Source organism: Vombatus ursinus, unplaced genomic scaffold, assembly GCF_900497805.2.
Source record: "Vombatus ursinus unplaced genomic scaffold, bare-nosed wombat genome assembly UNPS02014942.1, whole genome shotgun sequence".
Classification (NCBI taxonomy): Eukaryota; Metazoa; Chordata; class Mammalia; order Diprotodontia; family Vombatidae; genus Vombatus; species Vombatus ursinus.
This window is the reverse complement of record NW_020954720.1, coordinates 10109479-10178286: the sequence shown is the minus strand read 5'-3', so window position 1 is coordinate 10178286 and position 68808 is coordinate 10109479. Positions and strand designations below refer to the sequence as shown.

At 36.8% G+C, this 68808-nt stretch overlaps 1 protein-coding gene and 1 pseudogene across 1 annotated transcript in view; both read right to left on the bottom strand.

Annotated features, from left to right (window-relative positions):
- Positions 1-8160: 8160 nt before the first annotated feature.
- Positions 8161-45486, bottom strand: LOC114029894 (annotated as a pseudogene).
- A 10207-nt stretch (positions 45487-55693) lies between these two features.
- The window catches only part of MZT1 (mitotic spindle organizing protein 1), a 22925-nt gene continuing 9810 nt past the window's right edge, over positions 55694-68808 (bottom strand). The window contains exons 3-4 of the mRNA XM_027844553.1: positions 66422-66567; positions 55694-57614 (exon numbers count right to left, since the gene is read on the bottom strand). Of these exons, the coding sequence (XP_027700354.1) occupies positions 57591-57614; positions 66422-66567 (170 nt within the window). The 3' untranslated portion in view covers positions 55694-57590. The remainder of the gene's footprint in view (positions 57615-66421; positions 66568-68808) is intronic.

Here is a 68808-nt window from a genome sequence, read left to right as displayed (position 1 = left end):
TGTGTGTGTGTGTGTGTGTGTGTGTGTGTGTGTGTGTGTGTGTGTGTATAATTAAAAAGATACCACAAGTTAAAAGAATAGAGTCAGCAAAAATGCTGCAGACAACGCAATCTCACTTTGGGAAAGGGTGAACAAATAAATTAAAGTGGTCAGTAAATAACACATTTGGGATGCAAAACAGAAATGCAAATAATAATCCATTTTTATAATTAAAGCCTAGCTAAACTATCATTTGGTCACAATGATAATGTTTTGTTGAACTCTAAATACCACCATGGGATTTGTAAAGAAAAATCGCCTTGCAGCACTTTTGCAAAAATTAATGCATATCCAATATTGATCTTGATTTGTGCATGTTTAAACTGTGCTTCCTTGAGTAAAATATTCTTGAAGAAGTCAATAATATGCCGTAATCTCATATGACACTAATAAAATAACATAAATGACAATTCATTTTTGTTTACTTGTCTATCCCTTAATGGATTGACAAATTTTGTTAAAACAGAATACAAGAACTTGGTGCATAGTAGGCATATTTATAAAATAATTGTGATTGATTTTGTGGGTCACTTTCCTAAAAGAGAAACTGAAACAATCAATTGCTTGGAATTCTTCCCTGAACAGTATTTTAATAGTTGTTGATATACATTACAAATGTCTAAGAGTTAAAACCCACATCTATAAGGTAGTTTGTTTTATTCTTTTAGATACCATTAAGTGTAGTGATATTGCCATTGAAGTTCAAGGACTGCAAATATATGTAAAGCAATTCCATTCTAATGAATTTATCTATGCAGTACTAATTCTCTTTAATTCTAAATTGCCCCCAAATTAGTCATACTAAAGCTGTTTTGATGTATGCAAGTGATTACACAGAAAAAGAAAGGAATAGCCTAACAGGATGAAACACTTCCAACTGAAGCCATGTATTCTAAAAACAAACAAACCAAAACACTGAGCATGGTATAGCTATTTTCTACCCAATTTGATTTTGCAGCTTATCCTTTGTGAGAGTAAGATAAATTAAATATTTTAGTTTGCCAAATAAAGTAGTAAAGTTTCAAGCAAGGAGTTTGAATGGAAGAAAGCTCTGTAATGAATCAAAAAAAGAAAAAAAAATCTGAGGAAGATTTTTCCATGTCTGTCATTTACTGCTCATAGTCCTATGCCTTAAGAAAATGTCTTATCTCTTTAAGGCTACTAAGATAGTGCAAAGCCAACTGAAAGTCATAAAAGCTGAATGGGATAGCTCAAGACCTAGCCTAACCAGAAGAGTAAGCCTTGGGTCCTGAGAAGAGCAGTGTAAGTGTAACTTTGGAAAATTTACTGTCAGTAAAAAAAAAAAAAAAATGTGATCACAGTATGTGATAGTCTAGCATGTGTGGGTCCATAGTTGATTAAACATGGCAAAGAGGCAAAATGTTATAGATTAATAAGGTCATATCCAATTGAATATAAGATACTGAAAGGCAGGAACTGTATCACTTTTGTATTTATAGAGTGCAGACTGCCAGGCACATAGAATATTCTTAATATGGTTGTTATTTGATTGGTTGATTGATTGATAATAAAAGTCTCAATTAAGTGACTTCTGTATTTGATGAAAAAAATAATTGGCCTCTCCTGAAACGTTCTCAGTGGGTAAGTCAACAAGCATTTATTAGGATCTTGTATGTTTCCGGGCAATGTGTTAAGGACTGGGGATACAAAAAAAGGCAAAAAATGCATCTCTGATTTTAGAAGTTCACATTCTAATGAGAGAAACAACATTCAAATAATAATATGTACACAAGATATATACAGTCTAAACAGAAGGAAATATCAGAAGGAAGGCAGTAGCAGCTGGGGGCAGGATGGGGGGGCCGTCCAGGAAAAATGAAATTTGAGCTGAGTCTTATACTCCATTGTATGCTCATAACTATAAATATGTATATTTATGCGTATACTCTAAAACTGGTATGTATACCAATAGTCTTCCATACTGTAGGAGATAAGGATGGAATCTGTAATTTCACTGATATAGGGAATTCTTGGATGAGGAAACTTCTACCAATGTAGAAGCACCTAATCTGAAATTTATAGTTTTAGTTGTCTAGCACACTGAGATTAAATGACTAGTCTCACACACATCTAGCATGTGTGAAAAACAGGACTACACCAAAATAGGCATTATAAACTTAACCATTTTAAAAATGAAGTAAAACATTAAAAAAAATGCTTGGTGTGTTAATTGGTTTTTCAAAAAAACTTTTTTCCTTTTTTAATCTGTTGTTAAGAGAAGTCTCTGTGGGTGCGGGGATTAGAGAGGGAAATATTTGTAAACTATGGTGATATAAAAGTAAAGTATCAATAAAAATAAGATAGAATGTTTTAATGGATTAAAACTTGTTTGTTGTAAGATGAATGTGAAGAAAGCTCCTTTTCCCCATTTTTTTCCTATAAGCCTATCTATCTCATTTCCTATAGGCATATCTATATATTTCCTATAAGCATATCATCCCATTCATCCTCACATTTTCAATTATCACCTCTATCCTAACAACTCACATTTATTCTTCTTCCCTGGCTTCTCCCTACAGCTCCAATCTATATCTTTAATTTCTACATGGAGGTCTCATTGGTATGTCCCATTCAACATGTCCAATTGACATCTCCTCCCCTTAACCTGATGCTCCCTCAGCTTCTCCATTTCTGATAATGGCAACACAGCCCTCTCAGTCTGCTAAGTTTACAACCATGGCATCCTCTTTGACGTTTTCCACTTCCTTACCTACCCCACATATCCAATTTGTAACCAAGTTCTACTTCTGTCTCTGAAATATTTCTCCCATCTGGCTCTTGACTTCCACTGCTAGTTCATTCTAGTTAATTTCTTCTCATAAGACTCTTACTAACCTCATAAATGGTCTTCCTGTTTCCAGTCTATCCCCTCCCTAATCCACCTTTCATGCTGCCTTCCAAAAAATCTGCCTAATGCAATGCTATCATGTGATAGGCAATTATGTGGCCCCTGTGGATAGAGCATTGGACCTGAAGGATGACCTGACTTTAAATGCAACCTCAGACATTTCTTAACTATGTGACATTGGGCAATTACTTAACCTCTCTCAGCCTGTAAAATGAGAATAATAGTAGCACATACCCACTAGGATTATTGTGAGGATCAAATGAAATAATATTTATAAAGTGCTTCAAAAACCTTAAAAAGTGCTAAGTCAAAGCTAGTTATCATTATGATGTCATTCACTATCAATGGCTCTCTATGGCCTTCTAAATAAAACATAAACTACTGAGTCTGGCATTCAAGGTCCTACTCTAGTTTTATAACTCCATACCTTCTTTGTTTCACCCGAATTGGACTAGTCTAAATACGTTTTTCTCATCTTGCCCTCTCCCATCTGCAATGCCTTTGCTCACAGTTCTGCATGTCTAAAATAAACACTTACCAAGACCACATTCTCCTTGTGCTGAATTCCTGCCCTTCCTTCAAAGCCTGACCCCACTAAGCCATCCATAATCCCTTCTATTCCCCAGATGAAAATTATTTTTCCCTTTTCATATTTCTCATAGTACTTTGCCTGAACCTCTCTTTTAGACTTTCAAGGGAGTGAGCTCTCTATCCTAACAGTCGTTTGTGTATGTGTCCTTTCTTTCCTTCAGTTGTAAACTTTTTGAGAGGAAGACCAGTGGTATATTTATCTATCTATGAATCTCTAGTGCCTAATCGAAAGCCATTCACATAACAGGTGTTTATTAAATATTTGTTGAATTGCACATTTAAGTTGAAATGGATAAATCATCTCACCAATAATTAATATATTTCTCTGTTACTAAACATAAATATTTGAAAGAATTAAAAATGGATGTTCTGAAGTCATAGTCCCCAAAATACTTCTCACATGTCCTTTGATAGTTTTCTAAGTTCTAGGATGCTTTCAAATGGCTTCTACTTGAACATTTCAGATAACTTTAGTATATCTTAAACTAGCAAGCTTTTATTGACTTAATTATCTAGATTAACACTTCAACTAATGAGTTCTTTGCTTTGTTGAGACATTAAACAACTTCTGTCTCAAGTTTCAATGAGAATCGGTTTCAATGTGGATCAACAACATTCACTCAAATATCCCCCTGTCTACTTTCTTATTTATAGTTTAGGCATCCTTCCACTCAGACAAAGGGACCAGTTGTCTATGCTGGCACACCTGGAAGGTGCATAAAGTACAAAGCATGATTCAAAAAAGTCCTCAGTGTACTCAACAAGCAATTACTTTTGCATGTGATAGGGGACAATCAGCTTCAAACACAAAACATTCTTTGGGAAGATTAGTCCAAATTACATTTTATTATTCTGGCCTGCTTGGATGGTCTCAACTTCATCTACTTCTTATTCTGATGGAATTCCAACAGAGGTATTAGTATATTGTTTATGACATGTTTGGAGTTCTTGTGCTATCAGTCTGCATTCATGAGAGAAGCTTCAAACAGTATCAGATAACAGTGAGCTACATGGTGGATGTTGTACAGCACTGGGGATTTTATCATCTTGTTGAACCAGTGGCAGTGATTAAATTAAACTGTCTGAACAAAGCTTTTGCATGTCAGATTGTTGAATGGCAAAATGAAAGAATGACACACTTCAAAGATCAGAGAGAAAGGGGAGAGGTAGAGACAGGAAGAAGAAAAGGAGAAGAGAAAAGGGGAGAGGGAAAGGAAGAGAGAAGGAAAAGAAAAAGGAGAAGAAAGACATAAACAAAGAGACAAAAACAGGGACAGAGACATAGAGAAAGAGAGAGAGAAACATGGACAGAGTGAGAGAACCAAATATGGAAAAACATAGTTATATAACTATTTAAAACAATAAGGAATAAAACTCAGATTTTTCTTGAAAACTGACATAAATATTTCAGTACAGGACCTTTCCACACATTTCTCAGAACACACTATTCTAAAAAAAAACTTTTATAATTATTCATCTCATAATTTTAAACAGAGAATTTGGCTAATTGTCCCCTTTTCCTTACTTTTCTCTGCTTCAAGGTGAGACATCTTTTTAAAAAAAAACGCATGGAATTTACAGTTTTCCAATGTTTCTTAAATATTGTGATTTGCAACTCCAGAGTTTAAACTTAGACATTTCAGAATGCCACCCCCCAAAAAATGTCATTTCACCCCAAGCCAAATAGCAAGTAAAGAAATTTTCATATGAAAAAGTAAATGCAACAAAGCATTACAGAAAATATTTTCATAGCCCAAAAAACTAAATATATCTTCTCTCTATAAAGGTTTATCCACTTAAATTTTTCTAATCAAAAAGAATATGGAATAAAAAAATAAATTTTATGTAATAATGTCCACTTTTGGTAGGAATCCATATGTTTTCTATCCACTGAGACTTTTACATAAACAAATGTTTCCAAAAATTTTTTTTCTTATTTTTGTTAGTAAGAACATGATTAAGTCAGTACTGGGGAGGGGGGGGAGAGAAGGTTATTTCCTTTCAAACAAAATAAAACTGGGCAAAAGTCCAAAATAAGTAGTTTGAACTCTAATGCTGTTTCCATTATCAGGCTTTCATAGGACTTCTCTAAATGAAAGCGTTAGTAACTGAATTTCTGGTTTCCTTTCATTCTAGTCTATGATATATCAACTATCAGGAAACATTTAAACAGCCCTATTGTAATATGTATTACTTCAAAAGATAGGCTTTCGCACAATGTTCTTATTAAATTTTTCAACTTGTATTTGTTTCCGATTCAATTTGTAGAGATGCCCCAATACATAAAAGAATGCCCCCTTTAAAAAAATTTGAGTTCTTAATAATGTACCTTTCTCATAAGTGACTATTTTATTTGATAGTTATATCCTTTTGTAAAGAGTAATTGTGCAGTGACATCCATTAACATTCTAAAGTACAGAATGCTTTCAAATTCAAATCCACTTGAGATATACAGAAGCTGGAAAGGGAACCCCAGGGAAAGTATTTGGAAAATAAACAGCCAACCAATCCATTAGAATACTCCTCTGTGAATAACCACTTAAGTATATATATTTTACAAATTCTCATTCTTCTTTTTTGATTCAACACACTAAATATTCAAGACTTGCTGGGAATTGTAGCTGAACTACCATGTAAAGAACCCATAACTATCAGCATTGTGCATTGAAATGACTAATGACAGGATTTCAGGTTAGTTCTTTGGACTAAAAAATTCTAAGTCTTAGGGAAAGGGGGAAAAAAAACATTGTTTAGAATTCCATGCTTGAAAGATCCAAAATCCTCCATTCAATACCTTCAGAGAGAAAGCAATTGCCATGTAGTTCATAAACAAGTACAGAGATCTAACATATCCTGTTTATTAAATGGTACTTTCAGAACAACTTGCTTGTTAAAACACCATTGAGGGTAGTAGTCAGATATCTGGAATCAACAGAGTAAATACATATTTTAGTCAAGCATGTGATTTCTTCATAGTTTTTCTTTCTCCTGTGTTAAGGTATTTCTATGTTATGGGGGAACTGGGGGAGAAGGCCTCTAAGAAAGCAAAATATGTGTTATAAAGTCCATGTACTACCATGTCTGTGTTTTACTCATAAGTAAACCCTTTAGGACCTCACTGAGTATTTATTTACTCTTGATTTAGACACAATTTGAATGAGCTTGGTTTTCAGTTTTCCAGCCCACATCAAATTAGAGGTCTATGTGAGGAGAGGTGCTGCTAAGAGGCAAACATCCCTATGACTAGGAATAATAACTGATATAGACTGTCAAGAAGACACCTCCCCAAAAAAAATCTTTACAAAGCAGACATGAACCCCAAAAAGCAAAGTACTCTAGAGCCATTCAGTGTAGGGGCAAAAAATTATATTCCAGTATAGTACAAAAAACTGATGTTCAAAATGACGATCCTGACTTGTCAGGAAATGGTTAAATTATACTTAGTTCAGGCAGCCAGATTTTTGATGTAATGTATTAGAGGGAAGCTCATCATAAAATAGATAATAATTCTCCAAAGGCACATTATGATTGAGGGTTGTGTTCCAGACCAAGGACTCAGCATCAAATAAATTATAGATATGAATGTTAGAAACACAAAGACGTACCAATTATACTTCAGTAAGAATACTCTCTCCAGTGATGCAACCCATCCCATATATCCCCAGCTACTCATTCTATGTGACTGTCATCTATGGCCTCCCACTTACTCCACTGAGTTCCACCCAGGGTGGAGCATCTCTTACCATTGTGTGGCTATCAATGTAATTCCCTGTCCTCACCTTAAGGTTACAACATGATCAACCCACTTTCTAGCTATACATCTCCCCAGTCCTTTACACCTTTCGGGCACTTTTTGTGCACAATTCCTGGTTGGCAATTATAACCTACCCATTCCCACAAAACTCCCCTCCATTCCCCTTTGAGTAATGTCCAAAATCATTGGGCAAACAATAATTTTGTTTGCCATTATAATTAAAAATTTCTTTGGGGGAATGATTTGGATGAATGAATGAATGAAGAAATGAAAAGAGGAAGGGAATAAGTATTTATATAGCACCTAATATGTGCCAGGCACTGTGCTAAGCATTTTACAAATATTATCTCGTTTGATCCTCACAACAATCCTATAATGCGGGTGCTGTTATTATTCCCATTTTACAGTTGAGGAAACAGGCAAACAGAGGTTAAGTGACTTGCCCAAAGTCACTTAAGGAAGTATATGAAGTCAAATTTGAACTCAGGTCTTCCTGACTCGAGGCCCAGACTGTTATCTACTATACCATCTAGTTAGCTACCTCAAGGGGTTTATTAAGTATTTACTATGTGCAAAGCATTGTGCTAAGCCAGTCAGAGACAAAGAGAAAAGTTAGTATTTGCTCTCAAGGAGTTCACATTCTAATTGGGGAGACAACACATATAGAAGGTTTTAGCATTTTAGCATCCTGTCAGATAAAAAGATCCCATGATCCTTAGGGCAAAGTAGATGACATCATCCTTAATGTCATTTTCATTGATAAAAATCACTAATTATTGACGGCGCCAAGGACTTGGGCTCCAAGAACTTTTCTTTCTAGGTCTTCAGCAGCTGTTGCTGCAGCATCTGCAAAATTAGTGGCCAGATCATATCTCTCTTTTTTTTTTTTTAAGGTTGACCAACCATTTTATTTTCCTCTGATCAGTTCAGGAATGTTGATGGGCAGATAGATAGCTCTTTGCGTAGGCTTTGGAGGGGGTCTGGGGGCAGCACCAGCAGGTCTGAAGTGGGGTGGGGATGTTCGATCCTTTCGTGCCTCATGAGACTGATTCCTCACTACCTTGCTGTGGATCGCGCAGTTCACACAGTAATGGTGTTTCACATACAGTTTGGGCAGCACATAGGAGTCAAAGACGCTGAACTCGGAGATGTCCCTGAAGGCCGCGGCTTCCACGAGGTTGCGGATGCCGAACTTCTTGATGGCCTTGTCCTTGGGCAGGGGGCCCAGTTGGTGCAGCGAATGGACTGCACGTGGCCGCGGCCCTTCTTGGCGCGCCCATTGTTTCTCCTCTTCTTGGTCGTCTTGGCAGCTAGGAACCGAAAACCCAGATCAAGTCTCCCCAAGGTATTTGCTTCCCAGGATGATGATCCCAGAATGAACTGGTGGTCCTCAATGTGCTGCCATTCCCAGGGGTGGCAGGTAGAAAGGAGAGAAAGGCAGGTCCCTTTTCCACAATGCCAGTGTTTAAAGTTGGATCAGTGATGCCAAAGGCCCCATCATTCTGAAAGCTCTTGGGCCCAATCGTTGTTCAGTTATGTCTGACTCTTGGTGATCCCATTTGGGATTTTCTTGGCAAAGATACTGCAGTGGTTTGCCATTTCCTTCTCTAGCTCATTTTACTGAGGCAAATAGGGTTAAGTGACTTGCCTAGAGTCCCACAGCTAGTAAGTGTCTGAGGCTGGATTTGAACTCAGGAAGATGAGTCTTCCTGCTTTGGGGCCAGCACTCTTATCCACTGCACCACGGAGCTGCCCCACATAGGGCCCAGGGTCCTCAGCTATCTCCAAGAGGATATAAAGGAGGGTAGTGGTTGAAGTGGTTGGTAGAAGCAGTTTGACTTGCCTGACTCAGGTTGTGCTCAGCCTGTCCCCCAGTGTCTCCTGCTGCTTCAGCTAGGCTGATGGTCTATACTTTTAAAAAGCCATCCACAGAAGTCTGAACTGTTTCCTTTGTCGCTAAATAAATTTCTTTACAGATAGCAGAGTCATGCCAAATCATTCCACTGCCCTTAACTGTGTTCAAAGCTGGGCTTATTCTTTTCAAATAACAATTATGACTCATCTTTACATAGCACTTTCAGGTTTGTAAAGTGCTTTTTTCACAATAATCCTTTGACATATGCAATACAAGTGTAGCAAGGGACTGTGCCCCACAAGTAGCCTGGAGGTGTCATGTGGCTTGAAAGGAGGGAGAATAGACATCTCTAGCCTTTTCTTCCCCCCACCCCCTCTACAAAGGAGAATAATTTCTGCCAGGAGGGGAAATAGGAAGTTGGACACTCTTCTGCTCTCTTCAGAGAAAGGGTACTGCCCTAGAATTATATCTATCTGCTTCCTTAAATAGTATTAGCTGGGGGCAACTAGGTGGTGCAGTGGCTAGAGCACCAGACCTGAGGTCAGGAGGACCTGAGTTCAAATGCGACCTCAGACCAAACACTTGACACTTACTAGCTATGTGACCCTGGGCAAGTCACTTAACCCCAATTGCCTAAAAAACAAAAAAAAAATTAAAATTAAAAAATGGTATTAGCTTAACGGATGTGATTTTCAGGTTCAATCTAACTTTTAATTGTTGTTTCATTATTGAGGAAGAGGAGGACCCTAAGCTTTATATGTAATTCTTGACTCTTTTCCTACCAAATACCAACGCCACAATGAACACACACACAGTAACTGGCCAAGAAACCCATTTATCCCGATGGGTAGCAAAAAACAAGCAAACAAAAACCAGCCAGAGAAAGTATACATAAGAAAATATACATAGACAATACAGGAGCTCTCCCATTGGGAGCAAAGTAGCTCAACTCAAACCAGGAGGGACCTAGATCTCACCCAAGGGAAAGTTCTCCCAAAGTCTCTAGTGTAATAAGCTGGGAATAGGAACATAATGGAGACTACCAGCTCCTTCCATGATGGCTTCTTCCCAAAGTCTTTTCCTTCAGCAACTTGAAGTGAGGTTGGTAGCTTCCATCTTCTCTCACAAAGATAGAAGCCAAAAGCACCCAAAGTCTGAAGGGACTCAACATCCCAAAGGGAATTAAAGAGCTTTCCTCTCTCCTGCCCTCACTAACTCCACCCTACCCCCCACATAGGCACAGGAAATTGATCGCAGCTCATGAGGAGAGAGTCTCATACCAATGGGCTTTGGGGCTGGGGTTATATTCATTTTACAGATGAAGAAACTGAGACTCCGAGTAGTTAAATGATTCCCAATGCTTACACAGCAAGTACATTCTGAAGTGGAAAGTGAACCCAGGTCTCCTAAATACCAAGTCTCATGTAGTATTCACTGTGTAACTCTTGTCTATTCAAACAGGTTATGTAAAAGCAGCAGCTGTCATATCTGACCACTCAAAGGCCTCACCAAGGACTTTAACAGTGAAGATTCCTATGAATCCTCTTAATATGGTCCTCTTGTTCTTTATTTTGCACTTTCCTCTTACTCTTAAAGGGAAAAGGAATAAAAATCACAGAATGTATGTGGAAGAGGAAAAGTTACTCTTTGCTCTTTGCTGTAGTAGGCAGGGAAGTAATACGTTTTAGAAAGATTCCCACCTAAAATGGTGTAAATAAAATGTGCATACTGTATATTCAGGCACTTAATCTTTGTGAATCTTGAAAATTAATTTCTATACTACTGCTACTTGTCCACAACCTCAGTCAGCTTCTGCTGCTAGTCTCCTACTTTCTTCTCCCTGTCCCCACTTCTTTACTTCTTCTACCTTCCATGGACTTGTCCCAACCCCCATATCTAGCTCCATTGGTATTACTCTGGAGACCTGGAACTACATTTTCCATAATTCTCAGAAGAAAAAAAAATCTATTCTACTTTAGAAAGCTGTTGCATTCATATTAATGGCTTTATGGGTATATCATATTTCATGTTTCTCCCTCATTAAATTATAAGGTGGATTTTGAAATGTCTTATACTTCTTTTTATATGCATACAATACAATAAATATAATATATGCTCAGTATGTTTGGTCTTAACTATACTTACAATACCCTAGACCAAGCCTAGACCAAGACATTACCTCAAGCCTGGGTAACTTCAATAGCCTAGTAGCTAAGCTCTCTTAAAGTAACTTACCCCTACTCTCTTTGGAGAACATTATCAGAGAAATCTTCCTAATGCACTGTTTTTGGTATATCGTTCTCCTTATTTAAGCTTAAATTGTTCTTTCTTGAAGCCATTCCGAATCTGCTCAAACCCAATCTTATTCTAAAAAATGTAGGCATTGTAAAGAGTAAAAAATAATCAATAAATTTATTTTTAAAAAGTAATTTTATGGCTCAAATAACTAAAGTTAGAGATGAGTTTCTGACCTGCATTGGTGGACAAAATTTCCAAATCAGGGGATCTCCACCCCAATGAAATCACAGCTCTGAATTTTTTAAAAATCCCTTATGATTCTTTTTTCCGTGTAGATCATCACGGACGTGTGCAATAGTCTATTTGTGCCCACCCTACATTTCTCCATTGACCTCTGAGTAAATAATGAATTTGATTCTTTGGGAAGTGTTCAATTTCAAGATTTGTAACCAAATAGCATCACTGGTAGAATAGTGTTTTTAAAAGTGGGCTTTTGTATTGGGAGCAGCTTGGAATGATTAAAGATACTGCATGGTTTCCCAAATGCCATCCAATCTGCTTCCTTCCTCCTGTTCATTCTGGGCCCAGTTCATTTTTGATTTGGCGTCTGTCTTAAATCCTAGTCCCGGCAGACTAACTCAGCATATCGGATTCCCAAGTGAATGCAATAATCTGGATAAAAGGTATCTTTCATCCATGTAGTTTTTCATGTATGGATTGCTAGGTTTATTTCTTTTGAATCATCAACATCTCACTGAGGAGTTTCCATAATGTTCTGGGGCTTTATGTAATCAGCACAATGGCATCTACTATCAGGATCATCTGCAGGATCTCATTCACTAAAGGGAATCTTTCTCCTATATTGAACCCTTTTCAGGACCACCTCAATGACAATGGTAAATAATTTTGATGAGCATAAATTGTCATCTCTGTTTTATACCTCACTAGCATTAATAAACACAGGGCTGTTGAACAGAGTTATCTTTTTGATTGCATATATTAAAGAATCTTATACATCTTAATATTTATGTAAGATTCCTTTTGGAAACAAGTTGTTAAGCCTGCACTTTGCTCTGCTGAATCAGATGCTTTTTTTACCTTCTTTTAAAATTTTAAACTTAACATATATCAACAAACATGAACATTCCAATATATGAAGAATAGAAAAGATAATTTTATATGGAACTGTGAGTTTCTACTATTTACAGTTGTTTTAAAGTGTATGGTAAATTTAACATGATAGGAACAAAGTTGCCCTAATTATCTGTGTCCCCTTCTGAATTTTCTGCAACTCTCTTCTTTGAAGTTTTTAATGCTTCATTAATGCTTTTTTCTTTTTTTTTAATTTCTTTTTTTACATCACTAGACCACCCATTCACTCTTCCCAATAATTCTCTCCCCTCCAAAATAATAGCCCGTCCTTCTGACAAGTAAAACAAATTCACCCATTGGCCATGGCTTAAAATGTATGTCTCATTTTCCAATTCTGGTTCATCATCTTTCAGCCATGAGATGGTAAGCATGCTTCATCATCAGTCTTCTAGAGTCATTATTGGTCATTTTCACTGACCAGATCCTTAATTCTCTCAAAGTTATTTTCCTTTACATTATTGTAGTCATTGTATAATGTTTTTCTCTTTGTTCCATTCACTTCACTGGGCATCAATTCATACAAGTCTTTGCAGGTTTCTTGAATTCATCCTTTCTGTCATCTCTCATAGTGAAATAATATTCTATTATATTCATTTACAATAATTTGTTTAGCCATTCCCCCAATTGACAGACACACTCTTTATTTTCAGTTCTTTTCTATTTCTTTTTAATCAGCAAACAAAAACAGCAGGATCTTGAATCTTTACACCTTTCAATCAACTAGAAAATTATAAAGATGTGATCTACTATGGAAAATTGTGAATGTCTGCCTGTTTCTTTTTCATATTTTCATCAAGGATACCCTCAATTCATACACAGATCATCCTCACAAAGAAGTCAGTTATTGATGTCATTCTATATACATGCCATACTAATTTCCTCCTCCCAGACTTTGTTTTGTTGTTGTTGTTGTTGTTGTTGTTTTGTGGAATTGTGGAAAGAGCATGGAATTTAGAATCAGAAGTCCTGGTTTAAATTCTGCCTTTCCCTCTTACTACCTATGTGACATTTAGCTTATGTGACATCTTCATCTGTAAATTGAAGGTACTGGAATAGATGCACCCTGGGTCTCTTCAAGATTTAAGTCTATGATACAATGATCTTCCCCATTTAATCCCTTCTTTCTAACTAGTCAAAGCCTACTTATCCTTTTGAGCTCAAGTACCATCTCCCCAGTGACAGCTATTTTCCCTTCTCTGAACTCCTACTGCACTTACAGTAAGTACCATATGCTGACACTTACAGTAAGTATTGTGCATTTCTACAACTTAATTGTTCATACATTTTTGTCTTGTCTCCTCAATTAAATTATAAGATCTTTGAAAACATGGACCATGTTTATATTTTTTTGTATCTTCCAAAATGTTAGCATATACTATCACTCGTAGTTCCTCTGATAAGACTAATATTTACTAGTGTTTCCCTGACTCAGCTTCTTTCCTTCCCATCCACAACAGAGGTAGATCCAGTCCCTCCCTCTTTCCTCCTTCAACAGCTTTCCCTTGAAGGAGACAAAGCTATTCCTGGAACCTGATTGGCCCAGGTTTCCCCAAGGCAGCTTTCTTGTCACCTAAAGGAATAAAAAGTCCTAGCCATGGGCAGCTGGTGTCCTTCTACCTTGATTGATTTTTGAAGACTACAGAAGTCACCATGCCCTTCACCATATCCTGCCCTGATAACCAGACATGCTTCCATATGGAGACAAGGGGAACCTCACCTAAAGAAGCTAAAAACTACTGTATCCTTGTTGCACATCCTTGTTGTGTTAGGACACAGTTCATGTTGGTCCTTCGTTTTCAAAGAGGACCAGTGACAGCAAGGGTTGATGTCTTGACTTGCACATGAATTGGGTTGAGTGAGACAGACTTGCACAAAGTCATCAGCCTCATTCTCTCTTCCAGAATCATCAAAGTCTAGTGGCAAGACAACTGAAGAGGGTCCTTGATGCAGGGGATGACTTTGGCATCTTCAATGTCTAACCAAGCTCTAAAATCTCCCCAGTGCTGTGCTAAGGCATAGTAAACTTCTTTTTGTTAACTGTTCAATAACTTGTGATTATCTCATTTAGTCCTAATATTGTACCTGAACTATTAGAGTGCTAGCATTAGACCATCCTTTCACATCACCTAACATAGTGTTTTATACATAAAAGGTGCTGAATAAATGGTATGGTGAATGAATAAATAACAGGCCTTCATTAAATACTTGTTGGTGATTTAATATTAACTTAAGAACAAAAACATACAAATAGGAAGATTTATACATTCTAATAACCTGTGTTTAAATTTGTACAAGTATTAAGGAGAAGAAGATACAAGTGGATCCATAATCTCATTTATGTGAATGTTCACTCCAAAGAGGCAACCATTTCATGACATGAATTGCCAGGGCCAAAGAATTCACCTCCAACTGTCCAGCCAGTTATAGCGTCAGACACTTCATGCTTAACTAGTTGATCCTCAGAAAACAGACAGTCTACTGCCAAGACTATGATGAAAGTCTTTCCATCATGGAAGACCTAGTCAGATCCGGTATTCCATTGGTATAGGTTTTGAGAATCCCAGCTCACCTTCAGACTAGGATTAAGCATCAAAGTATTGAAGTTGAACAGAAGGATATCTGTTCCAAATATCAATTCAAGGAGTGAGAAGGGAATATTATTAGTAATGAATTTATCATTAAATAAAAGCACTGAATTCAATTAGGTACACAGAGAAAAGTACATTTATGTCTTACTAAGTAACTGGTTTATAAGTCTCTATCTGATTGAAGAGGTGACTTCCCACTCCAATCCAGGACTTTTGTGTTCTTGCTAGACATCTGTTGCCAGCAAGCAAGAGAAAAAAGAGCCACTATAGATGTAAGTCTTGCCCAACCTGTTCTAGCAAACTTTGAATAGTAGGAAATTGGGTATAACCTCTTCTGGGGATAAGAATGGCTTGGATCTGGGATTTTTAGAGTTTTTTGCTAATCTCCTGAAGCAAAGAAATAGCATGAATCTTGCCATTTGCCCGTTTAGCTTTGACTTCTCATAGTCTCCCTTGGAAGAGTGAGTTTGCAGAACTGGTTGCACTATTGCTCCGTGTGTTGGGGGGAAATTCCATCATACCCCTCCTCTCAATATATTCTCCCTTTCCTTTTCTCTTGCTCTCCTTTTAGTCCCATCCCAATCCCAAACCATATGATATCTCTTTGCCTCAGAAAAAACCCCACTATCTCCCAGGAGACGATACAGAATGAACCCATTCTCATTCTACTCATAAGGAAAATTAGACGTAGTAAAAATAATTTTTCACAACTAATTATAACCAATTTTTTCAAGGGGGGGAGCTTGAAAAGATCAATCTCAAAGACAGTTTCAAGTACTTCAATACCATCCTTATGTGTGAAAAAAATTAGAAATAAGCTGGTAAAATCATGCATGCTCTTTCTTAATTAGGCAACAATTTATGTGTATCATAAGCTGATATTTTATGTAACCCCTAAATACATAGATTGATAATATTTTGGTGAACAACTTCCATTATTCCAGGGCAAATTTAGATGAATGAACATCTAGTAAGTAATGAGTGATATATGTACATAAATCAAATCAGGAAAGACTCTATTCATTTTAACTTCAGCTTGCATTATTAGTGATTATTAGCAATATGATATTACAGATATAGAAGTTTCTTCAGGGGCATTTAATACTTAATTGTGTATGTATATTTGAGAGGGGTTCAGGGTTTTGGCACTGCAAGCCCTGTAGCTTAGGGCTATTAAGCTACATTATGAGTTTAATAGGCTTTGGGGACTCAATTGGTAACATAACTACTATTTGTAAAAATGATTCAGAAAATGAACTTCTGCTATCCAAAAAAACTGACTTAAGGTAACATTTTTGGACAAAGACTGTTTTAAAGTTAGAGTATGTCTGTATTAACCCATTTCGAATAGTTGTAAGTCAGGTGTTTTCAAATCAAAGACTTCTTGTAATGTAAATTAACAAAATAGATGTATAGAGCATCCCAACAGGGGAAATCCCACCACAGGTCTTTATAGAGAGGTAATAAGCATGGACCCCTGTCCAGAATGAAAAACTGGGAAGCATAAATTTATGTAGCAACAACTAAAGTCCTAGAAGAGAGGAAAGTGAACAGAGAAAAGGGAGTGAGAATCTAGAGGAGTTTTGCTTGCGTTCTCTGCTTCATTCAATTGTTTTGATGGCTAGTGTTCAGTGAGTGACATGGTATAGCTACCCTCACTCTCTAGGGACCTCACCCTAAACATTTTGACACTTACTTTTTGGGTTGGTTTAATCACTCCAATTTACCCTCACTCTGGAAGGTCTAGGTTCCCAGGAAAAGACAACCACCACAAGGTTACACTCAAATTTGTTCAGGGTCCTAAGTGTAGTATGTTAAGCAGAAATAGACTTTTCCCAGTCACCACTCTAGCTCTTGAACCCCTCCTATGCTTTTCCTTTTTACACAACCAGTCACTCACAATAGTAACATTTTTAGGTCTTAAAAAGAAACATTCACTTAACAATAAGAGAAAAGAAATTATGATTTTATGGCTACTTGTCTATTAAAGCAAGTGCATAAATAATAAAATATATATCAAAATCCACATATAAAACTGAATCACACTATCCCAGTGAAGCACTTAGTATGTTGGTGGGAGGAGGGAAGAGAAAGAAGAAGAGTAGTTATACACTGTCAAAGAAACACATGACAGCAGAAAACTCATGTGTTTAGCAATTCCTGACTCTAGACTACAGGCTTTGATGTCATTGGTTCATTCAGAAACACCTTCTGCCCTATAATACTCTTTCTCTGAACAGAGAACAAGGCTCACAGCAGCACAGTTCGAGCTGACTTTTTAAGTCAGGCAGACAAACCTAGCCAGCTTCAAAACCTGTCTTTCCTCTATTTTTCCTTCTCAAATAAGAGGTAGAAACAGGGAATAGACACTTATGAGAAACTTCACCTCTCTCCAACTATAGATGGTGATTAGACAGCAGCTACCACTAAAGCTGTTGACCAATAAGATCAATTCTTTGTCCCACCAATCAGGAATCATTTAGCTGAAGGCAACCTACTATTAACTAGGGGTGTATGGGGTGTTTGGGAAGGACTAGCACCTCTGGTATGAGGGCTTGCCAAGCCCTCTTCAGGCTGTTCATCTATCTTTGGTATTTACCCGTCACCCAACTCTCCCCTGTGGCTCCAAGAAGTTGCAGCATGCTCCATAGTCACACCTTCTAGGCAGATGGGCTAAACCAGGTTAAGGGTACCCGACAGGCCTCAAACCAGTCAGTGAGCTAGGAGGATCTCTACCCCAAGCATGTGAAGGCTTCTCCCAGCAGGATGAGTGGATGAAAACAACTTGTTCCAATGGCCATGAAGGCAGTAGAAGCAAGCATGCTTAGAGCTTAGTCAGACATCAAAGATGCCAAGGTCATCTACTGCATCCCAGGCCATTGCCAGTCATCCTGACTTTTGTCCTGCCACTGAATTTCAATGACTCAGGAAGAGAGTGAGGCTGATGACCTCGTGCAACTCTGCCACTTATATCTAACTCATGCATAAGTCAAGACATCACCCCCGATGTCATTATCCTCTTCAGAATAAAGGAGAAAGAACAGTTAGCTAATTGATTCTAATTGGTAACTGTTTAAGCCACCCTCTTCTGTTGTCTTCAATTCTTCAGCTTCCAATGTTAGATTTTCTCTCCCTTCAGTAACTTAAATGAAAGATTCCTGACTTAGGAATCAATTAAAATGTAATATTGTTGGGGCAGCTAGGTGGAGCAGTAGATAGAGCACTGGCCCTGGAGTCAGGAGGACCTGAGGTCAAAGCCAGCCTCAGACACATGATCCTCACTAGCTAGCTGTGTGACCCTGGGCAAGTCACTAAAACCCACTCTTGCCTCACAAAAAAAAAAAAACCTCACACAAAAAGATAGTTAACACACAATATCTGTTATGGGGCAGGTAGGTGGCACAATGGATAGAGCACTACCGGCCCTGGAGTTAGGAGGACCTGAGTTCAAATCCAACTTCAGAGCAGACACTTGACACTTACTAGCTGTGTGACCCTGGGCAAGTCACTTAACCCCAACTGCCTAAAAAAAAAAATGTAACATTGTTCCTCAAATTTCCCCTATGAACTTAATAGTCCCTTTTTAACCAGGCCTTGGTCACCAAATGTTGATATGATTTTTCATGTTTTAGTTTTATCCTCTTTAGTCATAAAAGTTACATGCAAATGAACTGAGGTATCATTATCCCCTGCAACCATAAAGTCTTGAACACAGTACTCCAACCAGTTTGGTGTTCTTGAGCTGTATTTCTTTGTACTCATATTTTTCCATTTTTAAGAAACAAAAGTTTTTCTGCCCTTTTGAAGCCATCAAACTGTTCATATGCAAACAATGCATCATTATACATCATTCAAGGAGATTTGAGTCTTCACATTTATGCCACAGTTCATTTTCTGTCTAAAGCTGCTAAAATCTGATCCAAAAACTGTAAATTCTTCATATACATAATTTAACCTTTTTTTTTTTACTAAACCTAAGGTCTTTTCCTATTACTTTTAGAAACCAAAATGTTTATCTATATCAATATCTTTCATCTTTCACAATAGCAACATTATATATCTTTTAACAGATAATCAATATATTTCGCTTCAGGTAAAATTATTTTTATGTCTTACCACCCAACTGATGAATATGAACATAGCATTAAATTAATTAGGACAGTGTACCTTACCAGATAAATCGAAACTATGGCTTCTCCCTTTTTAATACCCTCCAACATTTACTGCAGTGTTATATACACAGTGGACACTCAATTACAACTCATTGACTAACTGGCCGATCTCTTCTACTACCAATTAATACCAGTTGGGTATCAATCGTGAATAAGAAGGCACGGAAGCTTGATAGCAGCAGGAAAGCTGGGAACCATGGATTAGTGAGCAAATCCCCTAATCCTCTCCCCTGCTAAAATAGACATCTGTAAAACTCATCTGTGGCATTAAGCAGAGAGAAATAATGAAGGCTAAGCAGTGGTGGAGTGTTGGCTATCTAAATCCTCCCCCCACACATTCCCACTTCCCAAATAGCCCAGGAATAGCTCTGGGTCATTTGACTTATTAAAATTAGAGATAAGCATATACTACTACAATCCATTTAGGGAAACTAGAGTTGAAATGTTAAGTGCCACTAACAAAGGCCAATTTCAAGCTCAAAAGAAGTGAGGAATTAATTCTTACCTTTTAAATTCTAGCAATCAGATGGAATGAAGCAATGGTGTAGATTTCCTGTCAAGAGTAAAGCCCTATCTAAAGACAACAACCAAATCTGTCACAGAATGGTCCAGTCAAGTTTTTTGGGTTTTCTTTTGTTTTCTGGCTGTCTTCATGATCAATTACACAATCATTAACCATATTGTCTGTGCAATGATGTGATTCGGTTACAAAGATGACTAAAGTAATCTGATCAAATTTGCCAAATCCTTATTATTTTATTCACTGTAGCACTTCCAAGTTACTTAGTCTCCCTGGTGAGAGTTCACAAGGAAACAATTTACTGGGGACATGCTAGCTGTCTTCAAAAGTATTTGAAGACTTGTCATACGGAAGAGAAATTAGACTTGTTCTACTCATCCCAGAAGACAGAATCAGAGCAGGGGGAAGAAGCTGCACAGAAAAATAGATTCATCTCAGTGAAAGTGGGAAAAAAAATTCTCCCTAACAACTAGCATCGTCCAAGAAGAGAATAGGATCCCTCAAGAGCTATTCCTCATCACTGGAAGTGAAGAGAAAGCTCAATGACTGCTTGTCAGGGATTCCCTAGAAGAGATTTCTTCTCAGATGTGGGTTAAAACAGATGGCTCCTGATGACTTCCAACCCTGAGAATCTGTGATAATTTAAGATATCCAGACTCTTTTAAATATTCCCTTCAAGGTTTCAAAAGCTGAACATATTGACCACAGTATAACATCCGCTAAGAGTAACATCATGGATACTGTGGATAATACTACGCTTGGCACATGGTAAGCACTTAATAAATACTTGTTGAATAAATGATATCAATAGATATTACAATACTCACTATACTATTGTGGTAGATTAGTATTATCCACCATAATACTATAATGAATATTATAACATGCACAACATGGTTAGTATTATAATATTTGTAATATGGTTGTGAACTAACATATCACTATAATATTCATCATATAGTAGATAATATTAATCCACTATAATGGACACACTGTAGTGTAATATTCATTTATACGAACCTTTTTAATACAGAATTTTGTTTTGTTTTTATAAATCCTAGAAGCTTTCAAATAACTCCTTGTAGAAACCTATATTTAGCTTTTAGTTATAATGAATGTTATTTCTCCATGCTTTTTTTTTTCCTTAAGGAGATTTGCTCCACCATTTTTGTCTAAAAGGAAATGAAATGGTTGGGCAACTTTTGGGAAATGGCTATATTTTGAGATTTCTTCTGACAGAAGGGTCCACATACAATTTGTCTGATTTATCACAGTAAGGAAAACAGAATATCCCAATACTATCAATAACTCATAACTATATTAGAGCTAGCAGTGGAACATGAACAATAATTTTAAAAGATCTATAGAAACTATACTTCCATTTATGCTCTTGTTATGGTTAAAGATTTAAAATATGTTAATATGTCAAAGGATATTATATACTGATTTCTTTTATCCTTTAACATCTTATTTTCTTAATTCAAATCTAGGTGAGAAGGGGCAGAAGAATGTACAAAAGGTGGTCTTACTTGCCCATTCAAAAAAATGTCTAAGTGAAAGAGAAAAAAGAGGTGGGAGAGGATAAAGGGACCTGAAAGCAGAAAAAAAGAGCTGGTCAGTATACTTTTCTCCTATTTATGCACTGATCATGATGCAATAAAAAACTATGAATCTATATTTAATTAATATTTATATACAGTATCAGGAGATTGTTGGTTATTAAAGAGCCAACCTTTAAAATCATAAATGTTGGAGAAGATGTGGGAAAATTGGAACACTAATGCTTTGTTGGTGGAGTTGCGAACTGATTCAACCATTCTGGAGAACAATTTGGAACTACGCCCAAAGGGCTGTAAAACCATGCATACTCTTTTGTGAGGGACTGTCTGATGTTGGCAGCTACCAGGTTGGGTGCTGTGGCAAGAGTAGGGTAAGATCTGGGTATTTTGGAAGTCGAAGCAGGGGCTGTGGTAGGCAGAGTCGGTGAACTGGGATGGGCTGGATACGGAGAAGCCCTGAGGCAGTGGGCAGTGCTATGTGAGATAAGCTGGGTGCAAGGAAGTAGCCGGAGCTTGAGCTCCTGAGGCAAGGGGCGGTGCCACGTGGGAGTGGGACGGCAGAGGACTGAGTTCCCTTTGCTTAGTCCCCTCCCTATATGCTCCGTCATCCCCAGACGCCTCCATCTTGTGACCTTCCTGACTTCCTGGGTCCCTTTGTGCAGCACTGACCCCAGACCCCTCCTCCCAGTATCTGAGTCTGACTTCCTAGGTCACGTACTCTGTCTATGCGCTAATCCCAGATGCCTCCTCCCTCTATCCGGTCCTAGCCTCCTACGTCACTCCCTCCCCCTTGGTGTGCTAAACTCAGGCAGCCCCTTCCGGTATCTGACCCTACAATCATTGGCTAGTAAGCAGGCTGGGGAGGAGGGGCTAGGTAGGTATTTAGAAACAAGCGTGGTCAGATCATGCGCTCTCTTCTGGCTCCTGTTCTGTTGCTCTGGCCTTGCTGCTTGGGCTTGCTGTGATGGCTTGCTGTGATGGCCTCTGAATAAAGCTCTGGTGTTGGCGCCTCCCGATGGCTCGTCTCTGTGTGTTTATCCGGCTGAGTACTGAAGACTCGGAAGTGAGTATGACTCTGGTAGCCTGCTCCTTATAGGAGGAGAGGGTACTGCGCGCGGCCGGCAGAAGGTCGGCCGCCAGTACACTCTTTGATCCAGCAATACCGCTACTAGGTCTGTACTTCAAAGAGATTATAAAAAAGGGGAAAGGACCCACATGTACAAAAATATTTATAGAAGCTTTTTTTGTGGTGGCCAAGAACTGGAAATTGAGGAGATGCCCATCAATTGGGGAATGGCTGAACAAGTTGTGGTATATGAATGTAATGGAATACTATCGTGCTATAAGAAATGATGAACAAGTGGACTTCAGAAAAACCTGGAAAGACTTGTATGATCTGATGCTGAGTGAAGTGAGCAGAACCAAGAGAACGTTGTGCACAATAACAGCAATGTTGTGCGATTACTAATATTGATAAACTTAACCCTTCCCAGCAATACAAAGACTTAAGACATCTCCAAAGGCCTCATGATGGAAAATGTTAACCACATCCAAAGAAAGAACTAGGGAATTTGAATTGCTATTTTTTTTCTCTTCCATTAAGTTTTGTTTCCTCTTTCTGGTGGTTCCTCCTATTAGTTCTAATTTTTACTTACAACATCATTAACGTGAAAATATGCTTAATAGGAATGTATATGTATAACCTATATCAGATTGTGCGCCTTCTTGGGGAGGGTGATGGGGAGGAAGGGGGAGAAAAATTTTGAACTCAAAAGCATATGGAAGTGAATGTTGATAAATCAAAATAAATTAATAAAAAATTAAAAAAACTATGAATCTATATTTAATATTTATATACAGCATCAAGAGATTGTTGGCTATTAAAGAGCAAATCTTTAAAATTATAAATGTTGGAGAAGATGTGGGAAATTTGGAACACTAATGCTTTGTTGGTGGAGTTGTGAACTGATCCAACCATTCTGGAGAACAAATTTGGAACTATGCCCAAAAGGCTATAAAACCGTGCATATCCTTTGATCCAGCAATACCACTACTAAGTCTGTACTTCAAAGAGATTATAAAAAAGGGGAAAGGACCCACATGTCCAAAATATTTATAGAAGCTCTTTTTTTGATGGCCAAGAAATAGAAATTGAGGAGATGCCCATTAATTGGGGAATGCCTGAACAAGTTGTGGTATATGAATGTAATGGAATACTATTGTTCCACAAGAAATGTTAAGCAGGTGGACTTCAGAAAAACCTGGAAAGACTTTCTTGAACTTTCATGAACATGAGTAAACTGAGCAGAACCAGGAGAATACTATATACAGTAGCAGCAACATTGTGCAATGACTGACTTTGTTAGACTTAGCTCTTCTGAGCAATGTGATGATCTAAGACAATTCCAAAAGACTCATGATGAAAAATGCTATCCACATTCAGAGAAAGAACTATGTAGTCTCAGTGTAGATTGTAGCATATTTTTTTGTTGTTTTTTCTTTCACATGGTTTTTCCCTTTTGTTCTGATTCTTCTTTCACAACATGACTAATGTGGAAATGTGTTTAATATGATCATACAAGTATAGCCTATATAAGATTGCTTGCCATCTTGAGGAGGGGAGAGTGGAAGGAGGGAAGATTTAGAACTCAAAATTTTATAAAAGTGAATGTTGAGGGGCAGTTGGGTGGCACAGTGGATACAGCACCAGCCCTGGAGTCAGGAGGACCTGAGTTCAAATTTGGCCTCAGACACTTGACACTTACTAGCTATGTGACCCTGGGCAAGTCACTTAACCCCATTGCCTAGCCAAAAAAAAAAAAACAAAAACAAAAGTGAATGTTGAAAACTCAAAATGAATTTTAAAAAATTTTTTAAAAAAAAGAGCCAACTATGGCACTGTTTGATGGCAACACTATGTTAACACTAGTCTTTTGGCCAAATTCCAAGTCAAGCAATTATATTATACCTATCTACAGTCTTCCCATGATTTCAAATGTCATTCTTCTTACTTTCTTCCTGGAAACATGATATAATGATTCTGAGAATGCCTCATTCTATTTCAAAAATCAGTGAACCATTGTTTCTCCTCTCCAGCTATCAGGGCTTACTAGGGTTTAATGAACTAATATTTATAAAGCAATTATAAATAAGTCAATACAACATTTATAATTTGGCTATCAACTAACATTCCATTATTATAAGTAGTAACATTGTTAAATAGGATGAATTAAACAACCTCATAGGTCTTTTCCATTCCCAATATCTGGAATCATATTAATTAGCTGTTGACAGAATTGAGATCCATTAAAGAATTACACGCTACTCGGCCCAGATCTTAAGTCCAACTTGATAAAAAGGTATAACCAATTTGAGAACATTTTGCTATTGAAATACCAAGATTTCTAATATAGTAATTGAAACTGGAATTCATCATAAGGCAGCAAATCACTTGAGTTTTTATAGGGAAGGAGGGTGAATTTCTCTGATGAGCAGCCAGAACCTGGATCCAAAGTCTGACATGACATGTTCTAATTTTGTGTGAGATGAATGAGCATGTCCAAGTGCCACATTCCATGTAAAGCAGAACATAGAATTTTATAAAGAGGTAGAGACTAAGAAATGATAATAATCCACAAGGAAAATTTCATAAATTAGATTTTCCTGATTGGACTAAGATAACACAAGTTGAAATTATAGATCCTTGCTAAAATACAAAATAAATTAAAACGGTAACTGAATGACTTTTAAAGTGCTCCATGAATAATCTCCTGTGATCATGTAACTTCTCCTACCAAAGAAGAGTTTTCAGATGTTCATTTTAAATTCCAATCAAAAGGACTTTTTTGATTTAAAAAACAAAACAAAACAATGCAGGGCCTTCACATGCAGTGATGCTGCATGGGATGCCTTTAGGGAGAGATATGTGTGAATATTTCATAAGGTAAAAAGGCCCCAAATCAGCATCAATATACTAATCAATAATGGACAAAGACTAGTACTGTGAGAACCCTAAAGGCAACTAAGTGGGAGTTCAGTTTCATAAAAAGAAGAAAGACTTATTCAGTGTGCACACAGTCTTCTAACCAATAGAGAAATAACACTTTCTGAGCTGGTGAAGTTTAGCATGCCATTCCCCCCACCTCCCAAACTTGTAGATTTCTTTGTGTTTTGTTTTTTTAAACAAGATTTTATTCACAACACAGAAAACAGGTAGCATCAACAAAAATACAGACCATTGAGAGTTACTAAGCAGTGCGTGAAACTTCCATAATGGGACTCTTAGAGTCACAGTGTAGGTTTAGAAAGAAACTATGAACATCACTTTTGATCACTAGGCTGTACACATAGAGAAAAACCTCTGGGTACTTTTATATAGCTAATCACAGAACTGGGAAAACTGGTATATGAATGTAAGTAATAACAAAAATAATAAAAGTACTGCTCATACATTAACTCATTCAATAACCTCTGCCTAAGAGTCAGCCATGTGCCAGACACTATGCTAAACACTGGAGACATAGAGACAAGAACTAAGCAGTCCCTGCCCTTTGTATTCCCTGACTTCACGCATGGCTACACAATGTCAGTGAAAGAAGTAAATCCTAGGTCTCCCTTGATTTGAAGATAGGCTGGTCCTCAGACAATAGACGATATTAGTCTGGGAATAGCTCTAGAATCTCATCAGTTCCTTTCTTGAAGTCCTTCTAGCTTGGTAGAACATTCTAGAGGCTGTGTTTCACTGACATAAACTTTGAGAACCTAGGCTCAGTCTCACACCCTGGTGAGTACTCATAATAAATAGCAAGTCCTATTTCTGTATCTTTTTAATGTTAACAAAGTGTTTTCCCCACAATATCCTGGAAGGAAAATCATTGCCATTGTTCAGTCATTTTTCAGTCATGTCCAATTCTCTGTGACCCCATTTGGGGTTTTCTTGGCAAAGATACTGGAGTGGTTTGCCATTTCATTCTTCAGTTCAGATGGGGAAACTGAGACAAACAGGGTTAAGTGACTTGCCCAGAGTGAAACAGCTAGTAAGTATCTGAAGCCAGATGTGAACTCATGAAGATGAGTCTTCCTGACTCCAGGCCCAGGTAGCATGTCTCTATTTCATAATTGAGGAAACTGGGAGAAGGAAAGGAGCTTACAAGTTTGATATGCAAAGGTTACCTATACAAGAAGAAGCATTGAAAGATGAGATTTTGAAACTGAGAGGTTCTTCTTCTAAGATCTTGAACTTTGAGATTCCCTTTTCTGACCACAACCTCTGCTTACTTCTCCCATCTTGATCTGTACCTATTCTCCCAGTCCATAGGCCTGTTCTTATTTTTCACCTGCTTCCTTGACAATCATGGTTAACCATTTAAATGATGCCCTAGTAAACATACTAGGATCCCACATCCATTTGACCTTTAACTATTCTGCCTTGCCAGTATGCAACACTAGGTAACCTCTACTCTTCACTTTCTGTGTTCCAGGTCAGCCTAAAAGGCTGCCAAGCATTACAAAAAAAAAAAAAGTTATAACATTGAATTTGAGTTCACTATGAATTTGTGTTACTTAATCTCAGGGAATCCCTCAGTGTTACTTTGAAATTTATTGTGGTGTAACAGAAGGAATCCTTGATTTAGAGTCAGAAAACTTCAGTTAAGATCTCTGCTCTGCCACTTACCATTTGTAAGTCCTTGGGCAAGTCACTTCATCTCTCTATACCTATTAAAGAAGGGGTTCCTATTTCCTATTGCAGGTGTAACAGGGCTTTGACACATGCTTAGATCACTTTAGATCTTTAGATCACTTTAGATCACTTTAGGTACCCACATAGGAGATGCCAGGGACCTAATTCAGAGAGAAGACAATCTCTCCTCCAGCTCTCTGTCTCTTGTCTCTCTGCCTCTCTCTCCCCTTCTCCCCACCTCTCTCTCTCTCTCTCTCTCTCTCTCTCTCTCTCTCTCTCTCTCTCTCTCATCTTTGTTTGTCTCCCCTTCTCCTGTCTCTGTCTCTCTCTACTGTCCGTATGTCTGCTGTCTCTCTCTGTCTCTTTCTCTCCCTTCCTCCCTCCCTCTCTTTCTTTGTCTCCCCCTCTCCCCCACATCTCTGTTTGTCTCTTTCTTTTCTGTCTCTCCACTTCTCTTTCTGACTCTCTATGTCTCTTTCTGACTTTCTCTCTGCCTCTGTCTCTGTCTTTCCTCATTTCCAGTGGGGTTCATTTGTTCATTACTGGGCGCAAATACTAAGTCCCCGGGTCCCAGAGTTCACACCATAGCAACCTTGGAGGCAGGATTCCAGGTGAGATGATGCTACTAGTCCAGCAGGAAATGAGAAGCCATGGTACCAGTACTCAAGCCCAGGAGGGCTTTGGTCTTGGAACTTTGTGGGACTATACTATATAGGTACTGAGCTAAGCTATAAACATGATCTCACTCCCTCTGCAGAGACTGAGGGGGTGAAGGAGATTATGCCCTATGTGTTGGAATGATATTTGTGTATTTGTTCTTACCATACCTTTGAAGTAAATATTTCTTTGTAAAGACTATCTGACTTTGTTTAAAAGGAGCTAGGGTATAGGGTACCCCTAAAATTGGGAGAAAACCATTGGTAGATGCTTGAGACAGTGGAAAAGAGTCTAGATTCCAGACACTCCCAATCCCCCTTAAAAGTACTAAAGAACCCTGGGGGAGGGGTAAAATGTAACATAAATGGCCTTCAGGCAATAGGCGCCAGGGTAGTCACTTACAAAAGTTATTCTATAATTTTTCCATTTTTCTCAAGCTTCTAAACTAGCCCCTTTTATTTTAGATACACTCTGCCAATGCTTTTTTCTCTGAGATTACCTTCTATTGACTCCATATACTGTGTACCTGCCTAGTTATTTATATGTTATCTTCCTCATTAGAATGGGAGCTGCCCAGAGATGAGAGACTGTTTATGCATTTCGTTGTGTGTCAATACTTAGTACAATGCCTGAAAGATAGTTTGCTATTTGTCCTCCCTTCTCAAAGACCATGACATCAGTGCCTGAATAATAGGAAGTGCTTAGTAAATGCTTAATAATGGCCAAATGACTGAGTGAACTCATCCCTCTCTTACTTGAGATCAAAAGCCTACAATATGGAGTTCTTTCAAATTCCTTCCTTTCCATCTCATTTCCCCCCCTGCTTCTTCAACCATCTTTTATTCAATGAATCCCTTCTAATCTCTCTGACAGTGACAGAGAGAGAGACAGAGAGGAAGAGATGGGGAGAAAGGGAGAAAGGCAGAGAGACAAGAGTCAGAGAGCTGGAGGAAGAAGAAAAATGCCTTTCTTCCTTACTAAGACTAACTCTTTTGAGATCTGTGTTATGAATCCCACTAGAATGTTTGATCCATCAATCATCCCTTCTCCTGCTTGTATATTTTAGTCACTCTACTACTGGTGCATTTCCTCAGCCTACAACCATGCTCAGTCTTCTGAATCCAAAAAATAAAATAAATTTTAAAAATCATGAATGATGTGATGTTTCTATTTTCTAAATCTGCTATATTAGTCCTCATTATCCTTGACCTCTCTGCATTATTTGACACTATTAACATCCCTATCTTGAAACTCTCCTTACTTGTTTTCACAAATATCTCACTCTCCTCTTTTTTCTTCAATCTTTAGTCCTTTTTTTATATACCTTCTGCTACTTCCTTCCTCTATTTCCTAAATTTAAATGATTATCGAGCTTCTATGCTTAACTCTTTTTTTTTCCTTACTATCCCTCAATTGGTAATGTCATACATTCCCAGGACTTTATCACATCTCTGTAGAAAACTCCCAAGTCTATATCTCTAACTCCTAATCCTGGAGACCAAGTGTAATGTCTACCACCATCCTGACATTTTCCCCTAGATACCATGCTGGCACTTCCCACTCAATGTGTCCAGAGCTGAAGTCATCTTATCTGGCCTCAATTTTCTGCCCGTTCTGCTGATTGCCCTATTTATATTTCTCCTTAGAAACCTATGTTCAAAAACCTTAAAGTCATTTTTTAGTCCTTCTGTTCCTTTGCCCATCACATCTAATCTCTGTTGAATATACCTGTTATACAATGTTATACAATATATATACAATATACAGGTACATTGAATATACCTGTCAAACATTTATTAAGAGCTATGCACTGAATTAAGTGCTGGCAAGGCAAAAATAAAAAAGAAAGACAGTCCCTGCCCTCAAGGAGCCTACAATCTAATGTGGAAAGACAACACACAAAAGGAAGATTAAAAAGTGGGAGTAAGGGAAAGAAGTAAGGTCTGGATCTGGGGACATACTGGAGAAGACCAAATGAGTATAGACAAATAGGAAATGAAAAGGTGGCTAGCCTAAGTGCCCTCCTTAAATGACCAACATCAATCTCGAAGCTGTAACAAAGGACAGCCAGACTTCTAGAGAGGGTTAATCTGTGCTGTGTCCATGAAAGGGAAAGAAACAAGAGTAATGTCAAAAATCAATGGAACAGGGGCAGCGGCAGCTAGGTGGCGCAGTGGATAGACCACTAGCTCTGGAGTCAGGAGGACCTGAGTTCAAATCTGGCCTCAGATACGTAACTCTCACCAGCTGTGTGACTCTGGGCAAGTCACTTAACCCCAATTGCCACACACACACACACACACACACACACACACACACACACCACACACACACACACAAAATGAATGGAGCAGGTCAAAGTGGCAACCAAAACAAGAATAGGGTAAGATGTCAAGAAGGGCAATCAAAAAACAAATGAATTAAGCCAGAGAAGTGAACCTCTTAGGTGTCCTCTCTTATGTGTCCCTTCCTTTGCAGACATGCTTCAATTGCCATTAACTAAAAAACTCAGATCCTTATTAATTTTTGCCTGGATAATTTTAATAGCCTCATAACTGGTCATCCTAATTCCTTCCCTTCTAATCATTCTGCATCCTACTATGAATGTACTTTAATTATGGAAGAAAACTAAGTCAGTGCTTTTGCACAGGACAACACACATGTTGGTTCCTAGGAGACTGAGAGTTTAAGAAGTAGATAAGAAATAATTATAGGGCCAAAAAAGGAAAGTCACAAGAAATTGAAAATGGACCAGAGTTCTACAATCACTTGCAGAACCACTTCATCAAATGAAGGTTTTTATTAATGTTATAACTCTCTTGTTCTTACTGCTCTTTGTCCAACCAAATGTGGAAGCCAGGGAGGGGGACTGGAGAGAGTATGAGAAAGTATGATCCAGAGCAATGAGCAGTTTTCCACATTATTATAACAGTATTTTGTAACTATTTCTTTGGCAACTGACAGGAGGCATTTAAATCAGCTATTTCCTCCTCATAGAATTCCTCTCCAAAGAATAATAATGGCCTTAGCAACTATGAAGGAAATGTAGCCCACACTAGGATACTATCTTATCTGGGAAATTGCCATGGTATTCGTCACAACTGTCACCAGGGCTTAACCCATTAGAGATGTGTTGAATGTAGCTCCCCAAGGGTTCCAAAGTTTGAAAGGCCCAATTCCACATTCTTTTCTGAGTCAACTAGAGACAAACATTCAACATTGAGAGAGAAAGCTTACCCCTAGAGCTGAGCCACAAACAGGGAGACACTCATTTCCAAACATGTTTTCTTACTACATGGGTAAGGCTGTATCCATTACACATACTTCTTCAGTGGTATCCTTTGGAAGGGCCCAGGGAAAGAGGAAGCATCCACACTTCTTTATCATGAGTATAGGGGAGAAATCTGTTCAGAAAGGAGCTGATACAGCCCCTACTCTTTCCCATTCTCTTCTAATCGATGTCAAAGAAGAAGGTTACAGCAGAATTGGTACAATGTCTCATGAAAGACTATGCTCAGACCACAGTTATAAAAAGTTCCCTTTAGAAAGACCCAAGTCTGTGCTGTATATTTGGAAAGCATCTTGGAATTAAGCTAAGAAAATCACTAAAATGCCCATACTTCTTGACTTGGAGATTACACTGCTAGGCAGATATAGGTATATGATATCATATACACCAACATATTTAAAGTAGCACTTTTTGTCATAGCAAATAACTGAAAACAAAGTAGTCATTGGAAATGGAGAAACAAATTGTGACTGTAATATATACATAAATGTAAAAAGGAATATAATGAAACATTTTGTTGTAAAACACAATAAATATGAAGGATACAAAGAAACATGGGGAGATTTATACGAATTGAAACAAAATTAAATAAGGAAAACAGTATGCACAATGACCGCAACAATATAAATGGAAAGAACAACAAAACTGAGCACTGTATAATTATAAAAAACTAAATCTAGTCTTAAAGAAGAGATGAAAAAAAAAGTAACTCCTCTTTTTTTTATAGACTGTGCATACCCAACACCGCAAAAACCACAAGACACAGTTGGGCTATTAGTTTTGCTAAACTGATTTTTTCCCCTCTCTTTTTAATTCTCTTTTATACAGCATGGGGTTTTGGGGGGTATTTAGCAATTTATTTAGAAGTAAAGTTAATGTAAAAACAAAAGAAAGCAATAATTTTTAAAATTTTATTATGCATTTTTTAAAAAGAAGAAGAGAGCTAAGCCTGGATAGTCACAGGCCAGAAGAAGAGGCCTTGGCTCAGTGTACCAGAAGAGGTTAATTTACCCTGAAATTACATTGTCCCAGAAAATAGTTCACTGTACATTGAGAGCAGCTTATTCCCAGACATTTTGTTTACTCACCTTGACTTACCACAAGATCAGACATATTTGGCTATAGTCTGTATGGAATTTTTAAAACCTAGACGCCCTGGGCCTTTAGCAGCGGCAGTAGAGCCAACTGGCTGCTCTGTGTGAAAATCCCGTTCTATCTAATCTTTGTCTCTCAGTCTGCTTCCCTAAGAGTGCTGCCGTGAAGATATTAGATTCTAGAAATGGTGAATGGACTCTGTTCCAGAGTTCACAAGTTTTGTGATATCTTTTTAAAATTGTTTTTTAAAAGCTTATGGGAGGGGGCAGCTAGGTGGTGCAGTGGATAGAGCACCGGCCCTGAAGTCGGGAGGACCTGAGTTCAAATCCAGCCTCAGACCAAACACTTGACACTTACTAGCTGTGTGACCCTGGGCAAGTCACTTAACCCCAGTTGCCTAAAAAAAAAAAAAAAAAACCTTATGGGAAAGAGAAGCAGGAAAGCAAAAGAATTCCACTTTGTATAACAAAAAAGGGAAAATGAGCCGTCCAGCAGCATACCTGACTTCTGGTTGCCTGCTCCTTTGCCCCCTCCCTCTGAGACTTTGGTGAGCTTCTGTCAAGGATGACTGGATAACTCCACTGTGCTTAAATTAGTCAATCAACAAGCATCTATTAAATGCTATCTACATGCTGACCAATTGAGATAAAAAAAGGAAAGTGAAAAAATCCCTGCCTTCAAGGAGCTTACATTATAATGAGGGAGATATGTACAGTTATGATTGTCTAAGCATATATGTATATACATTTATGTATATTTTATATATTTATGCATTATATATATTATGTGTATTTATATATAAAATGAATACAGGGTAAATTGGGGAAAGGGTGCAACTAGGAGCCAAGGTGAGATCTGAACTCAGCACTGAGAGAAAGCAAAAGTTCCAAGAGGCAAAGGTGAGAAGGCAGTATATTCCAGGCAAAGGCACAGGGATGGGAAACGGAGGGCTTGCAGAATAATGGTGGTACATGGAAGACCAGATGGAGAGAATAGGTCACTGGTACTATCTCCCTACCAACAGGCTTATAGCAATTCTTGCCTCATTTGCTGCTAGCAATGAGAGAAGTAGGATTCCTCTGCTGGACCCTTTTGTCTGCACATTCAGTCCCAGATAAGCAGCCATTTAAAAGTAAGCAAATCATGCAGTAAGCAGATCAGAAATCGTCAAAGCACACGTGCTCATGCGCTGAATAAAGGGCACGGCTTCTCCATTATATGTTACATTTAGGTTATATCAATATAGTTCATGTAGCACTCTTTTCTTTTTTTAAGTTCCTAGAAAATTTTGAGTGAGTTTGTATCCAAATAGATAAACATTTCTGTTTATATCATTTGATATTCATATTCAGTATCCTTTATAATCTGCATGGATCTGTGTGATTATTTGTAGATGGAATTCTAGAAAACATGTGTGCTCATATGACCCAGTGAGGCAGCAAGGTGGCATGATGAATAGAGTTCTGTACCTGGAGTCACGAAGACACAAGTTCAAATCCTCCTTCAGGCACTTACTACCTGTGTGACCACAGTCAAGTCATTTAACCTCTCTCTTTATCTCAATTTCCTCATCTATAAAAATGGGATAATAATAACATTTGCCTCATAGGGTTGTTGTGAGGATAAAATGAAATAAAGTTTATAAAGTTCTTTGCAAATTTTAAAGTGCTATATAAATGCTAGTTATTATGATATCCTTATATTTCCTTCAACTGACCCTTACAGAGCAGGCAATTGTTGAATGAATGTAGTCCTTTCTTTCCTTCTTTCCTCCCTGCTCACCTTTATTTCTTTTTCTCCCTTTCCTCTTCCCCCCTCCTTCTTTCCCTGCTTCTTTCCTTCCTTCCCTTCTCCTGACCTCCTTAATTCTTCCTCCCACTTTCCCTTGCTTCATCCTTCCATTCTCTCTTCCTTTTCCACCTTCCCTTCCTTCCTTCCTTCCTTTTAATCTCCTCCCCTACTTATCCTCTTTTTTTACTTCTCTGTATCATTCTGTCCTTCTTCCCTCCCTGCCTCTTTCCTTTTTTCTTCCTCTTCCATTCCTTTCCTTTCCTCCCTCCCTCTCTTAATTCATTCTTTTCATTCCCTCTTCTCCTCCTTCCCTCCCTTTCTTCCCTCTGTCCTTCCTTTTTTCCTTCCTCTTTCTTAAGAAAATAGGTCAGCTCCCTAATGGAGTTCTAATGCAAGGACAACTTATTTTCAATGAATTGACATACACATGTATGTATGCATACAAATTAATCCAAGTTTTTTTAATGTCATATAATTAAATTAGTTTTAAAAGAGTAAATGTACTTATAATCATGTTCCTTAAAAGTAAAACAAAATTATTAAAGTCTGAAGCCCAGATTAAAGAACAAACCAAGGTAATGTAACACTATTTATAAATGCTTTTGTGCCATCTAGTGGAAAAATGAACTATAAGAATTCAATAGCATTTACATTGCTAATATTAAATAATGTATTCTATTGTCTCTTAAAATGCCTAACAAAGGGCCGGTTTCAAATTTATAGAAAAAAAGAAAAAATATTATACCTCTTCTCAGACTCTGGTTCTTAAGTAAATTAGATGTAGGCAATTCTTTATATTACTGAAGTATCCTAAAGTGTTATAGGGACCCCAAAACTGGGGATGGGGACGGGGATAAATGTTTCTGATTTTTTGTAGAAAGTACTAGAGCTACTGTCTAAAAAAAATTGATGTTTATTGTTTTGCATAGATAATTATCACCCATTGCGAAAATACTGAGCAAGTTCTCCCTTCTGTTCCTTCTTTACCAATACCTCAATCCTAGATAACTCATATTAAGCTGGTTTATACTTAAAAAGCTACTAATTGTGCTTCCTCCAGGAACACTCCAGCAGAGACTAGGAATAGGATAATAGGATCACAGGTTTAGAGCTTGAAGGTTGCTTATATAGTCATTCATTCCAACCTCCTCATTTCACAGATAACCAGGAGTTTAGAGATTAAATCATGACAAATCAAACTCCAAAGACCTCACTCTATCTTAAAAGGGTATGTGCCTAAGAATACCCTTGAGATCTTTTCAGTATAAGATAATCTACTTCATTCTTATACATTGCCCAAGTGGGCAGAGAGGAAAGAAAAATCTCTTCAATGCTCCCCTTCATTCCTTCCCCAGGACTTTCACAGCCATTAAGCTTTACCAGTTCTCCATTAGGTCTTTGAGGTGACATCAATTTAAATTCCTGATATCCAAATAGCATTGGAAACAAAACATGAAAAGAGCCCTAGATAGAGACATAGGCTCCAGGCTCTGCTATTAATCAACTGGATAAGTCATTTCTCATTTCTGGGCCTCAGTTTTCTCATATAGAAAATAGTTTGGGCTAAATGATCTCTAAGCTTCAGAACTGGGTTACTACTTCCAGATTGAAGATTCTATTATTCTAAGGGTCATTTTGTTGTTGTTCAGTCACTTTCAATCAGTCCCAACTCTTTGTGAACCTATTTGGGATTTTCTTGGCAAAGATAGTGGAATAGTTTGCCATTTCCTTCTTCAGCTCATTTTATATTTAAGGGTAATAGTCAGTGCTTTGTCTATGGAAAAAGGAAAATCTGGCAGGTACTATCTACCTTACTCTTCAGAAGAGGTAGAGATAATTTCTGGCTAGGGTGATCCTCTTAAGGTTTTTCTGATGAAGGGCACAGGATTTGAGCTAAGGACTGAAAAATAGAGTTTCATTAATAAAGATGGATGAATAAAAACATTCCAAGTAAGAAAAAGTCTTGAGCAAAAGCATAGAGGTAGGAAAACCTAAGGGCTATTTCAAGGACAAGGGAGTACTTTGGATTGGCTGGAGCAGAGAGTTTGTAAAAGACAATAATGGCAAATATAACAGGAACCAGATTAGGGTTCCTTTATCTTTAAAGCTATGAATGATAGTCTTTGTAGTATGAATTTGAATCAGTAAGCAATGGGGAGCCATTCAAAGTTTTTGAACTGAGGAATACCATGATGAAAGAGGTTTGGGGAAGTTTAATATGGGGACAATGTGCAGAATAATTGAAGGGGACAAAAACTGGAGATAAGTGAGTCATCAAAAGATAATTTAGAGGCTCTTATTCTTATAATCTAGCCACTGCTCAGATTTTCACAATCTAGCCCACAGATGTTCAGATTCCTTAAGAGTCTAGCTAATATGGTGAATCTTCAATAAACCTTGTTTTTGGCTGAGAAAAAAGGGCAGCTAGGTGGCACAGTGGATAGAGCATCGGCCCTGAAGTCAGGAGGACCTGAGTTCAAATGTGACCTCAGACCAAACACTTGACACTTAGTAGCTGTGTGACCCTGGGCAAGTCACTTAACCCCAATTGCCTAAAAAAAAAAGAAACAAACAAACAAACAAAAGATAACTTAGAGGAAAACTAGAGCTTGTTACCTGAGTCATAGTCATTCATTGGGATGAGATATATATATCATCTCAGCTTTGGAAATGAAATGGAACCTAAAAGATCAGTCAGACCTGAAATAGAAGGTTAGATATGTCCCACAGGGAATAACAGCTTTCAAACATAAAGAGAATTTGAGTTTGCTGGGGATATTTCCACATGGTAGACATTGAGATAAGTTTCAAGAAAAAGTTAATGAAGGGGGCAGCTAGGTGACACAGTGGCTAGAGCATTGGCCTTGGACTTAGGAGGATCTAAGTAAAACAGGAGGAACTAAATATCTAGGAACTAAATAATGAAATATGAGCAGTTAGATGGCACAGTGGATAGAGTGCCAGGCCTGGACTATAGAAGATTCATCTTCCTAAGTTCAAATCTGGTCCTAGACACTTACTAGCTGTGTGACCCTGGGCAAGTCACTTAGCCCTGTTTGCCTCAATTTTCTCATCTGGAAAATGAGCTGGAGAAGGAAATGGCAAACCATTACAGTATCTTTGCCAAGAAAACCTCAAGTGGGATCACAAAGAGTCCCACATGACTGAAAAATGACTGAACAACAACAAAAATAGAGAAATAACTTCCTGGAATTGGAGTCCTCCAGAACTTGAGAGGAGACTTTAAATGAGGCCCAAAATCCCTATCAACACAAATCTAACTTTGCTAGAAACCTAAAGCCTTGATCCTTGATCCTTTACTGTTAAAGGCAGGCCTGATTCAAGGTCATACCCTGTTAGTTTAGGTTAGATGTTGAGAATGGTACGATATTCAACAGTTAACAAAAGGAGTTTTTCCTAGCCATAGCATAGGGTAGACATGGGCCCCCTCAGGTCTATAGGGAAACAGGGCAGATTGCAATGAATTTCATGGTCTTGGGACATTCTCCAAGTCTCAAGGGCCCTGACCCCATGGTCAGCCTTTTTATACCCTAAGTGACCAGGAAACCAAGGCAATATTGGCAGAGGCTACCAGGAAACTGCATCAAGGCAGGCTTAACTTGAGCTTTGACCCACTTGGGACCAATTAAGTCCTGGGGACAACTTTGCTACCTTTTAAGGGAAAACTAGCCTAATCCCAAAGAATTGGAAATTGAGGGGATGCCCATTAATTGGGGAATGGCTGAACAAGTTGTGGTACACGAATGTAATGGAATACTGTTGTCCCATAAGAAATGATGAGCAGGTGGATTTCAGAAAAATCTGGAAAGACTTACATAAACTGATGCTGAGTGAAGTGAGCAGAACCAGGAGAACATTGTACATAGTAACAGCAACATTGTGAGATGACCAGCTTTGATAGACTTAGCTCTTCTCAGCAGTGCAATGATCTAAGACAATTCCAAGGGACTCATGATGGAAAATGCTGTCCATATACAGAGAAAGAACTATGGACTCTGAATGCAGATCAAAGCGTACTATTTTCTCTTTTTTTTTGTTTTGTTTTGTTTTGTTTATTTCTTGTGGTTTCCCCTTTTTGTTCTGATTCTTCTTCACAATATGACTAATGTGGAAATATGTTTAACATTGTTGTATGTGTATAACCTATATCAGATTGCATGTCGTCTTGGGGAGGGAGGAAGAAAGGGAGGAAGAAAAAATTAGGAACTCAAAATCTTGTAAAAGTGAATGTTGAAAACTATCTTTGCATGTAATTGGAAAAAATAAAATACTATTAAGTGGGGGAAAAAAACTAGCCAACTCCATGTTGGGGAAACTGTGGCATATGTACATGTACCTAATCTGGACAACACCATCATTTTGCCTATTGCCTTTAGACTAGTTTAATGTAGGGGAAACTATAAAAAATTGTCATTAAAATATTTATAACTTCCTCTATATTGTCATTTGTAGAACCTCTCAAACACCGGGAACCTACATATCTACCCCATCTTCAAAGTATTGTAGTAAAAAAGTAAAGTAGTGTATTTTTATCCACTGAAAAATAATGGCCCACAAGCCCTCACTCATGTGTTTACTTTTGTTAATTATCTGTGGGATGCCATTATTTCAAAACAAATATATTTAATGAAACAGCATGGTAAGACAAGGAGTAACAGAGAATTTTCCCAAACCTGGAGCACACTCACTCACAATTGTCCATGCATTTAGAGGGCACAGTGTGGGATCATATATACAGAGAATACATTTGACCAAGAAACATGCATGGAGGATCACAAACATAAAGAACACATATGGGCTAAGGAAATGCATAAAAAGAAGGTTATTGCCTCTCTCCTTTCTCTATCTGCAGCTCTGCTTGGTTTGAACACCACGGAATAAGATGCCTTTCCCAGGATAAGCTGATTACTTGAAATCTTATCACCATGCAGCTAACTCAGCCTTGGATATGCACTACCTTCCTAATTCCCTCAGCCTCCTCTCCCCTCTGTTTGGGGGCCTCGGAGTTGGAGCACTAAAGCTTTTAATATTAATAATAACAATAATGATATTTATATAGTACTTACTATGTACTTGATACTGTGTTAAGCACTTTACAACTACCTCACTTGATCCTCACAGCAACTCTGGGAGCTAGGTTCCTTCATTATCCCCATTGCACAAATGAGTAAACTGAGTCAAACAGAGATTACATGACTTGACCAGAGTCACACAGCTAGGAAGCGTCTGAGGCCACATTTGAACTCAGGTCTTCCTGAGTACTCCGTGAACTTTTCAGCCCACTCACCATTTTTCCAACTGCAGGTTTACTTGCTTTGAACTCCCTGGCCCTGGTGTCCCCGTCCACTACAGTTTCCAGCTTCCTTTTGTGTCTTATTTTCCTCCATTAGATTATAAGTTCCTTGAGGGCAGGGACTGTTTTTCTTTTTCTTATTTGTATCCCCAGAACTTAACACTGTGCCTAGCACATGATAAGCATTTAATAAATGGTTATTGAATTGAATTTTTAGCACCGCTGGTGATGCCATTATGCTCTTTTCCTTGGGTCTGATCCTTGATGGGTTCTACTTTCTGATGAGTCTGTGCTGAGCCTCACATCATATTTTTTGCTGCCCCCCACCAGGTGTTTTATCTCTGTTGCTCCCCACCTCTGGACATGTCACTCTGCTGTCACCACTGCTAGGTGCTGTTCCCTGCTAAAGGTTTTCTAAATGGTGTTGTTTGTCCTTCATCTTGAAGAGGACTAAAGATGATGGTGTCTTGATTTGTGCATAAATTGGATTTAAGTGAGGCAGAGTTGCACAGTCATCAGCCAGATTCTCTCTCCTAGAGTCAACAAAGTCCACGGGCAAGATAAAAGTCAGGTGACTGAGAGGGCCAAGAACGCAGTGGATGACCTTGGCATCTTTGATGTCTGATCAAGCTATTGAGGCTCCACAAAGCCTGTTTTAGGCGCCTTCATAAATATCGGAACAAATTGTTCTCATCCATCCATTGTGGGGAGGGGTAAGTATTCACATGCTTGAGGTACACATCCCCCTAACTCACAGATGGGCCTCACAGAAGACTATTGGTTACCCTTAACTTGGTTTAGCCTATCTGCCAAGACAGTTTTACCAGGGTGTAGATGCTGTGCATGCTGCGGCTTCTTGAAGCCATAGGTGAGAGCTTTGTGACTGGTTGGGCACCAAAGGAGGATGAGCAGCCCTGAAAAGGGCTCAGCAAGCCCCACACCAGAAGTACTAGTCTTCCCTGAACACCCCATATGCCCCTGGTCTTCTCGGTATCATCTCCCTAGGACTGTTTGCTAACCATCCCAATTCCTTTCTGTGCAATGGTTAGAAAGACTCTTCCTGAAAGGGCAGGTTGATAGCTCTTTAGTCATGTTGGTTTTGTTCATTTGTTTCAGTCCTGTCTGACTCTTTGTGACCCCATTTGGGATCTCCCTGGCAAAGATACTGGAGTGATTTGTCATTTCCTTCTCCAGCTCATTTTACAGATGAGTAAACTGAGGCAAACAGAGATTATATGACTTGCCCAGGGTCACACAGCTAGTAAATGTCTGAGGTCAAATTTGAACCCAGGAATATGAGTTTTTCTGACTCCAGGCCTGGAACTCTATCCACTGCACCATCTGGCTGCCTCAAAGTGTTACTTCTATAACCCTTTAGAATTTAAAAAAGCATTTTTCTGCACAACTACCACAAATGGTGCCAAGTATTATGATGCTCATTTTACAGATGAAGAATTGAGGTTGTGATTTAGCCATTTATACAAATCCAGATTTCCTGACTCTGAAATTCATTGCTTTTTTTTTTTCCACTACTAAACCTTGCTTTCATCAAGACATGTGTAGTCCTCTAGTCCTATCTAGTTCTTGGTCAAAATTACCTTGAAAGGTCAGATTTCTATGGAGTATTTTCCTATATCTACAGGGGGTACCCCAGATTCCTCTATATCAGTTTCTTTTCAGGGTGTGCACACTTTAAAGAGGGCATGCATCACTTTCACAGTGTTACTGAGGTTCCCCCCCCAACTTTATTTCACAATTATGCTGAGGATGAAGTGTTTTCTGCTGAATTTTGGCTCTGATTGATACAAACGTTTCAAATTCTATTAGGTAAAGGCCTAGGGAAACAGGAGCAGTATTTATTCAGGGTTTGAACACAAACTTTAAAGAGTCTTTTGCCTACTTGTGCCAGCAAGCTTCCAAGCCTCCATTAGTTTGGTCAGCTGTTTGCTCCTATTTTACATGAAAGGTCCTGCTTTTCAACAGGAACAAAATCACTGATATCCGCACTGGGTTCAGCTGAAGCAACTGAGAACAATGAGCTCTTTTTATGTTGAATAGAGATTTTAAAATTATTCATATTCCTCAGTTCTTCCCCCAACACATTTTTCCAGAGGCTCCCCTCAATAATTAACTATGCAAGCCTGACACTTAATTCTTGTTCTTTTAGTTCTGTTAATATGCCATATCTATCCTTTTTCCTCTGTGTGGTATATACATACTTAAACAAATAAATTGCTTATGCTCCCAAACTATATCTTTAAAGGAATACTTATTAAAACATTGGATTCAATCCTGCTGGTGAGATGGTTACACATTTTGGAGATGCACTAATTCAAGGCACCTAAGAATACTTAGAATACCCAAGAACTTAATTTATAAAGATTCTGTAGAGGGATAGGGACTGGGCCTGTGAGTTTATTGATAGTGTACTCCCAGGTGAGAAAATTCCCTCTACCAATTTGAGATGGCACCTTTTCTACAAAATTATTGTCAGTGACTTGCCCAGGGTTACACAGCCAATAAGTGTCAGAGGTGAGACTTGAACTCAGGTCCTCTTGGCTTTGAGTTCAATCCTCTATTCTTTGTGCCACAGAGCTTCTGCTAAGATTCCAGTTCAGTACGAAGAATGAACTTAATAATTATACCTAAGAGTTGGTAAAGAATGTACATTCCAATTTAATTCATTCAACTTAATAGATATAAGTACCTACTGTTTGCAAGATATTGTGAAATCTTAGAGGACACAAAGATGAAATAAAACATAGTTCTTTTTATTTTTAATTTATGGAATAAAACAAGCATTTCCATAACACAGTATAATAAAAAAAGATGATTGCACATGAAGCTGCAAATCTGTTGTGTACAACTTGCTATTCTTTTTAAATATATAATAAAATTATCATAAATAAATATAAACATATAAATACAAATGAAATATAAACATCATAAATAAATAAAGTTCTTGTTCTCAAATAGTTTAAAATCTAGTACTGGATTGAGATGCCTACCCAAATAACTTTAATACATTTGAGAAAATCATAAATATCTAAGAAATTCAAGGTGGGGCATTTATAGCTGGAGAGATCAAAGAAGTCATCATAGAGGAACTGGTACCTTGAGCTGAGTATTGCAGGAAGAAAGTACAATTGGTTTTGTATGTTTGGCAGTGGGGTATCCATTTCTGGAATGTGGACAGCCTGAAAAATGTACAGAAACCTGAGAGAACAAGGTGAGATCAGAGAAGAGTGAACAGTCTATTCTGGCTGGAACTGAGAGAACAGGAATGGAAGTACTTTGAAATAAAGGTGAAAAGTTTTGTTAGAGCAAGACTCTGGCGGACCCTGAATATAAAGCCAAGGAGTTTTTAAAGTATTTGTTTCACCACCAGGAGGCTCTGCTAGCCAAATATCTGATCAGTATTAGGGGCAACAGTGAATTTCAGGGATGTACAAAACAATGTATAGTGGATGTAAAAAATAAGAATAACAATAATAGTTTACATTTATATAATACCTTAAATTTTGCAAAACACTTTCCTTATTAACTACGCTATGAGGTAGGTAGCACAAGTATAATTATTATACTTCAATAATACAATGATTCAATGATGGGTTCAGTTATCACCTCTGTGCAAGTGACTCAAAAATCTACACATCAAGCTCTTATCTCTCTCCTGAACTTCAGTTTTGTATTGAACTGCCTTTTGGACATCTCCACCTGCATGGCACGTAGATATGTCAAATTTGATGTGTCCAAATAGAGTTCATTATTTCTCCCCTTCTCTTCTGCAGGAGGCAGCTCTAACACTAACACTCTGAGTCCAGGTTCATCGTTGGGATGAAATGAGGCACTCATGAATTATTGGATAGTTAACTGGTCATTAGGGTTCTTAGGATGTGGCAAAGGACATAGTGACTCCTGTGGTCTTCAGAAACCCAGCAAGTGTGAGAGGCTTAGACTCTACATTGCTAGGATTTTCTGTGCCCTTAGATGACCAGGAAGCTGCATCTACTATATGCTAGGCACTGTGCTAAGTGCTTTATAATTATCTCATTTGATCCTTATAACAACCCTGGGAGTAAGGTGCTATGATTATCCCCATTATATAGATGAGGCAAATAGAGGTGAAGTGACTTGCCCAAGGTCACACAGCTAGAAAATGTCTTAGGAAAAATTCGCACTCAGTTTTCCTGACTCTAGGTCTACTACTCTATGTATGGTACCACCCAGTTGGCTAGGCAGTTTTCCATTGTTGAAAGACTCTTCCCTTCTTACTTCTACCTTTTAAAATCAGGTGATTTCCTTTACAAGACAGAGCAGGTGCCATTTTTTGCATTTATTATTCTTCATCTGTTAGTATACTATCTATCTCTCCCACTGAGATAACTTAGTACCTATTTTTAAGTTAGGCTTAGATCACACAGAACCCATGACTCAGAAAACAAAATTTCAGAATATATTGAAATGGAGGGAAATTAATGAAGAAAACAAAGAAAAGAAAAACTTCTGAAAAAAATATGAACATAAGCTAGAGAAGAGGGAGATTTTTAACTACTCACTTAACTGAAAGGGTAAAGAAACAGAAAGGACAAAAGGGAAAACGTAACTAAATGAAAGAAATACATTAATAAAGCCAAACCCTCAAACCAGAAAAAGGATAAACAATTAGGTGCAGGAGTGGGAAGAGAGTCTGTGGGAAAAGAGTTGTAGCAAAGAAGTTTAAGCAAAATTAATTGCAGAAACAAAGTACTGACTTAAAAGAGGAAGGGAAGTTTTAAAATCTTTTTTAAAAAAGCCCTAAAGAAACAAATGGAGGAAAATACAATCTTAACTCTCATAACTTTAAAGATTCACAGAGAATCAAAATGAGAAAAGCTGGAACAAAATTTACTATGCATCAGGTGAATCTAAAAAAGTAAGAGTTAGAAACATGCTTTCAGATGAAGCAAAAATAAAAACAAACAACTTCAATAGATATAAAGAGGAAATTATAAAATACTCAAAGGAACTATAGATAATGAGCAAATATTAACATTGAACATATAAACCAAATGGCATAGCATCTAAATCCATAAAGTAAAATTTACTTGAAACATGAAAAGATAGATAGTAACAACACCAAATAGAGATTGCAATCCAATTTCAAGGGGAAAAAAGGACTAGGTGAAAAGGAATTACCAATGTGGGGGGACAGAGAGGAGAGAAACCCTGGTCCATGTGAATTTACAAAATTATATCAAATTTTTAAAGAATATCTATAATACAGATTAATCTCAAAAATTAAGATCAAAACCACTACAAATTCCTGAGACAAATATAAACCTAATATGTAAACAAAGGAAATATCAAGCATAGAGCTATACATAAATTTCATTACTAAATTTTGACCCAAAGATTTTTTTTTTAAATTCCGGCAAAAGGACTGCAGTAATTTATCCCCTTTCCACCCCAAATCATTTAACATGATCAAGTTATACATATACTAAGCAGGTAAGGATGACGGTTCAATATTAGTAAAACAATATAATCATATTTAAAACAAAAACATCCAAATTCACATTATTATATCAATACATGCAAAAAGTCTTTTACAAAATACAATACTAATTTATGCTAAAAACGCAACAAACATAGGTAGAATATCTCTCTGAAGCCAAAATCTAGCATTTTATGCTATAGGTAAACACTAGAAGTATTTACAATAAATAGAGAAGGAAAGGAAGGATGTCTTTCCCTGCTGATGACATCATTCTAGAAATGCTAGAAATAGTAAAAAAGGTGAAATTAAAGGCCCAATTTCTTATACATGACACAATTTACTCAAAATGTATAAGTAATCTTTATATTAAAAATAATTTATCAATATTTGTACCATTAAAAAAAGAGAAGAGGATCAGATCTGGTACTTTTCATAGCCATGAGTAGGCTACTGCAATAACTTCTTCATTAGTTGGCTTGCCTCCAGACTCTCCTTGCTTTCAATCCAGCCTGCACATAAGGGACAAATTAAACTTTTCGTAATAGTACTTGAGTCATTGCCCCATGCAAAAACTTTCACTTCCCGTTGCCAAGTAGATAAAAGCAAAAATGCCTTTAGGAGGAACACTGAAGTTCCTCCATAATCTGGTCTCCATCAACCTTTCTGATTTTAACTTAAACTGTTCCCATATATACTTTATTTTCATATTTGTGCCCCCAGCACTCAGTACCCTGCCTGGAACATAGGTGCTTAATAAATGTTTAATGACTATTGTTATTTCTTCCTCATTCTAGTTATACTGAAACATACTTTGTACATTCTTACCTTCCACAACTTTACTCATGATATCTCCTCTTCATTCCCCAACCCGATTCCTCACCTAGCCTTCAATATCTAGCTTAACTGCCACTTACTGAAATCTTCTTAGACCACACCTGATTATGGCGATCTATCCATCACTTGAGCTATAATAAGTATATATAACTATATCAAACTGATCTGAGATGTCAGAGTGAGAGGAGTGAAGGAAGTCAGGCTCCTTACATATCCCACAAAAACAACAAAGGGAAAAGAAATGGTTATACACACATACACAAGAGAAACAAACAGAAACTACAATAAAAATGTGTAGAGTGCTGATACAATTTAAATATGCATTTAATATATAATGGCATATATTATTATAATCCCATGATATCATAGTTTATGCAATGTCATAAATATCCTACAAAAATGTATTGTTTATTTTTCTTTTCATTTTAAAATGAGAATAATGTTTGTTGTGCCTACTTCCTAAGGCTGTTGTGAGGATCAAATAAGGGAATATAGGTGAATGTTCTGTAAACTGTAAATCTTTATATAAATGTAAGGCAACAATATTTCCCAATAATTTTATAGTCATAACTATCTATGCTGTTTAAAATAATTTGCCCTTTATTAGTCTCAATGCTGTTTACTGCTTATGCCTTAATTGTCCTCCAGTGACCAATTTCTTTAACATTTGTTTTATCATTCAACTAATTGTTGGCATTAGATTTATAGGATGGCAATTCTTACCCCCAGCTTTATCTTTTAAGATAAGAAAACTTTTGCTTCTTTCACCACCCTCATCTCCCTGGCATCAAAGAAGCATTTTGGTCTCTTTGCTGGAATTTCATTAAAAATCCAAAATGTGTATTATACATGCTAACTTTCAAGAGCAGTATCCTTTATACTTGGAAATAGCTAATTTTAAAATCTCCACTGTTTGTTAATTGCTCCACTTTTTCTATTATCCTCATTAAATATGTTTTTAAATTAGTTCAGTGTCTTAGCTAAGTTAGTCTCCTCACTAATTGTATAATTTATTAGCAGATCTTTTTCTTTAGTATTTTTCCTTTGACTTATAAAATCCTTTTTTTCTACATTTGGTTCTATGAAGAATATATAGAAATATTCTAAAAATTATAAAAGTTCCTATTAGAAGAGATATACAAAAACTGGAAAGAAAGCAGACAACCATTGAACAGGGGAAGAGCTAAACATTATGCTGCATGAATGTACTAAAAATTTACTGAACCCAAGAAATAATAAAATATGAAGAATACAGAGAAGCCTGGGAAGACACAAATTGAAGAATCAGGAAATTATATACACAATGAATATAGCAATGAAAATGAAAGAAACAGCAGCAAAATACTCTGAAATTATACAATGTATAATTATAATGACCAGCTTCAGCCCTGGAAAAGAGGTGAGGAAATTATCCTCCCCCCAACCCTTTTGCACAGCTTGGGGGCTATAGGTTTAGAAAACTTACATATGCTGTCATACAGTTGACTTTTTGGTTGGTTTTGATGAACTTTTTTTCTCTTTTTTTTTTAAAAACCTTTGTAACAGTGGATGGCTTGCTGGATAGCAAAAGGAAGGAGATGTATGTATGTATGTATGTATGTATGTATGTATGTATGTATGTATTACTTGAAATACAAATGCTATCAATAAAAAAAGATTTACTAATAAAAGTGATAGTCTACTTCTCCCATGCTTTCATTTATCAATAAATGCTCATTTTTGTTTAATATCTCTCCCTCACTACTTTATATTCTAGCTCAAACCCATCTTTAATGGACTTTAAATCTGTCTTAAATGGACTTTCAGGATGGTTTGTTAACTATTTCCACACATTTAGTGAAATATTGTATATGTCTTTCTGATTGCATCAATATGATTGTTCTGTGAATTTTGCTGTTCTTTCCAATAAATATATCTTGTTGAGTAGAGTCTTAAATTTCCCATCACAGTTTCTTTGAAGAATCTTCTCACTGTACTATGATTTCTAAAATTTTGTCTGTAATCATTTAATAGATTACTCAAGAATTATGCACTTCATATTTATAAACATATATTTAGGTTAGAAAACAAGGAATGTATTAGATTCTGCTTTTTAGAGAGAAACTAATCTAAAGTTTCTTATATTCCCCTATATCTTTTTATATTATTTGTCATTAGTATTTTAGCTGCATAAGCATCATTGGGAACTGTAATCTCAATATAATTCAACAATGTGTCATAATAGCCAAATCTGGTCATAGGCTACATTACTAAAAGTAGTTTCCAGAAAATTGTCCTAACAATTAGAACCACCTCAAAGTGGAATAGGCTGTTTTATAAGTTCTGAGCTGCCCATCTTTGGAGGGCTTGAAGCAGAGGCTAATTAACTATTTGCAATAGGTACTGTAGGTAGCACTCCTAAAAAAGGTAGTTCACAAAGTCACCCTTAGGTTTTTAATTATAAAATCTAAGTATTATTCTAAATTAGGACCCATAAAATCTAGAATTTCAGAATTTAATGGGATTTTAAAGATCAGCTACTCTGAACCTTCCATGAAGCACAAATATCATCTGTTAGGACAGTTTCTTGTGGGCAACGGATTGTTGGTTTGCTTTTTTTGTGTGTTTTAAAATAGATTCTGTAACCTTTTCCTCTCATTTTTTAAATTGAAGTATTCATTCCATTTATGCTCAAGGTTATAATAGTTAATTTAGTTTTCCTTCCATCATTTTATGTTACTTATTTTAGCGTCATGGAATGCAATCATACTTATTTCACTATTACCAATTCAATACTAATTTTTCACTTACCCACTCATACTCACATACAATACTGATCAGTCTCTAAATTTCTAGTACCTATTTTTTTTTTGAAAATGTTGACTTCTTTTGCTCTCCCTCATCTCACATAGTTTACTCCAGAATTATTTGCTCTCTCTTTTACACTTATTTCTCATCTGACACCAAAAATCAAAATATTTCTTGCTCCCCCCTGTTTCATTTGAATATTTTTATATTTATCTTTTTTTCATTCCTTCCTCTTCCCACCAAGTTCATTTGTATTGCTAACCATAAAAACCCTACTGCTTTCTCACATAAGGAGTTTATATCAATGAGTTAATGAAATCAATGCTATTACTCCCTTTAAGCTTCCCATGGCAGTTATATTGAGGTAATTTTTAATCCTTTCAAACCCTACATTATAATCAGGCTTGGGGAGCCAGGACAAACCCTTGGATAACACCTAAACTATATAGATATATATTGCTCTATCTATATATAGATATGCACACATATACATATACATGTACATATACACACACATATATACATATATTTAAAATGATGTATTTTTATTTTAATTTTGTTGTGACCTTAGGCCTTAGTTTTCTTATCTGCAAAATGAAGGTTGGATAATCGCTGATCATATGATCATATGCCTTCCATCTCTAAAATTCTAAGAAACCATTAGTTGTTAAGAATCTCAGAACTGAAAAGCAATCTCCAGGAGTTAATATTCTTAAAAGTAGTCTGGGAAGTTACACATAACTTATCATAACAAAGCTGCAGTCATTTTTCTATTAAACTTATCTTATCAAATCATAGGATCATAGACTTAGAGCTGAAAGGGAACACAAGTCAAAGTCCCTCATTTTACAGATGAGGAAACTGAGACTGAGAGAGATTAAGTGACTTGTTCAACCTCACCTGACTAGTGTCTGCAGTAGAATTTGAACTCAAGTCTTCCATATTCCAGTGCTCACTCACTAAAATAAAGCTACCTTGAGTGGCAAGAGCAGTTTTCTGGGTACTTCTGTATAGAAAGTGTTTCAATTCCCACCCCTTCTACACAATAGTTAATCCATGCATGGCTAATTGGAAATTGATTATATAGTCTTTGGTTTTTGATAGGCCCCCAATTCTCTCTTTACACTCTCTTGGTGACCCCATTAGTTTCCATGGGTTCAATTATCAAATCCATGTGAATGACTAAGATCTATATACTCAGCCCTAGTCACTCCACTGAACTTCAATCTTGGAATACCAAACTAGATATCATGGAGATATTTCAAACTCAGCATGTCCAAGAGATAACTCATCTTTCTCCCCAAAAACACACCCCTCTTGCAAACTTCTCTATTTCTGTTGAAGGTATCACCATTCTTTCATTCTCCTCAGTCAGTAACTTTTGCATTATCTTTGACTCCTGACTCTTCCTCACCCCACATAACTAATCAGTTGCAAATCATATTTCTCCCTACAGAATATTTCAAGCATCCATCAACTTAGTTTGTACTCTCATAAGTTCTTTATTTTTATGATGAAATGTCTTTTTATTTTTTAAAAATATTGATTTTTAGTTTTCAACATTCACTTCCATAAGATTTTCTCCCCTTTCCTCCCCTCCCCCTACCCAAGATGGCATGCGATCTGATATAGGCTCTACAAATACATTCATATTAAACATATTTTCACATTAGTCATGTTGTAAAGAAGAATTAGAACCAATGGGAGGAATCACAAGAAAGAAGAAACAAACAAAGAGATCAAATAGTATGCTTCTATCTGCATTCAGACTCCATTGTTTTTTTTCTGGATGTGGATAGCATTTTCCATCATGAGTCTTTTGAAATTGTCTTAGGTCTTTATATTGCTAAGAAGAGGTAAGTCTATCAAAGTTGGTCATCACACTATGTTTCTATTACTGTGTACAATGTTCTCCCGGTTTTGTTTACTTCACTTAGCATCACTCAGCATGCAAGTCTTTCCAGGTTTTTCTGAAGTCCACCTGCTCATCATTTCTTATGGAACAATAGTGTTTCATTACATTCATAACTTGTTCACAACTTGTTCAGTCATTCCCCAATTGATGGGCATTTCCTCGATTTCTAATTCTTGGCCACCACAAAAAGAGCTGCTATAAATATTTTTGTACATCTGTGTTCTATTCCCATTTTTATGATGTCTTTGGGATCCAGACCTAGAAGAGGCATTACTGGGTTAAAGGGTATGCCTAGTTTTATAGCCCTTTGGGCATAGTTCCAAATTGCTCTCCAGAATAGTTGCATCAATTCACAACTCCACCAACAATGCATTAATATTCCAATTTTCCCATATCTTCTCCAACATTTATCATTTTCCTGTTTTGTCATGTTAGCCAATCTGCTAAGTATGATGTTTCATAATTTCTTGACTAGATTACTGCCACAGCCTCCTAACTGGTCTTCTTGCCTAAAGTCTCTCCTTGCTTCTGTCCAACCTCTAGCATTCTGCACTGGGCTTGACTCAGGTTAGTCCCTGAGTTCAATTTTGGGATGAAATGAGATATCTGCAGATCATTCAACAGTTAATAAAATATTTACTTAGCCATAACAGAAGGATATTCAATAAAGGTATATATATTTTGAGGCCACTCTGAGTTGATTCAACTGAGTGAAGCTCCCCTGCCTGAGTAGCCCATCTTGGTCAGCCAGCCAAGCATCAGATATTGTTTGAAGAATCCTGCCAAACTGGTCTTCACTGTTTCTCATACTTGACATTCCATCCCATTTCCATGACTTCCATTTGTTATCCCCTACGCCTAGAATTTACTATCTCCTCTCTTATTTCATAAAATCCCTTTTATTCCTTCAATGGGTAACTCAAGCACAATCTTCAATATGAAACCTTTCTCAATCCCTTCACTTGCTAATGTCTTCTCTATCTTATACTTACTTTTTATTTTGTATATACTTATATATGTCCTAGTTGTTTCCCCCATTAGAATACAAGTTCCTTATATTTAGAGATTGTTTCATTCACTAAATTTTTATCAATTTATTTGTATCCCTAGCAAAGTATATGGTACACAGTAGATGTTTAATAAATACTTGATAGGTTATGTATCTATTTTATACTAATAGAATGCCTCTAATAATGCAGTCTAAGCTTTATTTGATTCAATGACCACCCACTATGTTCTTAAGACAATTCTCATAGAGGCATACTGCTGATTAAGGGAATAAGAGGGTCTGGATGGATAAGCACAAGCCTATTGCTGGTCAAACAATTTTTTAAACTGCCCTTACTAGTAGGGGCACCACTGTGGGATATGGTTTAATTTCATCTTTCTATTTTGGTGTAGAAGGGAATAAAAATTAAGATTGTTAATGAAAATATTTACCTTAAACAATGTATTTCAAATATTGGCATATTTATGTTGTACTGTAACAATATTAACTTAGAAGATAACACATACATCTTTGTCTTCCAATATTTGCTAAATAAAGGAAATATTTCTTCTTAGAATTACATTAAGATACATAAAAGGCTATTTCTAGTCTAGGTCACATGTTCAGTAAGATGGCAAATTAATCACTTCCTCCTCTATACCTTTTTTTTTTTAAAGTGTGATATGTCAGGGGTAATCATACTGGAACCGTAAGACAAATAAGAGAGACATGACAAAGTAAAATCCTTATGAATTATCACTGGAAAACTAAGCCTTAAAGTAATCACTAAGCACTGAGCACCAAACTACACAGCAACTAACACAAACTTTCTAGCAGGCTTGTGCTTGGGTTCTACTGAAAAATCCTGTTGCACCACCACCCAGACTATCACAGCACACCCTAAGCTCTCCTCCTACCCTCACAAAAGTCGCAGATATTGCCTTTGTTAAGCCATATGGGGAGAGAGGGGGAGGGGAAAACAAAAATATGCTGCCTTCCAACTGGGACTGGACCCTAGGTTAGGAACCCCCAAAGCCTGGGCTGCAGTCTGTCCCATCCTCCCACCACTCTGCAAAAAAGCACCAGACCCTACTGCAGTCCAGTCACAAGGAGAGTTAAGGAAGGAAATGAGGTAAGGGGTGGAAGGAGGAAAAGGCAGCCTGTTTATCTATGCCAGGTCTGAAGAAGGAATGCAACTCAGCTATGGCTAGATATGTACCATCAGGGCATATTTCAGGGTGAGGACCTAGGCTAAAGAACCTCATGTTTTCTAACACCAGTAGGCTGAAGCTGCATTGTAGTTCAACCTTAGGGGTATACTCACGAGGAAAGAAGAGTAAGAAAACGGATGGAGGAACTTTTTTTAAAGGCTAACAAATTATCTCAATAGAAAAAGTCTCTATAAAGGCCCAGTGCATAAGCAGATAAATCAGCAGACAGGAGTCTTAAAGTAGGAAAAAAAAAATGGATGAGCAATAACTCTTCAAAGAAAATACAAAGTTCTCAACTATTAAGAGAGAGGAAAATACAGAATGCTAAACTCTTAAGATAGCATATAACCACAAAAATACTCCAGAATAATTTCAGAAATTAAATTCATAAAAGAAGGAATGAGGAATTATTATAGGTCAGAACTCAGAGCTCTTAATGCAGAATTTAAAAAATAAATAAAAGACCTTCAAAAATAAAAAAGACATAATTAATACTCAAAGGTATTGTTTCAGAGAAATTTGGGAAAATGTGAACTGATTCAGAGTGAAGTGAAAACCAGAACAATTCAAAGAAAAACAACTTTGAAAGACTTTAAGAACGCTGATCAATGTTAATGACCAACAGTGAGGATGAAGCACCAGTTGACAGAGAGGTAGACTCAAGATGCGGAATGAGACATACATTTTTGAGCATAGCCAAGGTGGGAATTTGTTTCACTTGACTATGCATTTGTTACAACGGTTTTTTTCCCTCTAAAAGCTTGAATTCAGCAAACAAATCTAATTAGCACTTCTACATACAGTATAAGACAGGAGAGGTTTGTACATGAAACTGAATCTCTATTGTATAGGTCTTGCTTTAAAAAAATATATATATATATACACATATATACAAATACATATATATTTAATAAATTCACTTTTTAACTTTCAAAACTGTCCTGCTTATCTGTGATTCCTTCTGGCCTTTCTTTTGTCCTCTTCTCCTTTTGAAGGGGAAGAGGACCATATCCCTATCCCTACTCTCTCTCACCTTGTAAAGACACAAGACCTGTTCTGCACTGATTGTGCCAACTATAGGGTGGCAGACCCTCTGAAAGAACAGATACTGAAGCAGGGAAGTCCATGACAGTGTGGGTTATATGTACAGATCTATTGGAGTTTTTTAGGTGAATTGGGGGAGTTTATTAATAGGAGGCCAGTCCTAGGAGGCAACAAGACAAAATGGTGGATTCCCAACACCCAGCCTCAGGCCAGGCCAGATTATTATACAGAAAACAGAACAAAGAAGAGAGTGCCAGGGATGATCTGTGGTCACATGTAAGTTTTTTCCATGGGATGGCTAGAGCTTCTTTTGCTGTCTACATTCATTCAAAATAGTTTACATTAATTGTGGAGTCATGGGTTGTGCTCTCGCACTCTGGCTCCCACCACACACAACCAAGACAATTTTTTAAAAAAGCGCAATTTGAAGAAGATAAATTGTATGAGGGAATGGAATTAGTATATTCCTGAAAGCAAAGGAGTTCAAGTGCAACACAAAATATGCCCTAATAAATGAGCCTAAGAAAGAGAAGTGCTTGAGATGTTCCTGCAAAGGGAAAATACATATATATAGATATATATATGTATATAGATATATATATGTATATATATATATATATATATACACATATGTATGTATGTATGTATATGACCACAATAGTAGATTTGCAAACAGTAACAGTGGGAAGAGAAAGTCAAAAGGGGAAATAAAGTGCAATTACCAAGGGGGGGAAAAATTCTGTTTAGATTTTATTTTTTTAAAAAAGACTTTGCTGTTCAGTCATTTAATTTAATTTCATTTAAACTCTTTGTGACTTCTATCCATGGAGTTTTCTTGGCAAAGACACCAGAGTGGTTTGCCATTTCCTTCTCCAGTGGCAAAAAGAGGTAAAAAGTGGTAAAAAGTGACCTGCCCAAGGTTACACAGCTAAGAAGTTTCTGAGGCTACATTTGAACTCAGGTCTCCTGATGCCAATCTCAACACTCTATCCACTTAGAGGGTATTAACAGAGGTGAGGCACTGGGAGCAGTTTCTTGCTTCCGGTAACATCTTAGCTGAGATGGAATTTGCTTGGAAAGATCATGGGAAAGGCAGAGAACAAAATTAGATTGCATAATTTGAGACAGACTAATTTCTACATGGGACTGCTTCTACCAAACATCACTAAACTGATACTTCTAAAATGAGGTGCAGCAGAAAAGAGAGATGATGGAGCAAGATCTACAAAGGTAATAACGAACTTAAGCCTAGAACACTTACTTCAGAAATGCAATCACATGGGGAACAGAAATGAAAAGAGTAAATAAGGGTATAGCCCACAAATCAGATAATAAAGTTTCAGAATATATTAAATGGGAAGAAAAGTTAATGAAGACAAAAAATTGTGGAAAAAATATGCCAAAGGAAAAGGAGATTTTAAACTACCCATTCAACTAAAAGAGGGAAAGAGAAGGGACATAAAAGAAAATAATTAAATGAAAGCAATAAATGAAGTTAAATCCCAAAACTAGGGAAAGGATAAGCAATCAGGAACAGGAATGGGAAGAGTCTATAGGAACAGTTGAATAAGCTTAAGCAAAATTAATTGCAGAAACAGTACTAACTGAAGAGAGATAGGGAATAATAATTTTAAAAACTTAAACAAATGGAGGAAAAAGCAAGCTTAACTCATTAAAATTTAGGAATATGGCAGAATGAAAAAAAATCAAAATATTTTGTACATTTTTCTAATTAATATACTTGTAGCATCACTTTTTAAGGCAACAAGGGACTGAAAACAAAACTTATATCCATCAATAGCAAAATTACTTGTGGCATATGAAAAATGGAATATTACTGAGCTATAAGAAATGATGAATAGAGAAACATGGGAAAATATATGAAATTATACAAAGTGAAATATGCAGAACCAGGTACACTATATACAATTACAACAGAAATGGAAAGAATAATAATCAGAATATAATAAAAAGTGAATGATACAAAAGTAGAATGACCAGGCTTAGTCCCATAGAAGAGACATTAGAAGTCAACTCACTCAGCTTTTTTTGCAGCTGGGCTACTATGGACATGGAACATTGTATTATGTCAGATTTTTTGGATGTGTTTGGTTAGTTTTGCTAAACTGCTTTCTCCCCCCATCCTCCTCATATTTATTCTTTGTTATAAAGGAAGGCTTTCTGACGGGGGAAAGGAAAAAAATATATTGAGAAAGGTAGGTGACATGTAAATAGAAGATATTGATAAAAATTTATTTTACAAAAAGACACACATTGACACAGCACTTCTATGGAATTAAGGAAACCATGAATAACTAAGTACATAAATATTTACAATAGAAATATTAAGAATACTAACACATAAGCATAAAGTGACTATGGTACTTCACATGGTTATTTTTTTTTCAATACATACTACATGGGAAACAAATCAAAAGTACCTTTCAAGACTATTCAGTTTTATTGTCAGTGATAACATGCACAAGACCATAATTTTACAGTTGTTTGTTTCATTTCCTTAAATATCCTTTGAAATATTATGAATATGCATTAAAAAAATAGATTTACATTTCAGAAATATAACACATTCAGGAAGCCCTCTGTAAACATAGACCTCTTCCCACATTTTTTTCCTGTGTTTCCCATATAACTTAATTTATGACATTATAAATTTTTAAACTGAATCTGGGCTGCTACATTAGAAGAAAAAAATTAAGACTGAATGCACTAAATTGCTTTTCATTTTCAGCCCTAAGAGCTAGATACAAAATTTTTTATTTAAAAGCAAACCAAGAGTTCATTTTCTATAGATAGTAGCAGTCTAAAAATATTAACATGCAGTTTTTATGTTCTTGATATTTCAAGTTATTACTCCCTGCCCTCCTTCATCCCTCCATCTCTGGACAATTATAGAAACTACAGAACAGATTTGGCTACTACTTATCCCTCTTATACACAAGAAATTTTCCAGTGAATTCTGTATGTGTTTGAATGATAAAGTGACGGAAAAAATTCTGCTTATGTTTTAAAAACAACAGTGGAGGAAGCAGAAGCCTTTTTTAAAAGCACATTAACATGCCATAAAAATAAATAATGATAGAGAGAATCAGTAATGCTAGTTTTTTACTTCTATACTCTGTCTTTTCTAAAAATCCCTCTCTACTGCACCATTCAGAAACAGAACTATGAGGATCAAATAATATCACAAAAGTGACTTTAAGAAGGCACAGTTTAACAATTCTTGATATTTGGCCTATTTTAGTCTTTGCATAATGACCTGAAATCTGTTTTCTTAAAAAAAAAGTTAAATTTAAACTTTAAAAGAATTTTCATACAATGAATAAAAATTTAGCTGATAATTTCTTATTCAGTAACCAAATTATTTTTACTTAATAAAAGGGATTTTGCATGTTGGTCACATTAGTTTATCATAAGTACATTATTACTGAGGTCTCTGAATGATAACAGTATAAATCTTAAGAGGCAAAACATAACTAAAATACTCTCATTAGCTTTAGATGATTCAAACAGCAACTAATAGCTGTTTCCAAAGTTTTATTTTTAATAACGTGATCTAGTTCACATTATTCAATTTCAACTAAATTGTGTTTAAAAAACTGTCTTTCAGTTACAATAGTAGAGATCTTAAGAAATTAACATGCTCTTGTACAAAACAAAATTGACACACACAATGGATTTAAATAAAACCTGACACACTCAAAGGATCTCTGAAATTCTGCCAACTTCTAGTCCAGTGAAAAGTAAAGCCATAAAGTTATTATACATAAATAATTCAAAATTAGAATTTATAATGGAAATGTCAACAAGTCATAACTACTACATCAGTGTTGACAGTTTCCACTATACTTTCAACTAGGCACAGCAAATGTGCAATATTTGACAGAGTGTTTACAAAAGTAAAGCTTTCAAAACTATAAAGAAAATATAAATAACAGCTTATTATTTGTAAACCATTACAACTATTAAAAAACAAAATAAAGATGTGAACTAAACAGTTATCTGATAATATCTCAATAAGCTACTTTCCACTATGTATAAAGCTATGGTTTGTTAATTTTACATTGCTGTAAAAAGTAATTTCATTCCAGTATGCAATCTTCAAATCTTTCAGATCTTGATGCTCATCTCATAGAGATCCCTCCATGAAGTCAGCTTGTCATATTTTCAGCAGCCTAAAAGAGAAATTAGATTCATTACAATGAAACCAATAAAAGATATTTTAAAGATAAAGATTTGGCAATTCAAAACGATTTCTTAAAACTGCATTTAATAGGTTGTAATGTTAAATAATATATTTAAGTTATTAACTATATAAAAAGTTTGATTTACATCCTTGAATTCACCTTCAGTAATGCACTTTTAATTCTGCCATCACCTGACCAAAACAACAATAAAAGGGGCTCATCACAGAGTAGAAGAAAGAGAAAGAACAATTTTATTTGCCATTTCTCCAACTGGATAGGGAAATAAAAAGGTAAAAGAACAAGGATACTGGAGAAGAGTGTTGGGTGACCTCTACACTAAAAAACATGATGAAGGGGCTTAAGAAATACCTCTCCACCACATTCAAGTTTATCAGGGACAAAACAGAAGCAAAGCTTTAATGTGGGAGTATGAGGGAAGGAGGAAAAGATGTCAAAAAAACCAAAAACAAAAACAAAACCATGTGAAGTGCAAAAGGGAAATGACTGATGCCAGGAAGTTAGAGACTAAAAAACATCAAATAAAGGAAAGGAATATTAAATACCTGGAGCTAAAAAACAAAAAACAAATCAGAGGCTCTTTCTGAAGAGGAGGAAGCCTGATGCTCAAATTCACAGGTGTTTCCAGGTAAGACATCAAGAAAAAAGGGTCAAAGAAAAAAAAATAGTAAAGATGGTTGGTGACTGCCTACTTAGGGGTATGAAGTTAGCTATTGGCTGGCCTGATAACAAATATAGGGAAGTTAGCTTATCCCTCCTCTCCTCTGACTCTTAAAATCTAGTTTCTTCAAAGAATTGCTCAAATAACACTTCTTACTTGAAGTCTTTCTTGATCTTGACTGATAGTGTTTCCTCCTACTCTTATTATCTTATAGTTATTTTGTATATATTTATACATGTACACATTCTTTCCCCTTATAAACTGTAAGTTCTTTTGTGGGTAGAGGCAATTTCATTTTTATCTCTCTTGCCAGTGCTTCATAAAGTGCCTGAATACGTGCCTATTGATTGACCGGATCTTTCTCTTGATGGGTCATATTATCAAAATATAATAGAGAACCTTTCATTCCAAATACATTACTATACAATTATGGTCATTCAAATGGTCACAAACATTATTACCAGACAAAAGTTGGAGAGCACTACAAGAATCTTAGGCAAGAAAATTGAAGACCATTCAAAGTGCACAGGTTATACACTGAAGGAAAAGGGTGCATAAAAGAAAAAACTGATTTAGGAAAAGAATTGGTTAAGGAAATAAATGAGAATGAATGCTATCACAGAAGCAACATCTACGCCAAGCAGGCTAAGTTAATTTTCCCTTCAAAGGTGCTAAAATCATCACCAAAACTTAATTGGCTCAGGGGACTAATGCCTTTGACATAGCTTCCTAGCAACCTAATCACAAGAGCCATACTATGAAAAAGCAGGAGTAGCTATGGTATAATCAGGCTTGACTGTGTTTTGCTATGTCCATAAAGTATCTTTGCCGAGTACCTTTCCATGCTATGGCTAAAATCTTTTGTTAACTGTTAAATAGGCTACAAAAGCAGGGGTGTACTAGAGCCAGCTTATATTGGGCTTGAGAGCTTAAAATTAAAATTTCAATGTTCAAGTTTCAGCGTGAGCATTTATACCTCAGAAATTAGCACACTCTACACATCAGGGCTTGATTTATTCTTTGGTTGATTGTCTAGACCTAAGAAAGTAATGGAGAAAATGCTAATACTGCATTAAACTTAAAAGTATGCTGTATGCAGTTTCTTGTTTGTTTTTTAATTTGTGAAGAGCTGTTTTTTAAACATTTATTGGTACATCTCTGGTTACAAGTATCTTCTTTGATTCTAATTCCAACATACAGTACCAGACTAGTCTGAAATACGCCAAGCCTGCTTCAAATAACATCTGGATTTCTGGCCCATGGCTCCTGATCAGTGAAGAAGTACCCTTAAAATGAGATAGTAAGAATGTATCTGGGAGCAGCTAGGTGGAGCAGTGGATAGAGTACCGGCCTTGGAGTCAGGAGGACATGAGTTCAAATCTGACCTCAGACACCTTATACTCACGAGCTGTGTGACCTTGGGCAAGTCACTTAACCCTGACTGCCTCACCAAAAAAAAAAAAAAGGAATATATCTGCTCCATGTCTCGCAAATCTAATATTTAAGAAAAGGTTTAACTGAAAAGGAAGGGGGTGGGGGAAAACTGTCAATGCATATCTACCAAGCTAAATACCACATAAAACAACAACAAAAGAAGAACAGTTGAAAGATTTAGAAGTTCATGGAAGGGAAAAAAAATTCCAAAAAAGGAGCCAGTGTTAAAATTCAACTTCTTCTCCTGCCCAATATTTTGGCAACAAGCAAGAGGAAAAAATGTTAATAATGCAAATTAAACTTAAAAGTGTGCTGTACACAGTTTGTTTTTTAATTTATGGAGAGATGTTTGTTAAACATTTACTGGCACACCTCTGGCCACAAATATCTCATTTGATTCTAATTCCAAACTTGAAGCATCAGACTTGGATGAATCATGCCAAGTCTACCTCAAATAACATTTGGATTTCCAATAAAGATTAAAGATAGCATAGTCCTAATAATGCAGGGAAACATCCTTTGACCTAATATATTATTGGGATTTGGTAGAATGAAATGTGTAACCCAGCAGAAACCTATTCTGTATGGAGAGATCATATTTAGAAGAAAAAAGTGGGTTAAAAAGAGGATGAGAGAGGATGAGCACTGTGTATGTAAGATGTATGGAGGAAATCTATGGGGGTGGGTAAAATCAGGGAAGGGATGAGACAAGTTGAAGATCAACACAAAGAAAGATTGTGCATGTGCGTGCATGTGTGCATGTGTGTGTATTTTACAAGAGGCAGTATAATGTATTGTACAGAACTCTGGACTAGGAGTCAGAAAGACCTGGGTTCAAGTCCCTCCTCTTACATATTCAGGCTGCTACTTAAGCCTTCAGTGCTCTGTAAGACTCTTTTAAGTTGCAGAAAAGGTGCCGACCTGCATTGATAGAAGTTTCCTCACCCAGGAGTTCCCTATGCTAGTGACATCACAGGTCCAATCCCTATCCCTATAGTCCTTTCATAACAAAAACTGAGTCAGTTTACTGGTAGGGTCTGGACATGTTTTGTGCGCAATACTCTTTCCATCCATTACTAAACTCCAATAAGTTTCACTTTCTTTTCTTGTATCAATATAACAGCTAAGTTACACATATGGATGGCAAAGAAAGCAGAGCACAGGGTTAAGACTCAAAAAGGGCTCTTCCTGGGTTGCTCTGGAATGTAATGACATCCTTCTACGCAGGCTGAAAGGAGTAATAACTAAAAATACTATTTATTAGTATTTTTATTATTAGTATCAGGTATGACCCGATTACATTTCTGTAAAGTACAGAGAAACCACTATTTATCTGTTCAAAAACCTTGTTAGATCTACTTAAATGGATTTTAAAAGTTACATTTTGGTACAGGTAAGAATTTTGTTAACTAGAAAGTGGTTCTTTTGTTTTATTTTGTTTTGTTTATGAGTTACAATATAGGCAGGTTTTAAGACCAGTAACCAGGGTCAAAAAAGGAGGAGAGACAAAAGGGAAAAGAGAAATCTTCTCTTCAAATAGGAAGATGCAAAATCAATAAAGACTAAAGATAGTGTAGTATAAGGGAAAGAATAATAAATTGGAATCAGGTGATCCAAATTGGCAACTATAAAGATCTTGAATAAGTCTCTGAATCTTTTAACCAATAAACAAGTATTTATTAAGCACATACTATGTGCCAGGCATTATGCTAGGTGCTGGGTAAATAAAGAAAAAAATGAAACAATGCCTCATATCAATGAACTTTACTGAAGCCTCCTGGGTCTGTTTCTTGATCAAATGAAATGATACATCCAAAGTGCTTTGTAAAACTTTAAGCGCTACACAAACGTCATTATTGGGGACTGAAATATTTTCCCTCATCTATAAAGTGAAGGTGAGAGGGCTTTTAGGTATATTTTGGCTCTAAATTTCTATGTCTTTCACCCTAAAAGGAAAACCAAATGAGGTTTCATGAGAGCTAGCAAACATTCAAATGAACTACAGAGGTTTTATTCTCAATTTTTCCCTCTGGTTCTAAGGGAAAAGATGCCAGAATTCAAAGTGTGAGGACAGCAACTTATCCACTTCTCAATACTACAGGTTAGGATTCTCAAGTGAGGGTGGGGATATGGAAGGAGGGCTTAAAAAGACCCAGGAAGGTTAAGAGATTCAGGTGACATAGTTCTACTCAACTGAGGAAAGAAAACCAGGTTTTTTGACGTTAGGCAAGCCATCTTTAGGATGAAGTTTTCTCATCTACGAAACAAGGCATTTGGTTCAGATGGCCTTCAAAAGTCCTTCCAGCTCTGAAAGGTTTGAATACAGTCTTATACCATATAAGAGACGGAAATGAATGAAAGCAAAATACTGACTGTGACTCAACTGTGGGAGAAACAAAGAAATACAGCAAAAGAAATCAACAGAAAAAAGAGAACCAATTCAGCAGTTTCCAACCTGTGGAAACAGATCTTCGTAGAAGTGGTTTGAGAATCTATGTGTGCAACAAGCATTTGTATGTGTTTATATACCCATATATCTGCCAGTGCAAGCACTTGTTTGTGTGTGTGTGCATGTGGATGGATGGATGGATTACAACAGCTTTAAGTGAATTCATTAAAGAGCATTACTGAATTCATGTTGAGAGGCAAGACGGCATATAGAATGCTGGCCTTGGAGCCAGAAAGATCTGAATTTAAGTCCTACTCCTAATGAATGCTGGATATTTGACCCTGGAGAGTCACTAAACCTTTTTAGGCAACTCTTTAGGATTATAAGTTGCAGAAAAGGTGCTGACATTTACTAATAGAGGGAGTAGCCTCATCAAGTAGTTCTTTATGCCTATGAAATCACAGGTTCACTTTCTATTACTGAATTACTAACAGTTTTCTGCCATCATGTATCTTCTTAACCAATTAACACTAATAATATAACCAGATTGAAGGGGGCGCTGGAGGGGAGAGATCACTAAATTTTTGGACATTACAAATGGGCCCTCATACTAAAAAAGTTTGAGAACTATTCATTAAAATGCAATTGGTATTCCCCAATTGATAAATGGTCAAAGGATATGAACAGGCAGTTTTCAGATGAAGAAATTAAAGCCATCTATAGTCATATGAAAAAATGCTCTAAATCACTACTAATTAGAGAAATGCAAATCAAAACAACTCTGAGGTCACACATCAGATTGGCTAACATGACAAAACAGAAAAACGATAAATACTGGAGAAGATGTGGGAAAATTGGAACACTGATGCATTGTTGGTGGAGTTGTGAACTGATCCAACCATTCTGGAAACAATTTGGAACTATGCCCAAAGTGCTATAAAACTCTGCATATCTTTTGACCTAGATCATACAAATGGGAAAAGGACCCATATGTACAAAAATATTTATAGCAGCTCTTGCTGTGGTGGCAAGGAACTGGAAATTGAGGGGATGCCCATCAACTGGGGAATGGCTGAACAAGTTGTGGTATATGAATGTAATGGAATACTATTATGCGATAAGAAATGATGAAGAGGCAGCTAGGTGGCGCAGTGGATAGAGCTCTGGCCTTGGAGTCAGGAGTACCTGAGTTCAAATACGGTCTCAAACACTTGACACTTACTAGCTGTGTGACCGTGGGCAAGTCACTTAACCCCAACTACTTCAAAAAACAAAGAAAGAAAAAAAAAAGATGATGAGCAAATAAACTTCAGAAAAACCTGGAAAGATTTATATGGACTGATGCTGAGTGAAGTGAGCAGAACCAGGAGAACGTTGTACACAGTAACAGCCATATTGTGCGATGACGACTGACTTTGAGAGACTTAGTTCTTCTCAGTAATGCAAGGATCTAAGACATCTCCAAAAGTCTCATGATGGAAAATGCTATCTATATTCAGAGAAAGAATTATGGGGTCCTTGAATGCAGATTGAAGCACACTACTTGCTCTTTCCTTTCTTCTGTTTTGTTTTGTTTCTTCTTTCTTGTGTTCCCTCCTATTGGTTCTAATTCTTCTTTACATGACCAATGTGAAAATTTTAAAAATGCAACTGGTTTTGGGAAGAATCAATATAAAAGCCTTTATTAAAGCACTTACTATGTTGCCAGGTACTATGTTGGGGATAAAAAGAAAAGTAAAAACAGTTTCTGCTCTTAAGGCATTCACATTATCAAGAAAGACACAAGATGTAAATAAAATATGAGATACATACAGAGTTGATGGGAAGTGATTTCAGAGGGGAAGGAACTAGAAGCTGGCTAGGGAATGAGTGTGAAGAGGAAAATGGGAAAGGTCTTCTGCAGAAGATGACTTATGAGTTGAGATGTGAAGCCAAGGAAACTATGAGGAAGAGATGAGAAGGAAGAAAATTCCAAGAATTGGGGTTGAGGGGGCATAGAAGTGGGGAAGAAGGGGTAGAGGAGGAGACAGCCAATACAAAAGCATAGAGATGGGAGATAAGAGTGTCATGTTCAAGGAAATGCAAGCAGACCAGAACTACTAAAATGTAGCATTTGTGGAGGAAAGTAAAATCTATGAAAACTGGAAAGGTAGGAAGCAGCCAAGTTATTAAGAGTGTTACATAGGAGTTTAAACAAACAAACAAAAAGGAGTTGATATTTGAATCTGGATGAATTGGAGTGAGAAGAGACTTGAGGCCAAGAAATCAACCAGAGGATTATTGCAATAGCCCAGGAAAGAGGCAATGTGTGCCTTAAGTAGAATGGAAGATGTGGAAGTGAAGAGGGTGGAGGTATGAGAAACACAATAAAGGTAGAAACAAGATTTGGTAACAGACTGGAGATGTGATTGAGAGTGAAGAGCTAAGAATGACAACATGGTTGTGGGCATGCACCCACCTTCTACTAATTATTTTAGCTGTTAGTGCTAGCCTTTCCAAACTACTCGGTAATTATTTTCTTTATACTTATGTGTTCTTGTCTCCCTCATTAGAATATAAGCTTCTTTTAAGTTCTTGTTGTTCAGTCATTTTTTCATGATCCCACGTGGGGTTTTCTTGGCAAAGATACTGGAATGATTTGCCATTTCTTTCTCTAGCTCATTTTACAGGTGAGGAAACTGAGGCAAACAGGGTCAAATGACATACTTGCCCAGGGTCACATACCTAGGAAGCGTCTAAGGTCTGATTTGAACTGGGGGGGAAAAATAAGTCTTCAGTACTCTAGGCCAGGTACTCTGGCCAAGTTGTCCTTTCTTTTAGGTAGGGAATATCATTTATTGCAGTTGTAGCCACACTGCCTAGTATAGTTATCTGGCTCACAGCAGGAACTGAATAATACTTACTGAATGACTAGGAGGATGGTAGTGCCTGAAAGTAACAGAGAAGTTCAAAGTAGAGAGAGTCTGGAGAAAAAAAAATGTGCTGTTTTAGAAATGTTGAGTTTCAGATATTTATATATAAAGGTAATGGGTAATGTGGCACTATAGCTGAGGAGAGAGATTAGGACTATATATAAAGATCAATCATACAGATAATAATCTAATCCATGAAAACTACCCACCGTTAATGTGAAGAATCAGCAAAAGAGACTGGCAAGGAATGGTTAGACAAACAGGAGAACCAGGAGAAAACAGTGTCAAGAAAACCTAAAGTATATACATGAAGTGGGTGATTAATAGTGTCAAATGTTGCAGACACTTCAAAGATGTATTTTGGAAAAGGCCATTAACTTTGGCAATTAAGATCATTAGTAACTTTAAAGAGAGTAGTTTCAGTTGGAGGTCAGAAACCAGATTGCAAAGGGTTTTAGAAGAGAAAGAAAAGGAAAAAAGTGGAAGAAACAAGCATACCTGGCTTTCTCAAGTTCAGCTAAAGAGAGCTATGGGATGATAACTAGTGGGGATGGTAGAATCAAGTGAGGGTTTTTTAAGTATAGAGGAGACATTGATATATTTGCAGGCAGCAGAGAAGTCATTAGAGAATAACTGAAGATACAGTGGGGATGCTAGTGGGGGGGGCAATCTGTTGGAAAAGACAAGAGATATCTTTTGGGATCAAGGATGCATGTTGGCCTTGGTAAGGAGAAAGGTCACTTCTTCAAGAATATTGAAGAAATAATGCCTGAAAAGGCAGGAGTGGAGTTCTTGTATTCTTCTGGACTTAGAGAATTCTCCTAATGTTTAAAAAAAAAATAATCTTATTTTCACTGGTCACTTTTGTTTCTGTAACATCTTCATTTCTGAATATACCCCCACTCCCCAGGGAGTCAACCCTTGTAAGAAAAAAAAAAAAAAAAAAGCAATTCAGCAAAACCAACACAACCACTTTATCTGACAATTTGTATACCATTCCAAACAAATATCACCACAACCACAAAAAGGTGAGGAAGGTGTATCAACTCTTCTTCAGAGTCGAGGCTGGTCATTATAATTACATAGTCTCAAGTTTGGGGCTTTTTTAGGGGAGGAGTGACAGCTTTTTTACATTGTTGCATTCATTGTGTTTAGTTCTACTTACTCCCTTCATCAGTTCACAGGTCTCATATTTCTCTAAATCCTTTATGTTTGTAGACTTAATTGTGCAGTAATATTCTATTATAGTTATGCATCACAATTTGTTTAACCGTTACCCGAACTATTCTATTAATGACCTAGTTTTACCTTTCATAAAATTTTTTTGGAAAAAGAATTAAAGAACTTTTGCTTGGAAGCAAAAATTAATAGTCTTCCTCACCTTTAATGCTTCTGTGGCCTTGCGAAGTTCTTTAATGACAGAGGATAAGGCCTCTGGGTTTATTCCTTGCTCACACAGACGAACACAAATAGATAGTGTTTCCATATCCAAGCCAGTATTCAATATTCTTGAAATCTCAAGCAGAACTGAAAAATATATACAAAAGTTTCTTAAAAGTTAGACATCAGAATTTCAATCTATGTAGATAGTGTCCTTTAGTCCAGATACTGTCACAAGACTGTAATTTCCTAAGAGATTTTGGAATTAATACTAGAATTTAGTAATGTAATACTAAGTTAAATAATTAATACTTAATACTTCTAACTTTTCCAAATGCATTCATATCTATTATTTTATTTTTAAAAAAAGCATAATAATCCTGTGAGATAGGTAGACAAGGTGATGTTATCTTCATCTGACAAATGGTGCAATAGACATTGTGGGTTAGTTAAGTAGTTCATTAGTCATTTAGGGGCCCAGTTCTGATTCTTAGCCCTATGCTTTAGACCAGGGCTTCTTAACCATTTTCCCCTCATGACCTCTTCAGCGCTTCTAAAGACTATGGTTAGTAAAATCAGATTAGTAAAACATAAATTCAAAATACTATTAATCCTGCACTGAGTTCAAATGTTTATACCAAGTTACTTAACCATGGTGGGGGTGGGGTGGTTCCTCAGTTTTCTCATTTCAATGAAAAAACAAAAAACAAAAAACAAAAAAAGAGGCATCTAGTTTGGAAACTACATTTCTATTATCTTATATGTGAGCTATGTATGTCATTTCACTCACTTAAAATCTTCTTATGGACCCAACAATTATTATATGCTAAAAGGAGATGTTAATAATGTACAATGGTACACAACATACAATTAATTTTTTCCCTTTAACAACTCATATAATTACTAGAAGCCGTTATACTTAGTTTATAATGCAGGAAGTATTTAAATATAATGAAATTTCTTTTCCTCAAAAGTTTTCTACAATTTGGACTTTTCTGATAGAATGTGCACCCCTCTTTTATTCTAATTTTTAAAAAATTGTAAGGGGAGAAACTGGGTCGCTTTTCTCAGAGTTAGATTAAAAACAACCTCTGACACCTAACACTATGTGAAGCTGATGTGGTTTAGGGGTGCTAGGAACTCCGAGAATGTCAGGGTACAAGGCGGTGCTGCCTGGAATGAATTCACATACTCAAGCTGTCCCTTAATCAAGTAGCAAAGTTTATGGTGATGCCAACAGAAGCAAGTGAAGTTCCAAGGGAACCTGCAACCTGATGGGGTGATACCAAAGCTTATATAGAAAAGAAACATGCTAATTAAGTGATGGGGTGGGGATTTGGGAGTGGTCAGTATATGCAAGTAGTCAGGGTGCTAAGGCTGCTGGAATGGATGGGAAAACTGAGGGAGTTAACAGAGATAGCTTTGTTGATACCAGACTTCAAGGGAGAAAAGACGTTTTTGTTTAGCTACCAGAGACTGGTCCTTGGGGATCTGGTGCCAAAGAGAGAGTTCATGGGTCAGGCACCCCTAAGATAACTTTTATCTGAGGAATTACAGGGTCACTCTGTGCCTGTAACAAGGGAAAAAATTTTGGGGTGGGGGCACCTGGTTACTTAGATATGGTATTAGGGCTTTTTGGGGTCCAGGTCCCACCACCTCATCAAAGCCATTGGAAACAATGGAATTCTACTCTTGCATTTTTCCTGAGTGATATTAAATGAGAGATGAGTGATATTAAAAGGACTCCAGCTTTTTGTGATCTACCTTAGCACAAGACTAGCATAAGACCTGCACAGACTCAACTCTTGGACCACTCGGATCTGTAGTTCTGAACAGAATTAATTATCTACTTTGAACGTATGTGTGGATCAGAAAGAGAACAAAATCAAGGCAATTCTAATGAGTAAGAAAAATGTAAAGTGCTTGAAGAGAATAAATATGGATATATAGAGAACTCACCAAACAACTCAGATGTGGAAAAAAAAAAACATGAACAGAAGATAAAAGCAGGCAATAAATCATAAATACAAAAGCATGGTACAGTACTACTAAACATTTGTTAGGAATCTAAAAGTTCAAAATAAGCTGACGTGAGCTAGAAAAGCTAAGGACAACAGTACGAGTTTAGTTTCTTCTTCCCACCCCCACAAGCTATGTTGAGAAAAAGAGATTTAAATAGTAAGCTCCTTGAGGGCAGGGACTGTCCCTTGCTGGCCTCTTTTAGTATCCCCCATTCTTAGCAATGTCTGGCACATAGCAGGTACTTAATAAATTCTTACTGATTGACTGATTACAGAGATAGAACCACTGCTTAGGACGGAATAGGATAATTTATAAAAGTTTCCCTCTGGATGGGAGTGCCTAAAATCACAAAAGCTAATAGGGAGT